The 65,168-nt window shown below is 44.6% G+C and overlaps 1 protein-coding gene across 4 annotated transcripts; it reads left to right on the top strand.

Annotated features, from left to right (window-relative positions):
- The first annotated feature begins 6,569 nt into the window (after positions 1-6,569).
- On the top strand, positions 6,570-45,875 carry KCNS3 (potassium voltage-gated channel modifier subfamily S member 3). Of its 4 annotated transcripts, none has more exons than XM_045447659.1 (3): positions 6,570-6,717; positions 31,645-31,836; positions 43,867-45,875. In XM_045447659.1, exon 3 carries the CDS (start codon positions 43,926-43,928, stop codon positions 45,399-45,401), a length of 1,476 nt encoding a protein of 491 aa, XP_045303615.1. In that variant the 5' UTR covers positions 6,570-6,717; positions 31,645-31,836; positions 43,867-43,925; the 3' UTR covers positions 45,402-45,875. The 4 variants fall into 4 exon arrangements, with proteins under 4 accessions (XP_045303615.1, XP_045303614.1, XP_045303613.1 ...); XM_045447658.1 differs by having other exon boundaries at positions 6,570-6,721; XM_045447657.1 differs by lacking the exon at positions 6,570-6,717 and adding an exon at positions 7,307-7,485.
- The last annotated feature ends 19,293 nt before the right edge of the window (positions 45,876-65,168 follow it).

The following is a 65,168-nucleotide window of genomic DNA, read 5'->3' as shown; positions in this document are numbered from 1 at the left end:
TCTTGACTAAGCCTTGGGGGCCCTGTGACACTCAAAGATGTCAAGGCAGCACATGGAATCTCATAATAATTGGGGGACACAATACAGTATAATTATCCCCATTTTCTACGGGAGAAAGAGAGACACGGGGAGGGCCAAGGTGACACGGCTAATTTTACTCTGAGTTGGATACCAAGAGGCTTTTTTTTTTCTTTCCTCTATATTGCTCTATATCATATCATTGTCTTATTTGAACTCTACTCCCACCCTGTCAGGGAGCATATAGACAATGAGGAGACTGAAGGTCAGAGAGAGAGGTGAGATACTCCAGGTCACACAGCAAGAGAGGAACAGAGCTAGGGTCAGACTCAGGGTGTGGAGTGAAGGGTGCTTCACTTGCTGGCACGCTGCCTCAGGGGTTGGCCCTGATAGCGGGAGAGTGGTCTCAGCCTGCTGGCTCCCACATTTCTGCACAGGATTGGGAAGGATACAAGCCTGGTAATCCAGATAGAAACATCAGCAGGATTTCTGCAGCTCTGAGAATTCCTTAAAGATAGGACAAGAGACTGGACTGAACCCTCGGGTTTCTTTTTGTTGTTCATTCCTTATGAAGAAATAAGGAATGGAATGGGGCGCTTGGGTGGCTCAGTCAGTTAAGTGTCTGACTTCAGCTCAGGTCGTAACCTCACGGTTTGAGAGTTCGAGTCCCACATTGGGCTCTGTACTAATAGCTTGGAGGCTGCTTCAGATTCTGTGTCTCCCTTTCTCTTTACCCCTCCCCTGCTCACGCTCTATCTATCTCTCTCAAAAATAAATAAACATTAAAAAAAAGAAATAAGGAATGGGACCATTGAATCAAGTATGTGCACATTCAGGGGCAAGAGTCAAAATATTTAACAACTGCTAGAAAGACTGTCAGTTCTGGCTGGGCCAGGCATTGACCCTTTAGTTGTAGGATGGTGGGAAGTTCTGGGGATCCTGGAGAAGGAGCTGAGACAACAGGAAGGATACTGAGGGAGCTTCAGGGCATGACTGTTTACCAACTAGTACATAAATATTTCAATATTTCTATCAACCCTGTCCATACCCTATGACCAGCAATCCTGCTGTTGGGGATGTATACACCTCTCCCATTCTTCCCAGGTCCAGAAGGGGGCGCCTGTGAGGTTGTCCAGTCCAGTGCTGTGGTGGTGGTGGAGAATGTGGCGCATTCTGGGCACCTGTCATTGGGGAGGGGACCATGTGCACAGTGGAAAAGAGGAGCAGACCAGAGGCACACAGAGCAATAAGGATGGAGGTCAAAACCACCACAGTGTGGAGTGAAACACTCGAGAAGATTAAGATAAAGGACAAATTCCATTTGCATAAATTAAAAATGCATGCATTCAAAGCAACCTTGTACAAGGACACATGGAAACAGAAGGTTATCAATAAGCACATTAGAATGGCTGCCTGTGGAGAGTAGGCTGGCAATGCATGTGTGGAATGGGGAATAAAGGAATAAATAAATAATAAAAACAGGAGGGAGGCTTTGTGTGTGCTGCCGCTGACAATACGCCATATTTGAGGACGGTGAGGGATTTAATCCTCTGTGACCAAGAGAAAAAAAAGGAAAAGGCAAGAAACATGAAGTCATTGCAGCTGCCCAACATCCATGGGTAGTTGCAGCTGCAATTAAAGAGGAAGAGGAGGATGCATTTGAGAGAGTGCTCTCCCAGCAGACAGCAGGGCACTGATTTTCCACCTTGCTCCTCCAGAAAGATCTTTTGGTTCCTTCTTGTCACCCTACCATTGCAGTAAAAAGTTGTGATATTTTTTCAAAAGAAATTTTAATCCAAAATTCCTTCCATCCCAGAGACTGAATAGACCATTTCCACCACCACCCCCTTGGAAAGAACTCAGTCATGTGCTCTCCCCTAGTGGCAAGTTCTCCCCCACAGGTTTGGACATGTAGACTTTATCCTGGGCATCCATCAAATGGGATGACCAGACCCTGGTTTGTCTGGATGAGTTAGGTTCCTGAAACCCTGGATTTTAAGGTTTTTAAAAGTGGGACAATCCTAGGGAAACCAGGAAGAGTTCGTCACCTTATGATCCAGGTGACCACTGGGGATATTATTACTGAAGAAACAGAAAAGATCACGGGGTTGTGCCTAGCAGTCTCTACCATGCAGCAACTGTTCACTTTTCTAGTTGGAAATAAAGGCTAGACCCTAAGTTCCATTGCAGGAATGAAGGATTATTAAAATAGGTGTATAACACCCCAAAAGAAGGAAAAACCATGAGGTTGACTCTTTTGGTCTTTGGTACCTCTGGGTTTGCTTTCTTGTACTCTCCTTGAGGTCTGGAGGCCTTAGTTCATCCATCTATCCATCCACCTATCCACCTATCTATCCATCATCCATCCATCCATCCATCCATCCATCCACCATTCATCCACCTTTTTATTCTTTTTTAAATTAAAAAATATTAAGTTTATTTATTTTGAGAGAGAGACAGTGTGAGTGGGGGAGGGGCAGAGAGAGAGGAAGAGAGAGAATCCCAAGCAGCTTCCATGTTGCCAGTGCAGAGCTTGACACGGGACTGGAACCCATGAAACTGTGAGATCATGACCTGAGCTGAAACCAAGAGTTGGATGCTTGACTGAGCCACCCAGGCACCCCTACCTTTTCATTCTTAAAGTAGGCACTGAGCATCTGTAATGCACCCAGCTCTCAAGATACTGAGATAAATAATACCACATAGTGCCTGCCCTCAAGGAGCCCACAGTTTAATTGAGAAGACTCAATCTAAAAAGGTGACAATATTATAAGAATATGACTGTAACTAGAGGTTTGTACAAAGTATAATGGGACCCAGTAGAAGGAACAACTAAATATGATTTGTGGGTCAACGAAAGCTTCAAAGAACTAGTGATAATGATACTGCAGGTTAAGTTGGCATTTGCCGGGCAGAGGAGGGGGCATTATAGAAATAGGATTCAGGCAGGAACAAGGCTCAGAGAGCACACAATGAGCACAGTGGAAAGATGGATCTAGTGTGTCAGGATGGAATGTAAGAATGGACCATGCGTGCGTCAGGGCAGGGGAGGATTGTGGGTATGAGTGAGACAGGAAGAAAAGTGTGAAGAGCTTGAAATGTGACTGAAAAGGTAGGTTGCAGCCAGATTATGAGCACATCCCTTGGAGTGTTTTTATAGACAGAGCCTTTACTATGCTAAAGTGTATTATGAATATGGACAAGTGGAGCACAGTAGGTGTTTGCCCAAAGTCTTTTGACCATGACACAGGTGTTCTATGGAACTCATCTTGGGAAATGCTCAAGGGTCCTCAGAGGAAACCTCCAATTCCCTGAGAAGAGGATTCCTTTGCGCCTGAAGACTTAAGCCATATTCTGTTACAGAGATTTTTTTCTTTAATAATTTATAAATTTTGTCCTTTTATCTATAGAATTGCAAGGCTTTTAGAACTGGCAAACACCTTGGGGGTCATCTTGTTCAAACCCAAACAGAGAACCTGAGAGGAGATATCGCTGAGCTGATCAGAGGCAGAGAAAGATTAGAATTCAAGCTTTGGTCTTGAACACCACAAATATTTAAGGTACTTTCAATCTAAAAATAATATAGCAGGACATTTAAAGTAAGCTTACAAATAATTTGTGAAAGAAGAGAAATCATTGTAGCAATTATCTGAAATAAAAGCATTCTAGCTAATTAACTAGATTCAGTCTTTTTTTTTTTCTTATCTTTTTTAAGTTTATTTATTTTGAGAGAGACAGAGACAGTGCAAGTGGGGGGTGGGCACAGAGAGGGACAGAAGAATCTCAAGCAGGCTCTGCACTGCCAGCACAGAGCCCGATGCAGGGCTCCAACTCACAAAACCATGATCATGACTTGAGCCAAAACCAAGAGTTGGATGATCAACCGACTGAGCCACCCAGGTGCCCCAACTGCATTTAGTCTTGACCTGCCTGGCATCCAAGCAGAGATTGATGTGATGGTTTATATGTTTTCTCTTTACCTGATGGAAGAAATAAAGTATATCACTTCCCATCAGAAGCACATGGAGCCGAGCAGTCCTATGACGGAGCCTTCAGTGATTCACTGCACAAATATGCAGACCCTATGAAAGGTCCTAGAAATTCAGCCTTCAAGGAGCTCATTGCCTGGTTGAAGATAAACAATGAAAATTCAATATGGTGGGTGCTACCTAAGCAAGAAGCTAAAGGCATTGAGGGAGCATGGAGAGGAGGTACACAACCCAGGGTAGGTGGGGGTGGGGGGAGGTGGGTGCTTTCCAGAGGGTAGTGATTAGAAACTGAATGGTCTCCTAAGAGAAAGTGAGTTGCTTGAGCAAAGAAGGCTGCAGGTTGGGAAGGATATTCCAAGCAGAGGGAGACCACTGTGAGTGCAGGGCGATGTGAAAAACACTGGCGCTTTGGGGGAATTGTGTTTCACATCCTGAGATGGGCTGGAGTGACACTCAGGCTGCTGTCTAAAGGGAAGCCAATAAGCGGAACCAATGGAATCAATGTTAGCCACTATTACCAATGCTTCCTCACTCACCATCTTCTTGCCAGAGGTGAGAACACCTTCATTTTCACACGTAGACCTTTTTCCATTTAAAAAGCAAATCAGTACTTCCCTGACTTCCAGCGGTGACATTCAGCTGGGTTTCTGTCATTTGGATTTTAGAGACAACGAAGGGTCAAGAAAAGGTTTGGGAGGGAAGAGGAGAGGGAGAACATGGACAGTGGGTAAGTGGATAAGAGAGAAAGACCTTAAAGAGAGTGTCCAGAGCAGGAAAGAATATGGAAGCCTAGAAGACAAACTGCATTGGGCCCACATTTGCTTGAGATGTCTTCACTGACTCTGGGAGTCTCTTTGGAAACTATGGAGGAGTGAGTACTATTGTCAGCTGATGATGAACCCCTTATAGGTTAATGCATGGCTTGCCCAGATGCTTTTCTATGTCCATGGCTAATGAAAAGGGGATGGGGTCATATCATGTGGCATAAAGACATTTAGACGGTGTAGGAAGGAGATGGGTGTGTGGGAAGAAAGAGGCAGTCAAGTGGATCAGAGCAGGCACTTGTGGCAACAGAGACTGAGGTCAGAGGAAGAAGCCCTAGTAGGAGGGGGCGGTGATGGAGAGCATGGTTTTCTGTGTGTGTGTGTGTGTGTGTGTGTGTGTGTGTGTGTGTGTGTATGAACGCATTTGCCACTTTGCCTGGCCCAACCTTGGTAAACTGTCAGGGGTGAACTTTGGGGGAATAGACATGTAATTTATGGTCCATACAATGCTTTCCTCTTCATTATTCTATATGCTTCACATGATCATCTGTAAGGGAGGAAGTTTTCTTATAAAAGAAGAAACACCATGTTCACTAAGTGACTTGCTTATGGGGCTCCCCCTAGGGTACTGCATGATGAGAACCCCAGTCTGTCTCTTAAATCTGTGCCCCTTCTACACCCCACCCCCATATGGCCATAGTGGAGGCCTGTCCTTTCTGTCTCCAGATTTCACAGATGCCATGTGGGGGTGCTTTCTGACCTCCACCATGGGTGCCTTCCCTCCAGTTCACAGGTGCCATCCAGACCCATGAGAAAGACCTTGCTCCCTGACTCTTCTGCACTGCAGATGCCTTCTGCAGTGCTTGGAAGATTCTGAACATATTTCATTCTCAAGTAAACAATGTTGGACTTTTTGGATAACTTAGTGATTTAAAATGATTAAATAGCTAACTGCTGGGAGAGATTTGGAAGCATTCTTCTTAGGTGCTGATAAAATATAAATGTATTTTTAGAATAATCTTAGATCTTACCCTAAACATCATGATTGCATATGCAAATTACCTTCTTCAGAGGCTTGCAAACAGCAGTGTAGACAAATGCTTTGGATCCTCTTCCACAACAGGGGACAGGCTTGGGGGAGCCAAAGAACAATGGGATTAGGGACAGAGGGCCCCCAATACCTGTTCTCCAGTCACTTGCGTCCCCACCTTGCCTTCCATGAGCCAAATGAAAATGCTGGTGTCTGAGGAAAGACTGTGTTGTGCTTTCTCTTCTCCTCTGCCATTCCTGCTTGCTACTATCCTTATCCCTGTAAGGAGCAGATTTCACCCCCTTTTAGCCTACCAGATACTGGAAACATTGCTCCTTTTGATTCCTATTGTGGGTTTTGATCAAACAAAAACAATGTGAAAATCCAAAGACATCAGCCGGTACTTGGACGAGGTCAAAGAAGGTGTCTTTCACCTTTTCCGTACATCCCTCTGCCCCTGTCCTCTCCCATGTGCCTGGTTCAGGGCCTGGAACTTCACTCTGTGTGGTCTTGCTAGGTGCTAGTCAGAGGCCAGTGGTCAGCAGGTGCTGGCTTGGGGGCGGCTGCTCCACTGCGTGATGTGGGGCGGGAACCCAGGAACACTGGGAGCCTACAGCTTGGAGCAGCTGGCTCTGAGGAATTATTGCAAGTCTGCACAACTTAAAAATCTGCAGTTTGGGGGCGGGCGGGGGAGCGCGGGGGTGGGTCCCCGAGCGTCCCATTTCTCCTCCGGGCGGTTCACTGAGTTCTTGCTCACTGCAGAGGGGCCCGCGACGCCTTCTGGACCGCACGCCGCCCTCGCTGAGGCCCGGGTTTGTTCCTCAACCTCGGCCGAAGGCATCTCCCTCTGACCTCTCTTCCATCCTTCGGGAAGGAGACTCGACTCGTCCCCCTTTCGCTCAGTGCATGTGACTTGGTAGGTAAGTCGAGGAACCGAGCGTGTGAAACAGTCTTGTTCTGCACCGTGCACGAGTCTTCGGGCAGCGGGGCGGCTGGTAAACAGGCAGGACCGGGGCCGTTTTTTTCCTTCGCACTTTGTTTTAAAACAAGTTGGGGCCTCGGCACTTCCTAAGAGAATCCCGGCCAATGTACAGAGTGTCGCTTGGGTCGCGACTTCTGGAGAGGCAGTTGCCGGAGGCGCCGGGGCCGCGGAATGAGGTGGTCGGTCTCCCTCTGGGTCGCGGCTCCAGTCCGGAGGGCGCGCAGGTAGGAGGCACTGGGCGCGCTCCTGCTCCCACCCGGACAGGGCACGCGGCTCCGGGGGTGACTCTGCACTCGGGCCTGGGCGGGGGCGCGCGCTCCGCAAGGCCGCCTGTCTTTCCGTGCATCCGCGGGTCGCACGGCCTGAGTCCCGCAACCTGCAATAGCCGGCGTCTGAGCGCCGGGCCCTCCGCCTGGGGAGCGCGGGCGGAGGGCCCGAAGCCAGGCGGCTGCCGAAGCCCGACCAATGGGGCGGCGGCCGAGCGGCCGGCCCCTCCCCGTCCCGCCCCGCCCCGCCCTATTCGCGGCTCCCGGGCGCCTAGCTCCCGCCGGGCGGGACGGACCGACGGACTCAGGCGGGCCACCCCGCTCTCCTCGCCGCCGCCGCGGCGGGCGCGGGGCCGCGCGGCGAGGCCTGATTCCTGCAGCGCGGGCAGGCGGCGTCGCAAAGCGGAGCGAGCTCGAGGCGCCGGGACTCCCGCAGGTACCTGCTCCTGCCCCCTCCTCCGCGCGCACTCCGGCGACTTCCCCGTGCGACCCCGCAACTTTCCCCACCTTTTGCTGCCCCAGCAGCCCCGCGGGCCAGGCCACGGGGGCAAGACTGCGCAGGTCTAGGCCCGCAGGGACTTTGCATTCTGCTGGGCGCCTGTCTCGCGGCGCCCCTCATCCTCCGGTCCTCGGAGCCCGCCGTCGCTGGTAGTCCTAAAGATCCGCCTGTTGCTCGAGCTGCGGGTGGCGAAACTGGCTGGGCCCCTCTGAAGGCCTCGGGAGGGTATCTAGGATCCTCTTTGGGACGTGGGGTGGGTAGCTGCGGGGTAGAGGACGGACCGGAGGCGGGAGAGTCGGGGAGCGGAGGGGGGGCGGGGGGGAAGGCGGCACTTTGCGTAGGGCATCCCTGGGGCGTTTCCTTAGCCTGGAAGCCTTTCCTTCTCTTCCTCGAGAGGAGGCGCTTTCCTGGCGAATGTAAGTGCTTCCCCGGCCGCCTGCTCCGCCTTCTTTCCTGGCAGTCCTCCCCTCCCCTTTGCCCTACAGCGGTGCAAGGCGCCCCGCGACAGTTGCAGGGAAGAGCGCACCCAGGGCCCTTGTCCTGGTGCGGCGCTGCGCCCACGGACTGCCGGGGCGCTCGGGGTGGGAGATGCTTGGGGCTTGCAGGGCCCATGTAGACTCGCCCGCCGACTCCTCGGTTTTGCAACGGTGGTGGGGGGTCGGGAACTTCCCTTTCCCGCGCTCCTCGGGGTAGCTGCCGGACCTGTACATGTGAATGGGCTGGTGAGCAAGCCAGACCTTCCGGCAGGAGCCGCGGCAAGCCGGGCTGGGAGCCTTTCGCATTGCAGGGCTCGGTCTCCCCGCCCGTCCCCCCCTCCCCCTGCCTTCCCCGCTCTGTCTCTCCCCATGTCTTTTGGGAAAGGAGCACCTTTTGCGTCCTTGCTGTCCCACACATTTCCACAAGGGAGACCGAGCCGGTAGTCTAACTCCGGCAGCCCGTGGCAGGGGTGGAGGACAGCGAAGAACCGCCTCCACCCCCCTGAATAACCCGGGGGCTCTGGTTTGAGGCCAGAGCGTGAGCGGGTGGAGCGGGGTTGTGCCTGGTCTTCATAGAGAGCGGACTTGAAGTTCGTCCCGCTCCTGGATTTTGTATTTCATCTTACCCTTTGAAGAGTGGGGCAGGTGAGGAAAACCAGATCGGAAACCTTCCCCTCCCTTTTTCGTGTATTTGCTTAAGTGATTTGCATAACTATTTGCATAGAACCGTGTGTGTTTCCCCCCTTTTTAGACTACTTGCAAATACCTTGCCCAGGTAAACAGGAAGCAAGCATTTTCCTGAGCACCTGCCCCTTTGCTAAAGGGAGATGCCCTGGTGCTTCTCTTCCCCACATAGTTCAGGCTGAAAGAGGGCGGAGTTGATTTTGTGGTTGAATTTGGTGTAATATGTCGGTTTCCCTCCTTCCCTGGGTGGTAAATTCCGCGGGGACATGGATTCATCACTTTGCCTTTACAACCAGCTCCCCCTGGGCTAGGCCCTGGGCTCTGCTCTGGGGGATGCGCAGCACGACATGAATCTCTGCTCTCAGTCTAGTTCTGTTCTTCCTTTTCTTTTTTCCACCAGATTCCTTCCTTCTCTTGATCTGATACTAAATTTGTGTTTTTCACAACTAGGGATTGTCAATATTGGGGTAGGGAGGAGAAGGTGGTCCTGAAGTGCTTAAGAACTCTGAATCCAAAGCAGGTGGTGAATATTCTAAGGAGATTTGTGGGATCTGTTTTAATTCTGGCTTGTGTCTGAGCCATTTTTACCTGGAAAACCAGCCTGAATAAGCCCATTCATCAGTGTGGCAAAGCCAAGCTTTTGCTGGTCAAGTGTATAAAAATAATTAGGGTAGGGGGTGGAGGCAGTCTTCGCTCTGTTTAGAAATATTAAAATATTAAAAATCCAATACTCTGAAGCTTGGGTTTGCCAGCAAAGCACCAGCTAAGTATTTTTCCTTCTTCCTTATTGTTTTTTTTTTAAAGAAAGATGGAGAATGGGGACTCCAGACACCTCCTCTATCTTAAGTGAATTTTGCCCTTTGCTGTAATTCTTCCAGGACTCTGCGTCCCTCTCTTCTACCCGAGATCTCAATCTGCCCTGTGTCTGGCATTTGGGGTTGGAATGTGTGCAGCTTTGAGAGAGCAGGCACCACAGGGTTTCCTCCTCCTTTTTTTTTTTTTTTTTTTTTTTTTTTTTTTTTAATAGAGAACATTTATTGACTGCATACCATATGCCAGCTACTCTTCTCGGCACTTTTCCAGGCATTATCTCATTTAATCTTCAGAACAACCCCATTAGGGAGTGAGGCTTTCCTTCTTCATCACAGTTTTTCTGGGGAGCCAGCCCTAGGTGGGAGCCCTCTAGGTATATTCTGAGTCCCATGGAAGATCAAAAGAGGAGGCTGGGCTTGGGGGTCCCACTAGCAGGCAGGGGCAGCTATCCAGGGTAGTTCCAGGCAGAGGGGAAGGTGGGTGTCTTTACTGCCCTTGCTTCTCAGGTTTCTGGAAGGTGGATTCTCCAGAGTGCCACTTGGGTGAAATACCCACAAGGATGTGCGGTCCAGCCCTGGTTTCAATCTCTTTATGGCTCCTGGACTTAAGTCACTTTTCATCTCTTGACCCTCAGTCTTTTTAGCTACAAGGATCTAGATGTCTAATATTTGTTATTACCCTCTACTAGGCACTGTGCTAAAAGCTCTCGATGTATTGACTCATTTCATCCAGATGGCAACCTTTGGAGGTGGGGGTCTATTGTTACCTATTTTAGTTTTTAAATATTTATTTATTTTTATTGCAGTATAGTTGATATACAATATTATATTAATTTCAGATATACAACATAGTGATTTCACAATGCCATACATCACAGTGCTCACCACGATAAGTGTAGCAATTATTACCCCATTTTAGATGAGAAAAAAAAAGAGAGAAATGAAATGACTTGTGCAAAATCACACAAGTAGGACTATGTGAAGCCGAGATTCTATCCCTGGCAGTCTGGGTGCAGAGCGACTGTGAAATTCTGCATTCCTCGTTCATCCCTGCAGCCCCAACACTGTGCCCTACGCCAACCAGATGTGACTTGCTGTTACCGAGTGACTTTTTGGCCTCTGTCTCATCCTTAGAAGGAAGCTTGAAAACTGCATTAGAGAAATGTTCTTTTGGCTTTTGCCAAAAAAGTCTTCTTTCCAATGTAATTGGGAAAAAGGAAGACAGATCATAAAGATCATGGGTTAGGTAAACATTATGGCTATTTCCAGAAAGAAGTGCTTCTTATCCATGAAAAATCCAGAAAAATCGTAGAACACTTTGTCCTCTGAGTCAAATCCGTCAAGAAAGCCAACAAGTAACCAACCTACGAGAATCTATTGTGTGGGTGCCGTGTGCCCAGTACTGCAGATACCAAGGGCAGGCAGAATAAAAGATGTGTGTTCTCTGAGCCTGAACACACAGTGGACCTGGAGACTCAAGATTAACAAGCACGAGACAGGTCAATACAAGATGCTAAATATTTGCCTGATAAAAGTCACAAACTGTCACATTTGTATAGCCTAGTATAGTTTGCAGAAACTTTCGCAGGGTATCTCATTTAAGTTCTAAGAACAGAGTGTGATAAGCAATGGACAGGTGGTGGTTTGGAAGCCCAAGTTGCAGATGAAGAAAACAAGGCAAAGTGAGCCACTTGGAATTGGTCATAGCAAGGGGTCTTCTGACTCCAAAGACATCATCCGTCTGCCTCTCCAGTAAGGCAGTGGATGTGGAGGGTCCTTGGAGGTGACTGATTGTGACTTTCATCCTGAAACTGGCTTTTGGGCACTGCTCTTGGCAGTCAGGAGGCACAGGGAAGGAGGAGAAAATATATATTGCTGTTGTTTTATTTTTGCATTCAGGAGCCTGGTATGGGAAACGTGGAGAGAAATCCCAATTACGAATTCAATAACAATGTTGAGAATGTGCAATCAAATGTAGAATCTGACTTAGAAGAATTTCCGTCCCTGCCTTCCTTTATCATTTTTCTTTCTCTTATCATTTCTTTGTGGGCAAGGGGGTCTTGCTCTCCTTGGAATCCTGCAGAGCCTTGCACCATGGTTTGCTTGGAGTAGGTACCCTTTAAAATTATCTTTAATTGCACACATGTTGAATGATGAGGTGCTAACATCTGCTTTTAGCTAATAATGTTACAGATTAGCAGTTAATGTTGATAGCAGCTGGCTTCAGTGTGCTTGAGGAGGTCCCTGGTGAATGAAAGCCTCTTGCTCATCATCCTGAGCAGATCATCTGGGCTCAGCTGACCTTCTAGCAGATGCTTATCAATGTTGACTTAACAATGAACTTATGTAATCATATGTATCCTCTTTACATATAAAAATATATATAAGCATTCATTCCACAAGGATTGGAGTACTTACCCAGCGTTAGGCACTGTTAGGTGCTAGTATGCCGTGGTAAAAAAAAACAGACATGTAGGGGTGGGAGGTGGATGGGGAGACAGATATTAAACAAAGAAATACAAACATTTAGGGGCGCCTAGGTGGCTCAGTTGGTTAAGCGTCCGGCTTCAGCTCAGGTCATGATCTCGCGGTCTGTGGGTTCGAGCCCCGTGTCGGGCTCTGTGCAGACAGCTCAGAGCCTGGAGCCTGCTTCGGATTCTGTGTCTCCCTCTCTCTATGCCTCTTCTGCTCATGCTCTCACTCTCTTTCTCTCTCAAAAAAAAATAAGATGAAAACACTTTAAAAAAGGAAACAAACATTTAAGGATTGGCAGGTGCTCTAAACAACTTCCTAGGAGAGAGGAATAAGGATGGGGAAGGCACTAGTTAAGATGTGGGAGCTGGGAAGACCTTTCTGAGGAAGAGACTTTTCATTCGGAGGGATGGACAGGGGTTGATCAAATGAGAAGTTTATCAAATGAGAATTCCAGGCTGCGGAGGGATGTGAAGCTTTGAAGGCAAGGATGCACACTGAGCCTTGGAGGAACTTCTGGAGAGCTGGGTTGGGTGGCTGGGTTGAGGCTGGAGAGGAGGACAAGGGCAGATCATGCCGCACCCTTTATGCCAGATTGGGGACCTTAGAGTTTATCCAGGGGTCTGTGGGAAGGAGCTCACGGATTTGTAGGAGGAGAGTATCAGGAGCCAATTCATATTTCTGCAAGATCACCTGTGAAGAACAGATCAGAGAGGCTCAGGCGTGGCAGTTGGGAGCCTCCTTGACTGGAGTGTCAGAGAGTTAGGACCTAAAGCCAGCTCAGACCGAGTGAAAAAGAGTGTGAGGGGAGGAAGTGGAGGCCGCATCCGTGCAGGTTGGTTCTGAAAGGGACTGGAGAGACTGAGCAGGTGCCGGATGAGGTGTGAGGCTATGCCCGTCTGTGTGGAAGCCACCCTGGCCGAGGTTAGGGAACTGCACCCACGTCCTCAGTGAACCAACACGTCCACGTCTCTGTGCTTGGAGTTATATGGCACTTGCACTTGTAGAAGATTAGAAATGTGAATCCTGTTCTGGTTTTGTCACTAACTGCTGGGGAAATTTGAGCTTGTCTCTTGTCCTTCTCTGTGTGTTTTTGTTCTTGTTTTCCTCACAGCCTGGTGATTTTATGATTTAAAAAAAAAAATAGGTGATCTGTCTATGGATACTTTTCTTCAGTCGTATCATTCGGATGTGTTAATTTGGATTGTTTTCATAAATTGAATTAGGAGAACTATGAGTGGGTATGTGGAACATTTGTGGTGAGATTCGAAGCATTTGCTCTTTGATGACTACCAACTGCCTTAAATGGAGAGACACCAGTGATAGGCCTGGTGGTGTGGAGATGCCGAGCCCCACCGAGATAAGTGGGAGTGAGGCCTGGTGGAGAGCCCCGGGTATGGCTAAGCCAACTTTCTGTGTCTCGGTGGAATCCCTCACCACCTGCTCTTCATCACGTGAGACTCTTCCCCCTTACCCGTGGGTATCTTATGAAAAGATTCAGGAGAGATACCTGGGGACCCAGGTTTAGCAGAATATGCTGGACTACAGATCAAGAATGAACATCACAGGTAGCCTGATGGGGCCTTGAAAAAGTGATCAATGGGGCGCCTGGGTGGCGCAGTCGGTTAAGCGTCCGACTTCAGCCAGGTCACGATCTCGCGGTCCGGGAGTTCGAGGCCCGCGTCGGGCTCTGGGCTGATGGCTCAGAGCCTGGAGCCTGTTTCCGATTCTGTGTCTCCCTCTCTCTCTGCCCCTCCCCCGTTCATGCTCTGTCTCTCTCTGTCCCAAAAATAAATAAACGTTGAAAAAAAAAAAAGAAAAAAAAAAAAAAAGAAAAAGTGATCAATTTGTAGCTGTGTGGAATGAGAATATAGATAGGACCATAGAACTGAAAGATACCCCCAGATCAGTTAAGCCATTTGCTGCTTCCTGATGACTTCTTTCAGGAATGCTGACTTCTCTCCTGGGAAATAATTATTGTGGTGAGATAAAAGAATGCCAGCAGACTAAAATTTGGGGTTTGAACATACCCTGTTTTTTGTTTATTTTGTTTTGTTTTTTGGTTTTTTTAAGAGAGAGAACATGAGCGGGGGAGGGGCAGGGAGAGAGGGGGGCAGAGGATCCCAAGAGGGCTCTGTGCAGACAGGTCGACAGCAGCAAGCCCATCTCGGGGCTTGAACTCACTGACCATGAGATCACGACCTGAGCTGAAGTCACATGCTCAACCGATTGACACCCAGGCGCCCCAAACATGCCCACATTGTGTAACTTTCATTCTGCTGTGGACTGGTCTGGCTTTCTTAAGCCCTGACTGACTGCCAAGGTGACCCTAAAAGCATTTCCTGGGATTTACTTAAGGTAAACAATTTAATTGGTCAGAGGGATGGGAGAACTTGGTACTGTGGTTGGTAGGTCTGGACTGAGAGGAGGTGCCTGGGTTCTGGCAAAAGGTTATATCAGTATGCTTGTCTTTGAGGTCAATAAATACACCTTCTGTGCCGTGTTTTTCTTGTGGGTTTTTAAAATTCCCAGTATTCTAAGTGTGGTACCCTCATGAGGCTGCTGACTTCAAACCTCTTCCTACCCTCCTCCTCTTGGTGATTAGACATGCCTGGTCATGATTTAGCCCTGGGGCTATTTCAGGGTTGACTCTTCTCCTCCTCCAGGCTAAATGTGTAAATGCAAAGTATCTTTGTGTGGCAGTGTCCTATCTACCTAATCTTTATCTATCTATCTATCTATCTATCTATCTATCTAATCTATCGATCATCTATCAATCATCTCTGTCAAAGAGTGAAAGGGTCTCCATATGCCCATCTTTTCTCACCATCTCCTTAGATCACAAATCTACAGGATAGGCTCTCTGGATATGCAAAAATAGGAAGTTCATATGATGCCTGAGAACTTCACCTTTTATGCAGTTTCCCCAGACTTCTTGATCTGATTAAAAAGCACATGTCAGTGTCGTGCATCTTTGTGGTGAGGGGCACTGAGTTTTCTTCTCCTGGTGCCCCCCAGACTTAAAATATGGACGCTCTAGTGCATCTTGCCTTCTCGCCCAGTGTCCTTTATGTGGGGCTTAGAAGCCGAGGGTACAGGATGAAGTTGTGCCATGTGGTCCTAAACGAATGGGTTTGCTTTTAGCTGCTTTTGGCCAGTCGCTGCTGTCAGCCAGACACATCATTTAAAATCGCACAAGCCAGCCCTGTTTTACAGCCCTTCCCTCATACGGTAGGGTTCGCCACTCAGAGATAAATCCTACGTAAGCATTTATTAGACACCGGGGTTAGGTTTCAGAATGCCCACAGATGCAGAGGCAAGTTGTAAAGGGTGGGAAGCTAGAAGGTTCGTACTGGAACTCCAGGATTGGGAGGTGTAGAAGAGAGGTGGCTGTTCTCTCCCCTGGCAGCAGGGTCCTGCTCCACACACCGTGCACTCAGACATGTGCCCCACAGGTTTGCTCACTGGTGTGAGCAGCTCAGCTGATGGCACAGAAGTAGACAAACCACAGACAAGTAGTAACTGGGTATAGAGTTTCAGTTTGACAAGATGCAAAGAGTTCGGGAGATAGAAGGTACTGATGGTTGTATGTTAGGAATCTAAAAAAAATTTTTTTTTTTTTAATGTTTATTTATTTTTGAGAAGGAGAGAGAGACAGAGCATGAGGAGGGGAGGGGCAGAGAGAGAGGGAGACCCAGGATCCGAAGCAGGTTCCAGGCTCTGAGCTATCAGCACAGAGCCCGACGCGGGGCTCGAACTCACAAACCACGAGATCATGACCTGAGCCGAAGTCGGATGCTTAAACGACTAAGCCACCCAGGCGCTCCAGGAATACTTTTAATACCACTGAACTGTACCCTTAAAAATGGTTACTATGGTAAATTATATGTGCTGTGTATTTTTTCACAATAAAAACAATTTGATGAAAAAAAAAGAAATTGAGATTCTAATCCTATGAAAAATAGCATTCTCAGATGTTTTGGTCTCAGATTCTTTACATGCTTAAAAATTATTGAACCCCACCCCCCCCCCCACCCACACACACAAAGCTCCTGTTAGTGTGAATTATAACTATCAGTATTTTTTGGATACCATTAGTTTATTATAAAAGAGAGACATAGAAATTATACTACATGATGAAAGATTTCACAACTTCAGTTATGAATGGGCAGCTTTACATGTACCATTTTTTTTTAAGTTAATTTATTTGGAGAGAGACAGAGAGAGACAGAGAGAGAGCACAAGTGGGGAGAGGGGCAGAAAGAGACAGAGAGAGAGAGAATCCCAAGCCAGGCTTTGTACCGTCAGTGCAGAGCCCGATGCGGGGCTCCAACTCATGAACTGTGAGCTCATGACCTAAGCTGAAGTCAGATGTTTAACCGAATGAGCCACCCAGGTGCTCCGATACCATTTCAATAATGTGTTGTAGTTTACATACTTTCCAAGAATGTCACCATCTCTAAATAAAAAGTCCTTGTCTTCTAGAACTAGTTTGGTGCCTCCATTTTCTGGGATGAGACCTTGACGTCCAACTTCCATACTAACTGGGTGAATCTCTCCACACTTTCCTTTAGAGCCCCATCCAACGGCTTCTGCTGTTGCTTGCAATATTTTTTCCTTGAGATTTTTCTGGAAGCATCATGCCTCCTTTGGTTACAGTTTCGTACACACTCCTTTCAACTAAAATTTGGTCAAAGAAGTAAAGAAACTTTCTAAGTGCCTGCCCTGCCATCACTCTGGCTGCTGCAGTGCGTACTCTCATTTATCAATATATATGTTAGAAATTAAAATAGTTATATTTTAGGAGCACCTGGCTGGCTCGGTTGGTGGAGCATGTGACCCTTAATCTCAAGGTTTTGAGCTCGAACCCCCTGTTGGGTGTAGAGATTACTTAAAAAATAAAATCTTGGCTGGGGCACCTGGGTGGCTCAGTCGGCTGAGCATCTGACTTAGGCTCAGGTCATGATCTCACAGCTTGTGAGTTCGAGCCCCGCGTCGGGCTCTGTGGTGGCAGTTCAGAGCCTGGAGCCTGCTTCAGATTCTGTGTCTCCCTCTCTCTCTGCTCCTAACCCACTCGCATTCTGTCTCTGTCTCTCTCAAAAATAAATAGACATTAAAAAAACTTAAAAAACAAAAATCTTGGGGCGCCTGGGTGGCTCAGTCGGCTGAACGTCCAACTTCGGCTCAGGTCGTGATCTCACAGCTCGTGGGTTTGAGCCCCGTGTGGGGCTCTGTGCTGACAGTTCAGAGCCTGGAGCCTGCTTTGGATTCTGTGTCTCCCTCTCTATCTGCCCCTCCCCTGCTTGTGCTCTCTCTCTCTGTTTCACAAAAAATAAAATAAAAATTTAAAATAAAATAAAATCTTAAAGAGGTTAAAATTTAAAGTATTAATTATTAATTCATTTAAAATAATAATAGTAATCTCATTACATGTTAATATAAATGACATATCTTTATGAAAAATTGTTTTTTTTTTTCAAAACAAAAACAATACAAGAATAGCATTATTTTATATTTTTACAAATGTATTTATTGTCTGGTTTAATGGAAGGCAGGGGGATTCTTAGCCTTGCTTCTCTGTGTAGTCTGTGATCTCACACGTCATATACTCCCTGGAAAACTCCTGGGCCACTTATGAGAGAATGAGAGTAAACAGGAAAATAACATCTTCGTTTATTATGAAAATGAGTTTTTTATCTCATGGACCCTTTAAAGGGTCTTAGGAACCCCAGGGGTCCCCTGACCACACTTTGAGAACTACTGCTATAGAATAAATCTGCAGCCAAGTTAATTTTTTGTTATGTTCTTTGTTTTAGCCTCTTTTCATCAAATGTTATAGGAACTTGAACTTTAGCAATTCAATGTGTTGCTTATCTGTGATTTCAAATAAAAGAACTAGGTGGCTCCTTGGGGGGTGGGGGGAGGGAGGGAGGGACACATGATTTTTGTCTTGTTTATGTAACAAACAAGCAACAAAAAAACCCTGTTTGCACCATTCTATTGTTAACTTTTTCAGAAGCTACAAAATTGATCTAGCATGTACCTGTTTGGAATTCCCCTTGCTAAACTAACTTGAGTTAGGAAACTCAAGACATGGAAATTTTTGAGCGTGAAAACAATCCAATGTTTCCTTCAGGGTATACAAAGTTTGCTTTTTTTCAAGTGTTCGTTCCTATTTTCTGTGGAGTGAAGACATTCTTTCAGCTTCTCTGGGGAAAGTCTGCACCTGTCCCGGGGTGGTGCCCAGAGCTCTCTCCTGGGGCATGGTCCTGAGCTGTGCTGTCTCATGGATACTGTGCTCTTCAGAGAATCTCCTTTTCCTCCCTCCAGCTCTGCCCCACCTCCTTCTTCCTTGTCTTGAGAACTTGGAAACTCAAGGAGGAGATTGCGTTTAGGAAACAAACTGGAAAAAAGAGAGGTGTGAGATCTAATTTTAACAAGTCCAACTGAAAGCTTTTTGGCTTGCATTGTCTGGGGAATCTCATTATTTCTATTTTTTTTTTTCATGTTGATGAAGTATGGAATTAGTCACAGCAGATAGTCCTGGGGAAAGCTTTAAAAAAATCCTCCCAGGATAGCTTCTAGGAGCTGGATGTGGATGTTTGTGAAGAAGAACATTTCCTTCTACCTTCCAGATAATGGATTGGATGCTAAAGGAACTATCGTATTTATTTGACGGTATCTTTTAAAACGTTACATGCAACTTTTGTTTTTTCACCCCATGAAATAGCCACTGTGGCAGCTTACTACAGCAACAGACACTTGGCTCTCTGGGTTTGTTGTGAATGTGCTGAGGAGTTATGATTTGCCAAAAGCAGTCTGTTACTTCCAGCAGCAATAAATAAGCGCTTTTCTACAATCCTTTGGAAAAGCCCTAATGTGTCTGGCGCTCCCGGTTGGAAGAGGCCGCTGGATGTGTCCTTTCTGGAGTGGCTCCCCGACCAGACCTTTCCTTTAGGAGTAGTTTCTGCTTGCAGACCTTCAGAAGGTCCCCAGTTCCTGCTTGTTTCCAGGTGTGCTTTTTTTCAGACTTCTCTTTGACCCTGAGAGCCACAGATTGCCTTGGGACAAAAATCCTGTCTGTTTAGTGAGCCAACACCAGTATCTCCTGCTGGTATCCCAAGAACCCTCATAGATGTGGGAACTATCCAAAGGCCTTATTTCACACCGGCGTGTAAAGACTAAGCTTGTAGCCTTTTCTGCTGCTTTTGAGAGGGGAGTGGGGGGTGAACTCAAGGATGGTGCTTGCTGAAATGGAGCCAGGGATGTACTGAGAGGGGCACAGGAGACCAAGGCCCTGCGGACGGCCCTGCCAGCCTCCCTGTGTTGCAGGTGGTTCCGCTGAGGTGTGTGCCCCTGGCGGAGTGAAAAGAGCATCAAACGGATAGGAGAATTTCTGTGTAGAATTCCAGCTCTTACTCACATGATAATGATAATGATAATGAACACTGTGTAGCACTTGCATTGTGTGCTGGGCACTGTTCTGAATGTGGTATACATATCAACTCGCTTCATTCTCATAGCAATTTAAGGTAGTCATTATCATTTTATCTTAAGTGAAATTATATTTCTTATTCTATCTATACCATCTCTATCTATCTATCTATCTATCTATCTATCATCTATTTATCTATCTATCATGTACTTATCTATCGATCAACAGACAAGGAAACATCTAAGAGATTTTAATAATTTACCCAAGTATACAACTAGAACTTGGCACGACTGAGGTTCAAATCCTGGCAGGCCAGGTACAGCCTCTGCTCTTGTCTACAAATTTGAGTCTCAGCTCTGCCCCTTCCGGTGCGAAAGTTATTTAACCTCTCTGGCCTCAGTTGCTCATCTGCCGAGTGGGGATAATAATAGCATCTACCTTAAGGTAGATAAAATATTTAAGGCAGCGCCTGGTACAACGTAAGCGCCATATAAGGGCTTACTAGAGATTATTTTTGTAATGGAGACTGTAAAGAAGACTGAGTGTACATACTTCATAGAGGTAAGCACAGGAAAAAATTTGACTCTTTACTGATTGCGTGTATCTACAACGACTTTGTAGATATTTTGAAGCTCTTGGTGGAAAGAGCATGAGTCGATGAAAACTCGTATTTGTCATCCCACACTTATTTAGGGGGGTAAGACAGAAGTACAGTTAGTTTTAAGGACATGAGCCTCGTGTGTAAAGACAGCCTGCAGAGCACCGCCAAGAGGAGCAAAGTGTGAGCAGCTTCCCCAACACGGGCCTCCCCAGGAAAGCTGGGCTCGGGCACTGGGCTCGCTGTCTCTCCTGTGTGCTTAACACTTCTGAACCTCATCCAGAATGGCGGATCATAATAATGCCAGCCTTTCTGGGTTGGTTTGGGGATTAAAGAAGTTCGTTCACTCATTCATTGTTTCTTGCTAGGCATTAAGGATGCAAAGGTTAAGAAAAAATAGGCCCTGCCTTTGTGGGGCTCCCAGTGCTGTGGTGGAGGCTTCTGGGAAATTGTTCTACTCCAGGTTAGCAAGTTAAATACTCAATGGAGGCAGGCAATGGCGGAGGGGGCCAGTGGCTGGTTTTAGGGTAGAGAGAGATCTGGGGTCAGGGCTCGGTTCTGGAGAATATGATAGAGAATATGAGTCTTGAGGGGCATTCTGAGCAGATAGATAAGTGAGAAGTCAGGGGTACTTTTGGAGAATTTCAGGTAATTCTTTATAGTCCTAGAGTTGAGTTGGGTTGTAGAATGTGAGGATAATGGATGAGGAAACATAATGACAGCTAACATTTGATTGAGCATTTACTATGTACTAAGCACAGACAGCTTTATTTTTATTATCTCATTTTTAAAGATTTTCTTTCTTTTTTAAATGTTTATTTTTGAGAGAGAGAGAGAGAGAAAGAGAGAGCATGTACACATGCATGAGCAGGGAAGGGGGAGAGAGAGAGGGAGACAGAGAATCCAAAGCAGGCTCCATGCTGTCAGCACAAAGCCCGATGTGGGGCTCGAGCCCATGAACTGTGAGATCATGACCTGAGCTGAAGTCGGATCCTCAACCAGCTGAGCAACCAGGTGCCCTTATTCTCATTTTAAAACTTCATGATGGCTCTATGTGGTGTGTGATACTTAGTATCCATGTTTTACAAATGAAAAAACAGAGGCTCAGAGAACTTCAGTGATTTGCTCTAGGTTGCACAGCTAGTGCTGTTGAAGCTGGGATTCAGACTCAAGCAATCTGGATCCAGAGTTTATTCTGAAGGGCAAGGGAGCTATCAGAGGACTTTAAGCCTGCACATTTTAGAAGGTAGTGTGAACTTGAGATGGACAAAAAGGTAGGGGATGGGGGGAGGTCTCAGGCAGGGAAGATACTTAGAAGTGTATTGTAATAAACCATGGAAAAATACTGAGTGTCTGAATTAAAGCAGAGGCGGGAGGGACAAGGAAAGGAAAGGAATTTGAGAAATGTTGGGGAATAGAGGATGAAGGGAAGTGTGGACATGTTTATTTTAAGGTCCCAATGGGACATTCAAATGGACACGTCCAGTAGGGAGTTACAAGAGTTTGAAATGTAGTGGGGAGATCCGGGTTGGAGATAATGAAATTCCCAGGGAGAGGAGTAGAGGGATACGAGGAGCCCCTGGGGCTGCAGTGACCCAGATCTGAGGCCTGCAGATTGTATCCGGCTACAGATTTGTTTGATTTGGCTCACAGCAGTAAAACATTAAAACCAATAGTTGCCAACATTTAGAAAATTGGGAAAGTTCACATAAAAACAAGATTTGTGGGTGTTCTTGGCAAACCGGGCAATCCGACCACCTGATGTGCACAAACAAGGGACAGCAGTCCCCTTTCAGCAGGGTCGGTGCTCTGCAGGCTTGTCACCGTGGCCGGATGTCCTCTTTTTTTTCATTTCAGGCACCTGGCCCCTGCAGGTATTTTATTTTGTGACCCCAGATTTAAGGTTTGGGAAGGTGAAGCCAAGAATGAGTAGTCAGACAAGTGGCACCAGTGAACTGGGAGGGGCCGGGAGGTGCCTGGGAGGTGGGAAGTGGACAGTGACACATGCCTTGGACATGTAGGTCTGGTGCAGAAGTCATCCTGAGGTGCCCTCAGCAAAAACACTTCGTGGAGTGTCAGGGCAAGAATTGCACAAGAGGAAGGAAGGGTGAGTGTAAACGATGATTTTAAGCTGTGTTGTGAAGGGCAGTTGGGGTTGGGAGAGTTTTATTTTTCAGTATGTGAGTGAGTTGAGCATATAAGGATGTATGTGATATAAAATAGTACTTTCTCTGTCCTCGACTCACATTTTGGAACTACAAGGAATCCAGGCTTTGCTTTGGTTGTTCTTACTGAAACAGAGTGCTCCAGGGTGTGGAATGGAATGAGGTGCTTTGCATGTCTGTGAAGGCTGCCCTGCCAGCCGCAGATCCTCCCAGGCTACCTGCATTTTTGCTAGTCTGAGTAACAGTGCCTCAAAAGGGGCCCCTGTGCGTTTCAGCAGAGCTGGCTAAGTTGAGCAGTGTCCATGTGGTGACTTGCTACCTGCATTTACTCATGTGTTTGTATGCTGTCCATTTCCTCCTGCCGTTTGCCAGGTGGAATCTGTGTGATGGTCTTATCAACTAGCATCACTTCTATGGCAGCTTGGGTTCACGGGCCTTTTATTGGTTGTATGCCATGTGCCAATTTTCCCATTTACTTTTTTGTATTTGTTTTATGATATAACTTGATCTGATAACCTATTGTGTGTGTGTGTGTGTGTGTGTGTGTGAACTTGTCTATCTCGCCTTTGATGAAAACCCTTTTTATTAAGGAAGAAAATGCATCTCCTTCTGCAGTGGCTGATAAATCAGCTGCCTTTCTTCTGTGGTGACCACAACTTCAGAAACACATTTGCTGTGATTTTTCTTTTCTCCCAATAGCACAGTAGACAGACAGACTTTAAAATTCGACATAGGATAGAAGCAGCCAGTAGCCAAGCTATGTGACAAATGCTAACTAATGAATTCAACAAATCATTTTTAAGAACCTACTGTGTGTCAGACGAGGTTATAGGCACTTGGGCTATGGTGGTATTTAAGACATAAAAAGTCCTGCTTGCACTGAGCTCATATCTGAGTGGGGGAATAAATAATAAATATGATAAAAAAAAAACAGAGTATATGTCTTTAAGTCTATTTTAGGGAGTGATAAATGCTAAGGAGAAAAAATATAACAAGGAGTGGGGGGATAGGAGTTTCGTTGGGGGGTATTTTAGGTAGGGTAACTGAGGAAGGGCTCATTTGGAAGGTATTTGAGTCCAGGCCTGAAGAGAGTGGGGAAGCCATACAATCCCCTGTGGATAGAGCATTCCAGGGACAGAGATCAACCAGTGCAAAGGCCCTGAGGCAGGAATGATTAAAGAATAGCATGGACACCAGTACGCCAAGGGGAATGAAAGAGAGAAAGGAGAAGGAGGTGAAATCAGATAAATAAAATGGAGGAAGGGAGCTTTTGCTCTGAGCAAGATGGAAGTCACTGAAGAGTTGAACACAGGAGTACATGGTGTGATGTACATTTTAACAGGATCTCTAGCTAATGGAGTCTTAATCCTTTTTGTGCCAGGGACCCCTTTGGCAGTCTGGGAGCCTAGGGACCACTTTTCAGAACAGTGCTTTCAGATACAAAAAATAAGAGCCACAGACTATAAAGGAACCCAACTGTATGGAAATGCATAGTTACCAAAACAGTTAAACCACCTTATGATTTAGTGATATGTGTGCTTCTTCATCAGCTCCTTAAGGATGACCTAGCAGTTGGTCTGTTACTACTGTGATTTCAAAGAAACAATGAACTTATGTGATTATTTTCTGAGGCCTGCAACAATTCTGCTATGATACAGGATTATCTGGAATTTCTAGTGGGGTGAAGTCACTGGTACTGCTCTTATTGCCCTGGGCCACTGCCTGCATTTTTAAGGGGGGGATTCCTAACTTCAGTGAAAAATCAAGACTTTTTGCCACCCCCTGTCTAAATCTAAGGACCTCTTGAATTCTCCCTACCGACCCCTGCTTTCCTGCTCTGTTAAATGGAGGTACAAAAGAGAAGTGGGTGAATTCATGGAATGTTGCCCACGTTTCTGGCCTGATCAGTCTGTGCTTCCATAGATACTACTGGGGTTCACTCTTTGCCACCTTTGATCGCTGCAGTTCCCGGGGGATTGCTGTACCCAACACCAGCCTCTAATTTTTGAGATGTTCTGGGAATAACGATAACTCCAAGAGGTTTTTTTGTTTTTGTTTTTGTTTTTATTTTGTTTTTTTTATGTCTCCCTGACTGGTTCCTTGTGGCTAAATAGTTCAGGAGACCTGAGTTATGGTCCCTGTTTCAGCAGATTGTCTGTATGGCCACCTGTAATCCTTTCTCCTTTCCTAAAGGATATCACTCACCTTGGTGATTCCTGGCTCACAAAGGTGTGGGTAATGCAGGTAGAGTTCTTTATATTCTATATGAATAGCTCTAGGTCATAGGGCTCCATTAGCCAGACTCGACTATTTTCTGCTCTCTGTACGTAACACAAGCTTTCCAGTCCCGCGGCTTTGCGTATGTTCCTTCCTCTCCTTGGAGAACAGCCTTTTTACACTTACTTGTCTCCTTTACTTGTTTATGTCTGACCTCACTCTCAAGGCTCAGCTCAAATGCCACCCATTCCTGTCATTCTCCCTACTTCCCGATCCCAGAGGGACCCATTACCTTCTCTGAATTTCCATGGAACCTTCTTGGTACCTCTCTTCAGGGTACCTGACATCTCCCGCCTGTACTACACTTATTTATTTACCTACGTACCCTCCTATAACCGCTTCTAAGCAACTCTAAGCTCTGAGGGCCAGAGTCATGTTGTCCTTTGATTTCTGTAGTCCCTGGGACAGTGCCGGCCACAAAGCAGACGTGGATCTACGGCAGAAGCTTATGACTCTCACAAGGAGTCCATTGGCCGAGGGTCCCACCTCCGCCAAGTCTGTACGTTCACTTGATGTCCACCCCCCTTCCTTTCCCCAAGTCCTGCCTAAGCCTACTTTCAATTGTTTATTTTTCCAAATAGGAATGACTGTTTACACAAGTGTTTCTTAATGCTTGCAAAGAAAGTCACACAATGTTGAGAGGTACGGAGTAGAAAGCAAAAATCACCCTGAATTCTATCACCCAGAGACAATGTATTTAACATTTTAGTGTATATTCTTATAGATTATTTTTTTTCACTTTGTAAAGTTAGACATATTTTATAAGGATCAGATCATGCCATATATTGTATTAATTATTTTTCTCTTTTTTACTTAGCATATTTTGATGGTTTTCTCATGAGTCTAGAGGTAGTAGAGCATTGATTGCAGTTAACAGGATGGCTTTAGAGTGTTATTGCTCAGATTCAAACCATGAGGCTATCACTTAGCTGTTGACCCTGGAGAGTCAGCTAATTTCTCTATCTACCAGTTTCTCCATCTGTAAAATGAATCCAATAAAAATACTACCTGTTCAAGTGTCATGAGGATTAAATGGGTTCAGACGTGCAAACACTCAGAGGTATTGAGACACCTGATTCAGTGTACGGGACCTCCTTCCATTATTATGATTTTGGTGTTTTTAATGGCCACAGACTATTGCATTACATGGCTACCTCCTAATCTGACTATTTCCCTGTTGATGGACGTTTAGCTTGCCTTCGAATTTTTACGCTTATGAGTAACCACTGATGCAGTGAACATCCTTGGATACCCATCCTTGCACACTTGTCTAATTCATTCCCTCAGGATACATTCTCAGAGGTGGAACCACAGCTTTGTAATACACATTGCTACAGTGTCCTCCAGAAGGTTTCCGTTTACCTGTTCCCAATCACAATTATCCTGGCATGCTATGTTTCTCCCTCTCTATGCTACAGAACTGCTTGCTTTGAGTTGCTCTTTTTGTCACCGTGTTAGTGCAGACACTTGATGCATCAGCCATTGAAAACATGGGGATGAATGAGACAGAGCACAGGGCCTAAAGCCCCTGGGTGGGCTGATTTGCCTGCCTGTTACCTGGCTGGGCCTGAGCCCCAGATTTCAGCCAGTCATGCTTTAGGGGGTATCTGCAAGTGGGGGTGTCCGGTGGAATAGTGGCAGCCATATGGGCCACTCAGGGTGGTCCCAGAGCCCTGTTAACACATGGGGATGACCTTGCTGCGATCAGTGACCATGAGATTTCTCTCCCTCTTTTGAAGTGCACACCCTTCCACAGGGCTTTTCCTTACTCTCCGTTCTGAAGATTGCCTTTGGAGGTGACTCAGTGACTCAGCAGCAGCCTGCCGTCTCCCTCTGTTCCCCAGGGAGGGTTGTCTAGGAACATAAAACCCGAGAAGAGGAAAGTGGTATTTAGTTACCCGTGGTTCAAGCCTTAGGGATTTCTGGAGATGGTATTGCATTTGCTCATTCTGGATGGCCAAGAAAATATCATTTATATTAACTTTTCAAGTACAATTTAGAGCCTTTGCTTTGGAAGGCACTTACTGGTTTCCTCCCTGAAGACTAGAACTTGTATAATTTTATTTTCATTATTATTTTCTATAAATTTATTTTTAATCCCTGAATGTATTAGACCCTGAGAAGTTTTCACTTGCTTCTTGGGACACAGCAAATTTTTTAAACAGTGTTCGTTAATTCAAGGATTTCTCATATTAATGTATATCTTGAAATTTGATAATTTGGAAAAACTAAGTAAGTCAGGGATATTCTTAGTAATCTGCTGTCTGAGTCAACTGGAAAGTGTTGTATTATTCTGACTTCTTTGGATTTATAGGATTTAAATATAACTACAATTTTTCTGGGACACTAAATCTGATTTCAGACTGATTGTGATATCTTAATTTTATTTAAGCAAAACCCCAGACCACAACTCTCATTAGCTAATCAAGATAGGAGTAGCATTGAATTTCACCTTTTGTTATTATTCCTATTATTTCATTACTCTTAGATTTTATTGAAAATTAGTCTGTGATTGATAAATAGTGGTGAGACTATAAAACCAACATGTATTTGCACTTTTCCTGGGACATTGATGAGTTTCCAAGATTGGAGCTTTGGTCAGGAGTGGGTTTGGTCAGGGGCACCTGGGTGGTTCCATTGGTTCAGCTTCTGACTTTGGCTCAGGTCATGATCTCACTGTTGGTGAGTTTGCGCCCTGCGTTGGGCTCTCTGTTGTCAGCATAGAGCCTGCTTTGAACTGCCTGCACCCTCTGTCTCTGCCTCTCCTGTGCTTGATCTCCGTCTTTCTTTCTCTCTCAAAAATAAATAAACATTTAAAAAAACAAAGGAGTGGGTCTGGTCAGCGGGAGGACACGAACCTGCGAAGAGCTGTAGTAAGCCATCTTTCCAACTATATTAATGCATTGTGCTGTGTGTCAGTTCTGCCCCCCAAAATGTTAGCAAATATCATATAGATTCTCAGAGAAAATCACTAACCTTTACTCCAGACTCCAATTGCCCGAAGCACGCTTCGAGTTTCAACAAAAGGTTAACCCTCCTTTTATCTTTGCTCACTTGCAAAGTTTCGCTTGTCTGACACCAGAAATGCCATGACTGAATTCTAAAAGAACAAGTGTCTGGGGAAATATCCCTGGCCCCTGTCAGCAAAGTATTAGTACCATCTGCCATCCTGAGCTTTCTGAACTCCCAGCTTCCAGACAGGTGTCTGAGGTCTCCTTAGAGCAGGGGTTCACAAGTGGGGATGGTTTTGCTCTCTGGGGGACATTTGACAATTTTGGTTGTCACGACCGTAGGGGAAAGTGAGATGTGTTTCTGGTGTCTAGTGGGTAGAGGCCAAGGATTCTGCTAAATATCATAAAGTACATGACACAGCCCCCCACAGGAGGGTTACCTGGCCTCAAAATGTCAGTAGTGTTGAGGGTGAATAAACTCTGTAGAAGTTTGCAAGGTCAGGATGTCTCCAGGGAAGCTGGCTGGCTGTCAGGATGGTGCTTGATGGTGCTCTTTACCTGGTGACCTTATCACAGGTCAAGGTCAAGCTCTCTCTCAGCCCGGCAACTTCAGAAACTCACTTTCAGAGTACCAGACGCTAGCAGATTGACTCTCATAGGAACTCACAGAAAACTGAGTGAGTAAACCTCTTCCCACCTTATTACGTTTCACTAATAAATAAAACCAGCGGATAGAGTGGACACGGTTGTTGGCAGCATAGCTCATATGCTCTCCGTTGGCAAGGTGCCTGGGAACTGAAATTGCCAGGAGGTGCCTCAGGGAGCCTAGAATCTGAAAAGGCGAGGGTTTGGGGTATCTAATGATAGCTGAAACTCTAGGTCTAGACACTTAAAAATCCATGCGAGATGTGCCCATCGGGGCTGGAATGTGCAACATCTTCAGGATTACACCTCTAGAAAGTGCTGGGATGGCTCTCGGCAACCAACTTTGATCTCTCACACTTTCCTCCTCTGCTTCCCTTGCTGACCAACTGCCTTTCCTTATCCATATTGATTCTTTTAATTAATTTACTCTTTAGTCTCATTGCCGTGGGGGAGAGGAATTGGCTCAATAAAAATGTGTCAACCACCGTTGTGTAACAGGGATAATTAATACGAAGACTGATATTTTAACACTGTCCTTAACTGGAGGCTTCTCAGCTAGTGGGTAGCACGGAGGTGACAATATTTCAGAAGAACGTGAGCGGGGCAGTAACAGGTACACTCAGGATTCTGTGCAAGTCCGTAAGACACAGACCTATGCAGCAGTGACACTTGGAATGTCTGCTTTTATCTCTCAGGCACTGATTTTATAGTTTAATTTGAGTCTTAAGAGAAGGGCATAGGGAGCTATTATTACCCCTGTGCACTGTCTGCTTGTCCATGTGATTTTCCTTCTTTTGTTCCAAGACTGGATGTCAGCTCTCTGGATGATGGAAGAGTTGATCTTCACTTTTTCCCTGTACATAATGGAGAAAGTCATTTTGTATATTTCTGAGTGCTGTGGTCAACCCACTAGGAGATCTAGGTGAGCTGGAGGGTCTGTCCACAAGGATGCTGGAGAGGATCTCCCTTTTTACTGCGAAGAGAGTTCTACAGAGGCGAGCAATGCCTGAGCGAGCTTGATGTGTTTTGCCCCAATCCTGCTGAATCACTCAGCAAAGTCAGAAATCTGCTTCAGTGCTAAGTCACAAACAATACTCTCTTCTTTTGAACCGTTAGGCTCTGACAGAGGTGGTAGGAATATGGAGGATAGAACCATTTGGTGGGGCTGTTAAGCAGGAAGGGGAGAATGTGTTGGGCGCACACATTTTTCTTTCCCAAATTCTGCTGGTTTGGGCCATGTTTTACCCACTTCTCCCAGTCCTTCACTTTCCCTGACCATTGGATGTGGATCTCAATTTCCTATGCTGATTGACATCAGGCAGACTTACCTGAGTTTGAATCCTGGCTCTGGCATTTGGACAAATAGCTTCCCTGAGCCTCGATGTCCTACCTATAAAAGGGGAGTCACAACAATTAACACTTACGGTGGTTAAGGTGATACGTGTGTGAAACTCCTGGGAGGTTCCTGGCATGTTGTACTGGACTCAGAAAGTGCTGGTTATCATTTTACAAGGGAAAGGTCACCCTTAGAATGTGAATGCCCTAGGAGGAGAGTGAATTGGCATAAATTCACACTGAGAGGTATTGACTGGTATATCTTTTCCAAAAATCCAGTTTTGTTTTTTGTTTTTGTTTTCGTTTTTTTGACAGGAGTCATAGTGATGGGAAATGAAGCAGAACACTAGAATTCTGAGTTTGGGTAGGGAAAGAGAAAAGGCAGCCCGGGACGTTAGTAGTTTATCAGACATTGATGGAGGGCCCCACTAGGTACCAGTTTCTGTAAAAAAGATACACTTGGCTCACCTCACAGTCTGTCCCTGGGCCAGCCCTTCTGTGATGAGCCAATGCTCAGCAATGCTTGGGGTTTCTTAGAAGTGCTGTTAATTTTTTCTCTTCAGTAATTAATATAGTCACATCAAAGCGGCTTGCAGTTAATTAATTATCTCCCAGCCAGATTAATCTTACCTTCCCTTAAAATGTGCTACATTTGGAAAGGCATCTGGTAGGCAAAGGAAAGACTGTATGTGTGTGCTGTACCCTTAAAAAAAGGGAGAGTAGCATTTCTGCGTTTTAGTGGAACACAAATATCTGAGGTTGACCCGATGATGTGTTGCTGGGGGGCCATGGAAGAAGAGGAGGAGGAGGAGGAAAAGGAGGAGGAGGAGGAGGAGGAGGCGGAGGAGAAGGAGGAGAAGGACAGATTTTTAGCTCCTGAATTGATATTATTTATCCCTGTTTAGATTTCTCTACCTCTTCGCTAAGAGTCCCATCTCAGAAATTACCTTTGGGTAGAGCTGCATTTTTTTTTTTTTCTGGGTCTTTCCTTGTTATCTTTATTAGAGGTGAAAACACACCGAAGTGTTGCTCTGGCCATTGTTGGAACCGGTGTGTTCCTGCGTTGCTCCCTCACCATTGCCCCCTTGATGTTGGTGGGACGCCATTACTTGTTTATTACATTTGGTTCTGGGCCTGGGAGCTCCTGGGGGGTGGGGAGGAGGGGCAACCACTGCATCTTGTTTGTAATCCCAATGCCTAGGATAATTCCAGGCCGATCTTAAACTATAATGAATGCTTGTTTGATGACTGACGTAGCTAGAGGCACTTCGTTCATTTTCTTTCTGAAGCTGGGAATCAATCTTTTCTTCTTCCTCCCCACCTTGCCTCTGCCCCCCCCCCCCCCCCCGGCCCCCCGCCCCCCCCCCCCTGCGTAGCACATATCATTGATCTGAAAACATGAAAATCAATGGATGGATGCTTAGATCCTAGTATAAATCTATGGGAATGTATCAACATGAGGCACAGCTTACCTTGTTGGGAACTGGACATTTTTGTGGTTTCTTTAATTTATTCAGAGAGAGAAATGTAAATTTGTCCTTTTGTTTTGATACAAATTTACCCGCCCCCCCCACGCACATGCACACACATACACACGCACATGCACACACACACACACATGCACACACACGTTTTAACTGGAGGACTCTGATCTAGCTTGTGTAGTCCTTTCTGATCTGTGAAATACAACAATGGACAAATAAAGCAAAATCGAATTTGGCCAGTCTTTGAAATTGATTTCAAATTAGAGCAGCACTGTTAATTCTATTAGGGCAGTCACACTCAGAACTGGGTCTCTGAAATGGGTTAAAATGTATTCATTTAGAGGCTTATAAGTATATCCTTGATGAATTAGCTAGGGAAATAATGCTCCCAGAAGAAATTATGTGTGGGAGGTGAATGACCGCAGCCCTGTCTCTAGTGCCTCTTGTTATCTTTGGAGGTTTTATTGGCTTTGGGGTCTGTGGAGAGTCCCAAGTGTCCACTACAGTCAAGATCTGAGAGTCTGTGAGCCTGAGAGCAATTGTGAGTCTGGTCCTGGGACTATGATGCCTCTCTATCCGTGTGTGCAGTGGGAGTGATGATGGTTCCGTGGTGGGGAGAAGACCACCCACTTCCTAAGATGAGATGGGCCTCTAAGATATAGGTCTAATCAGTAAAACGCCCAGATTGCTGAGTTTGAGATAGAACATGTTGGGTGTGTTTCTTCCTTGGAGCCAAAACTTGACCTATGGTTTCTTCGGCAGGTGAGAGTGATTTCCCAGTGATTGCTTTGGCCCTTACAACCAGAGAACAGGATTCTTCCCTCCTTTTTGGCCACTAAATGCCTGCGCACACCACCCATTCCTGCGAGGGAAGAAGGGCGGAGCTTCTTGGATGATGATGGACATTCCACTGGACAGGATGAGGGCAGAGAGTGTGACATCAACACCACAAAGGTAAGAGCTTCCACTCATCTTCTTCTCTGGCCCCCTTACTTATCAAAGGGAGGGCAGAATGAGCCTTACAATGTAGTGACAGAAATGAAGGTCTGACTCAAATTCACCGGCAGTTGGGGCACGTGACCGAAGGAGGAAAGGAGAGAGCCAGCCTGGGAGGAAATAGGTTGGATTCTTTTGGGGGATGCACGAAGGCAGCTCTGGAAGAATCCGTAGCCCACATTGCCCATCTCCCCTTTTGACATTGATAGTTCAGACATGAGGAAGTAGCACTAGTATTATTGAGATAAAATTCCATTTGTGTCCATTTAAGTCAGTCTGGCTTAAAATGGACTGTGGAGTTGGGTTGGTAAGTCTGGGTCAGGCTGCAGATTGGGGGCTTATCGGAAGTAGCTGGCATGGAGACACATTTTGTGTGAGCCGCATAACGTTGGGAACGTGTTGGATCAGGTCTAATAAAACTTGAGCTATCCCTCATAAAAATCAGGATTTCTGGGTTCTCCTGGAGCACCAGCCCTCTGCTTCCACAAAGGACAATGGACAACAATGTCCTGGAGAGTTCACCACAGTCCCAACCAGCCCACTTTATTTGTTGAACTTACTTGTTTGGCCGCTGGAAGCATTTCATTTCACCTTGTCTGGTCTAGATCATTCTGCTAGCTCTTGGATGAAAACAGTGATAGCCTTTTAATTCTTCCAGATAAAAGAGTATCTTTCACTAGACCATGGGCAGAAATTAGCGTAAACGGCTGAGACTGTAGAGGTGGCAATACATGATTCCTTCCATGGAAGAGCTTAGAGTCTAGTGACAGCCATGGTCAGGTCTGTGGTGGTGAGGAGAGCTGTGAAAACATTATACTGTCTTGTGGTGGATGCTAAAATAATAGTGCCCTGCGGGCTGTTGTAAGGTGAGGGGATGAGGAAGTGGGTGGAGGGGACCTATTAATTTGGCTCAGGTGTGTTCAGATTCTCCAGAACTCTTTCCCCTGGACTCCAGAACTTCACCAGTACAACCACTAGTGTGTGGGTTCCTCCACATAATGTGACTGTTGATAGGCTCCTGTCTTGTTGTCCGTCCACATTTTTCCTAGTCCACGTTGAAAATCTTTCATCTGTGATTCTTTGCTTTTTACAAATAGGACAGATTTCTGGCCACTTGTCTCACTAAATCACTCAGTCTTCTGAGCAGCCTCTGCTTGGAGATGAGTGTATGAGTTACAGGATCCCTGGAGAGGAGCAGCCACACTAACTAGAGGTCCAGATGGAATGAATACAGTTCTAAGAGGACTGTTCCAGGTGGAGAGAGCTGCCTCGCTTCCAGAAAGCTCTTTGAAATTTCATGTATTCTATACACTGGCTCTGGGCATGACCTTCTAGATGTCCCAGAAGTAGCTATTTGTTTTTCAGAATGGCACTATTTTACTGGTTCTAACAACACTGAGTCACGAGGGCCTAAAGCAAGGAACCCTAGCATTTCCATTCCCAAATCCACATAGGGTGGGCTATGCAATGCCACTGACATTTGACCATGCCCTCTTATCTTCTCTGGCCCATTATCTATTACCGATGTTCTTTTCCTTACATGTTACCCACACCAGTACACAGGGAGCTTGCTGGAAGAGAAGATCAGCGAAGGTCAGCGAAGGTGCCTGGGGAGAATACCTCCATTCATGGGTGTGGATTGACTTTAGATTTCTAATTCTGTTTACATCTGCTTGGTTTTATTTGGAATATTCTCACATGCCATGGGCAGAAATATGAGTTAGCAGGACCTAACCTTTTAAAAAACATTAGTGATTTTTAGGGCTTCTGGGTGGCTCAGTCTTTCAAGCATCCGACTCTTGATTTTGGCTCAGGTCATGATCTCATGGTATGTGAGTTCAAGCCCCACATTGGGCTCTGCACTGAAAGTTCGGAGCCTGCTTGGGATTCTGTCTTTTCCTCGCTCTCTGCCCCTCCCCTGCTCTCTCTCTCTCTCAAAATAAAAAAAAAAATTTTTTTTAAATTAGTGATTTTTCTTTTATATTTAATGGGATAAAATGCAGCTCTTAAAAGAATGTTCCAAAAAGATGGCAGTATTAATTCTGAAAAATGCCCTATTTGCTTTAATTTGATAGGAGGACTTAACATAGATTTTGGACAAGTGGGAGGGCAGAAGGAATCTAGGTTTTTCTTTACATTTGTGGGATTGATTGAAAAAAGTGGTTCTGCCCCATAAAAATACCGACTTATGTTTGTTATGCTTTTGTTATTTTTCCGAGCAAAGCAAGAGCATTATCAAAGCCACTCATGCACTTGTGTGCATGTGTATTTGTCAGCCTTGAAAAGACTCTGTTCCGAGAGTATTTTTTAAGTGAGTTTGAGAGCATAAAGCAAAAAGAGAGGGAAGTGGACTAAGAAGAGGTGAGTAAGAGGTTAATGGCTTTGAAAAGCCTTTTACAGGGTGCCACTTGGAGAGAAGATCAATGCAGGTTTTCTTTTAAGCTTCAGTGGATATCTTGGATTTTTGACATCTTTTTCTTTCTTTTCAATCCTGTAAACACCGAGAGGCACAAGGTAGCCAAATACAGTAGATAGTGTTCTCACCATGAGTAATTTGGGTTAGTAGTAGGCAGGGGGAGCGATACAGAAGCCAATGATCTTCTTGAGAAAGAGGACAAAAATAGCAGTTGATTTTTCAGCTTTGCAGCCAAATGCCTTTTGTGCTCCCAGATGTGCCTGATTGGAGTCTCCATGTGTCCTCGGTATGCTTATACCCAATCCCCCAGTAAGGAGTATAGCATTCTTTAATGAGGATGATAAAAAACTGTGAATTTAAAAGTCAGCCAGTCCCTCCTGCCTCCCACTTAAGTTTAAATACTCATGTTTGAGGCATAGTGGAAAGAGTCTGCCACACAAAAGCTTTGACCAAACTCTGCATCTCAGGTGTCCCTATTTGCAATGTGGGATAGAAGATCTACCACTAAGGACTGTTAGAGAATTCAAGGAGGTTCTTTATTCATTCCATGACGCTTCCTCATTCCCTCCTAGTGCCCGGGTACTGCATGAGTTGCTGGGAATTCAAGGGTAACAATAGTGTGTGTGAAAGCACTTACTACACAGTACATGGCCCAAAAAGGTGGGCGGTAAATTTTTCTTGAAACATTTTTGATGGAGAATTTTAACATGTATCAAAATAGGGAGAATACTACATTGAACTCCTGTACCCATCACACAACTGCAACAGTGATCAATCCATGGCCATATCTTGTATGAGTAAGATACACCTCCCCCACCCCCCACCCCCCACCCCTCCCGACTCTGTCACTCCCCATGGATTATTTTGGAATGAATCTCAAATGTATAATTTTATCCATAAAATTTTAATATATACTTTCAAAAGATAAGGGTTCTTTTAAAAAGCATACTTACAATACCATCAGCACATTGAGAAATTAACAATCATTCTTTTATATGATCACGTATCTAGCTGGTACTCCAACGTCCCTGTTTTTCATATTTTTTTAAGCATTTGGCCTGTTAAAATCGGGAGTCATACAAAGCCCACACATTGGATCTGTTTGATATGTCGCTTATCTGGTCTGTGCCGTTTGTCTGTACAGTTTCCCACAGTCTGGATTTCGCTGTGTCACTCACTGCACATGTTCCCCTGAAATCTCCATGTGATTTCAAGTGGCAGATCTAGACTCTCAATAAAATTCAGGCCTGATTTGTTGTTGTTGCTGTTGTTGAAATACTGCAGAATTGTGTATCATGAGGCACATATGTATCATGAGGCACATTGTGTCTTGTTTCTTTCTGTTACTTCGGGCTTGATCAGTGAGCTCAGGTATTGCCATTCTGATGTAGCTGTGGTAAAGTTCCCCACCAGCTTTTTATCTGGGTGTTAGCAACCCAGATCTGTCATTTCATGATGACCTTGTGAAATAGGGAGATTTTAATTCTATCACTCCTTCTCCATTAGATGGAACCCTATTTTAAAGAATAGTTTTATTGAGATATACTTCATTTACGATACAACTTACCTTTTTAAAATACATAATTGGGGTGTTCTTAGTATATTCATAAGGTTATACAGTCATCTAATTCCAGAACATTTTTATCACCCCCAAAAGAAACACATACCTATTAGTAGTCACACCCTATCTCTCTTCCTCCTAGCCCCTGGCAACCACTAATTTGCTTTCTGTCTCTATGGGTTTGCTTACTCTGGATATTTCATATAAATGGAATCGTACAATATGTGGCCTGTTTTGGTCTGGCTTCTTTCATTAGAATAATGTTTTCAAAACATTATTATCTACAGCAAAATATGTTGTAGTATCAGTAATTCATTCCTTTTTATGACCAAATAATATTCCATTGAATGGATAGACCATTTTGTTTATCCATTCATCAGTTAATGGATATGGACTTTTGGGTAGTTTTCCCTCTTTGGCTATTATCAATAATGCTGCTATGGGCATTAGTGTGTATGTTTTGTTTGTACATATGTTTTCAGTTCCTTTATAAATATACTTAGGAGTGGAATTGTTGGATCATAGGGTAATTCTATGTTTAACTTTTTCAGAAATGGGCTAAACTCTTTTCCAAAATGGCTGCACCATTTTACATTACGCTTTGTAATGCATGAGGGTTCCAGTTTCTCCACATCCTCACTAACACTTGCATTATGCTAAAATGCTTATATTATTATTACTTTTTGATTTTAGCCATCCTAGTAGTGTCAAGTGTTATCTCGTGTTTTTAATTGGCATTTCACTAATGAAGAATGATTTTCTGTCTTTTCACGGACATTTTGGCCATTTGTATATCTTCAGAGAAATGTCTATTGAAGAAATCCTTTGCCCATTTGAAAGTAAGTTATATGGCTTTTTATTATTGAGTTGTAAGAGCTCTTTATTCTGGATACTAGATCGTTATCGATACTTTATTTGCGAATATTTTTTCACATCATGTGGGTTGTCTTTTCATTTTCTTGATTCTTGTCCTTTGACTTGATAGTGTCCTTTGAAACACAAAATTTTTACTTTTGAAGTCACTTTATCTATTTTTCCTCTTATTTTATTACGCTTTTGGTGTCATAGCTAAGAAGTCACTTTAATCCAAGCTCACAAAGATTTATGCTTGTATTTTCTTATGAACGTTTTATAGTTTTGGCACCTATATTTAGGTTTCTGATCCACTGATTCATTAACTTTTGTATATGGTGTGAGGTAGGCATCCAATTTTATTCTTTTGCATGTGGCTGTCCAATTGTCCCAGTGCCACTTATTGAAAAGTCTGTTCTTTCCCCATTGAATTCTCTTGACATCCTTGTTGAAAATCAGTTGACAGTAGATATGGACGTATTTCTGGATTCTTAATTCTGCTCTGTTGATCTCCCTCTCTATCCTATGCCAATTCTACCCTGTCTTGATTACTGTAGCTTTGTAGCAATTTTTGAAATCATGAAGTATGAGTTTCCTGACTTTGTTCTTCTTTTTCAAGATTGTTTGACTATTCTGGGTTTCTTGCACTTCCATATGAATTTTAGAATCAGCTTGTCTGTCAATTTCTGAAAAGAAAAGGCAGCTAATATTTTGATGGCAATTGTGTTCAATCTATAGATTAATTTGGGGAGTACTGCTATATGGGGATGTCTGTGCATTTATTTTTGTTTAATTTATTCCAACTATATTTTGTAGTTTGGGCACAAATTTGTACCACTTTTGTTAAATTCATTGCTAAATAATAACTTTGTGATGCTACTATGAATGGAACTGTTTTTTAAATTTCATATTTCTGTTTACTCGTTGCTAGTGTACAGAAATACAATGGATTTTTGTATATTGACTTCATATTCTGCAACATTGATGAATTTATTTATTAGTTCTAAAACATTTTTTGTGTGTATTCTGTAAGATTTTCTATATACATAATCATGTCATCTACAAATAGAGATAGTATTTTTTGGGCTCTATTGCCGGGTACATCTATATTTGTCATTTTTATGTTCTTGATCAATTGACTGTTTTATTTTTATATAATGCTCTTTGTCTTTGGTAACAATTTTTGTCTTAAGTTTTATTTTGTGTGGTTATCAGTATAGCCACTCCTGCTTTCTTTTGGTTACTGTTTTCATGCTTTTACTTTCAAACTGTGTTTTTCAATCTAAATAAATATTTTCTAGTGTACTATTTTAATTGTTTCTGTTACAATTGTTTTTGAGTTGTTGGAATATTTTTATAAGGAAAAATTTTCCTCTTTAACTACTATATGGTTCTCCTAAGGTATAATTCATGCAGGAAAACAAGATAAATGTTTGATTTTCTTTTTTGTCTCACATTCCAGAGTAACGAGTTGGTACTTTAGTACCCTTCAAAGGTGACCAATGTATTCTTTCTTTCTTTCTTTCTTAAAAAATATTATTATGAACTCGGGGATTTTAACATACTTGATGTGTTTCAGTCTATTGGAGATTTTTTCTTTTTGATGCACAAATCTTTGGCCAGTGTGAGTCTCCAGTTGGTCCTGAGTCCCTTTGAATATTCCCTTGTCCTTCCCTTCCCTTGTCCTTCTGTTCCTCGCTTTCTCATGTAACAAGATAGTCCAGGCTTATTTTGTGTATTTCTTACCCCAGACCTGGGATTGGCTATTTCTCCAAGAAGCCCTTGTTATTTTAGTGAGAAATTGTATTTTGATGCCTCAATCTGCACAAACTCGAGATGTTCATTGCTCTTGACTTGGTGTCTTCAGTTGGGTTCCCAGGGAAATAGACTAAGACAGAAATTTATGTGCAGAAAGTTTGTTGGGAGGTTCCCTTGGGACAAATACTAGTGGGAATTGAAGGAAGTAGGGTTGGGTAAGGAGAGGCGTTGAACTGGGATGAAGTTGTGACAGAAATCTTAGCTGATCCTATGGGAACTCTGGAACTCGGGTGCCCACCTTGAGAAAAAGGTGCTGGGTCGTTGTAGCTTCCCCATACATAAGCCACTGGATGTGAACTTGCCTGGGGAAAGAGTGTGACCTTGGGCAAGGCAGCTCTCTTTGGCTGAGGGTGATTCCCAAAGAGGGACTTAACTGAGAACGCTTTAGCTATTAACACTTCCAGCAAGTGTGAGAATGAGTGTTTCAATTCTAAAGGGGAAATATAAGTGATGCTTCAGAGCATCCACTGGAGATAGTCATTCTGTTGTAGGTTTTTTCAGTGGAAATAAGATTTTCTTTTAAGAAAAATTAAATTATCAGTCCATAATGATATGTCTAGTTCAGATTTAGGATCATTGGGTTTTTATTTCATTTATTTGATTTTATATTTATATTTCTTTTATTTTGCCCTCAAAATCTTGGGGGATAATGATATTAACATAATCATTTACTTGCTTTAACCTATGTGTATGCATAAAAGTTTCAGAATAATTCTACCAACATGAATACTAAAAATATTTTAAGATTTCTATACTATATTTGTCCTATGGTGTATACCACTATGGATGTACAGTCAGATTATTGAAATTAAATTAAATTTAGAAAACCTTGAGGGGCACCTGGGTGGCTCAGTTGGTTGAAGGTCTGACCTGGCTCAGGTCGTGATCTCGCAGTTCATGATTTTGAGCCCCACATTAGGCTCTCTGCTGTCCGCCTCTCAGCGCAGAGCCTGCTTTGGATCCTCTGCCCCCCTCTTTCTGCCTCTCCCCTGCTTGCACTCTCTCGAAAGTAAATAAACAAATGAAAAAAAACTTTGGAATAATTTATCTCTCTGAAGTTACTGACCAACTTGATATACAGCAAGGTTACATTTTTAAGGATTGTCTTTTTTAAATTTAATTTTGTTTCATAATTATGTAAAATATTTACACAGTTCCAAGTCCAGGTTCCAACACTGTGCCCTATATCCTGTTCCCTCTCTCCCCATATAGGGAGGCACTTTTTTCATTTTTGGTTTATTCTTTTGCCATTTCTTTTTCTTTACATAAGCATGTGTGTACATGCGTGTGTGTGTGTTCGTATGTATGTGTATATGCATGTATATGTACGTACACACACATATTTTCCCTTTACTTAAATAATATAGCCTAGAAATCACTCCATTGCATATATATATATATATATATATATATATATAGAGAGAGAGAGAGAGAGAGAGAGAGAGAGAGGGAGAGACAGACAGAGGGAGACAGAGAGAGAGACAGACAGAGAGACAGAGAGAGAGAGGAGAGGGAGAGAGACCGTAGTTTATTTGGCCAGTCTTCTATTGATGGCTGTTTGGATTGTTTCCAGTTATGCAAGTGTTTTTAATTTTTGTCTGTTTCTCTTTGGGAGAGATTTCTAGAAGAGAGATTGCTGGGGCAAAGGGTAAATGCCTGTACAGTTTTGCTACATCTTGTCAAATTCTCCTCCAAAAGGGTTCCCCTTCATTTTGCATCGCCCACCTCTCCTCACCCACTTCCTCACAGACTCATTAATAGAGCATGCAGGCCAATTTTTGGATTATAGATCACATGAACATGCATAAATACAATGCTTTAATGTATTTTAAGTTTATGTATTTATAAATACACATAAATGTGTATATGTTTACATCTATAAATAAATGTATACATTTACATATATAAATAAATTATAAATGTATAATTTATATTAATCATAAATGTACATAGATATGTGTAAATATACCTTTGATCTGGTGAATGTGTTCTGGGTAGGAGTAAATGAATGGCTGTTAAATAGATGCTGGTCTGAAATAGGAAACTTGGAAATAATGATGTTCAGTATCTGCCTTTCTTTATGTTGCTTTAGATGTGTGAGGCAGAGTGCTGTAGAAAGCCCTGGAATTGGTGTAAGGAACCCCAGCTTGCGCCTCTGTTCTAACCCTTAATAGCTGCATTATGCCCACTTATCTCTTCTGATCCTGCCTCCTCATTGGCAAAATCCCAGAGTAGTAGTGAGGGACACATGACAGAAGGGATGTTTGTGATTGGCAAGGGACTGTCTGCATGCCGGGGAGCCTAGCTACAGAAGATAAGGTGAGAACTTTTTCTTCCCTGCCCCCTGCTGGCTGCTGTGGGATGGACACAGCCAAGGAAAACAACCCCGTCCTCTGGCCTCTGTGTCCTGGGACATCTTGGCTTGCCCTCTGAGCTCAAGCATTGGACCTGATCCGGAGATGCTTCCCTTTTCCTCTCTCCCGAAAGCCCCCAACAGGAGCCCCTTCTTTTACGATGTGTGTTGGTTTAATGATCAGACTTTGAGGCATGAGTGGGCCTCACGAAGGGCTCTCTTTCACCAGCACAGAGCGAATGCAAAGCGAGGAGGACAGAATGGGAAGACTGGCATCAAGGGTGATAACAGGGTTCTGTAGAAAAGTGCCCGTGGAATGATCGGGAAGTGGATGACACACCCCCTGAGACCGGCTTATGCACGTGTGTCATGAAGGCAGACCTTGGCATTCTATTGCTGGGGCTTTCCAGAATAGCCAAAGAGATGAAAAATAAGCCACCCGAAGAAAATGTCCATTAAAGTCTTAGTGCCAGCTTAGCTAAAACTAGGTCCTTGGAACATTTTACTACTATACTTGCCATGAGCACAAGCCTGCTGTTAGAGATCTGAAGTTCCATAAATATTTGGACCAAGCCAGGAGCTCTGATTTAGGCCCTTCAAAGAAGATATCTAACTAAAAATAGAAAGCAGAGGCAGAAAAAAACCCAAGTATTTTGAAGAGGTCAGCAAATCTATTAAATGGCATGTCAAGCTATGCTGTGGTCTCTGGTTTCATGGGAACACACTCATGGGAGCACATTCGGTTAGTGTCTCGAGAGCGAATGCCCATGCATACTTTATGACTGTAGGCTTCCTCCTGGGCTGGATGGCAGAAGGCTGGACTTTAAGGCTGTGTTCTCTGGTGCATCCTTTTCAAAGGAGGAGTCTCTTGTCTCACCCACAGCCTTGGCTTTTCGTAAACACAAGGGGCAAGAAATCCCTTTCCTGATCTTTTTGCCTCCTCTAGTAGTGTCCCCGTATCATCCACTTACTGCAGAGTAGAAAACACATTCTTGTTTTGCTTTTCTACTTTCCTGTCCTTTTTTTTTTTTTCTTTCAAATTAATCACCAAGTACTGCTGATTTGACATTATAAACTTTCCTTGATTTTTGTCACTTCCTCTTTACACACACCACCACTATGTGAGTTGGGGTCTTCTCCCTTCCTCTCACCTGTTCTGTTGTAGCCCTGTCTCTTTGGCCCTGAACTTTCACCCCAAGCAGACCCCTGCTCCACTGTCAGTGGGGTCTTTCTAAGTCACCGTTGGCAAAGACAGCTGTGTCCAGTCATTGATTAAGATTGTTTAGGGGCACCTGGATGGCTCAGTCGGTTAAGTGTCTGACTCTTGATTTCAGCTCAGGTCATGAAATCATGGTTTGTGGGTTCGAGCCCTGCACTGGGCTCTGTGCTGACAGTGCAGAGCCTGCTTGGGATATTCTCTGTCTTTCTCTGTCTCTCTCTGTCTTTCTCTGCCTCAAAATAGATAAACATTAAAAAAATAAAAAATAAATAATAAAAAAAGATTGTTTAGTGGTCTTGCTTACAGCTAAAGTCCAGACTCTGTAGACTGATACAAGATTCTTCCCAATCTTGCTTATGCCCAACCCTTGGTGCCCACTGTTGGGAATGCCCATTCCCCTTGTTTGGTTAACTCTGCTTGAACTGTTAATGTTTGAGCCAAATGTAACCAATGACAAGGGTCTTTGCTCTTTTCTCAATAAGCCCAAAGATGCTTGACTCATTTCTGTTATAGCATTTCCCACATTGCATTATTGGATTATAATAAGGAAGAAAGTGGATGGAGGAGAGGGTGTATATAGTGGGAGTAGCATGGATTTGCATTAATCCAACCTGGGTTTAAATTCTGGCTCTACCATTTACCTATACTGTGATCTTTGACTCAACCTCTCTGAGCATCCATTTTTCTGTACACATTCTGTAAAGTGTTGGCAGCATTAAATGGCATCGTGTCTATCGAAGCATCTAATAGTACCCTGTAGGAATTTAGTATATGATAGTCTCCTACCTTTCTTTTTTCTGCACCATTTGCTCTGAGGAAGTATCATTGTACTGGGTGATAGTCAAAGCTATTACTTTCTCCCTGAGAAATGGATCTGGTACATCCTAATTAGTGTCAGAACTAGAAACAGGCAGTGTGTGCTGGGCCAGTATAGACTGGGTATCTATGGGGCAATTGGGAGTGTGTGGGGAACTGTCTGTGAGGGGAGGGAGCAGGAGAGAGAGGAGAGTGTCTGTATGAGGAAACTGATAGTGCAATTAACTTATAGAGGTTTCCCCAAGTCACTGTCTTCTCTGTGGATGTACCTGAAACATTATCCCATGAAGTGTAACTATATCTTTAAGATGTAGGGTACTTAAGGACAGGGAGATAATTATATGCTCTTGATTGTCCACATCCAAACGTAGGAATGGGGCTTTCTCTTAAAGGAGTGAAACATGGGAGCAGAAGGGGAAAGTTACATCTTTTATAAGAGCTGAGCTGAGCCCCCAGTCACGTGTGGGTTGGGGGCGAGGGTCAGAGCAGAGAAGAGAACTGTTTGTGAGGGTGCATGACTGAGACCTGGGCACAGGGAGAGGTGAGTTACAAGTCAGGCAGCAACCAGCCTGTCACGTTTGAACTGAGCATTGCCAAATGCGGGAGCCTCGTGGTTGAGACTGGGGATGCTTGTATTGTGTAAGTGATCCACAAGGCGTTGCTTTTTGGGGGCCTTGAGGTAAATTTTGTATGCTTAAAAAAAATAAAGAACTAGGAACGAAGGTTCATCAAACTTAGATGGCAGTCTTCTTTTTCCTAAAAAATGGATCCATCAACCCAACCATCTGTTTTGTGTTCATTTTCTTCCAGTTAAAATGCGTAATGCTTTTTCCTTCTTATTTCATTTCCTGCTTTGCTCTTCACGTAGCCCATCATCCTGGAAAGGGCAGATTAAAAATAAGCTTGGCAAGGCACAATGGGGCAGCGCTAATGCCGTCTTGTGCTCCTTCCAGGTGCAGCGTGAACTTCCTCATCTCCCTTCCCATCCAGCTCCCTGCCTCCTGTATCCACCATGGTGTTTGGTGAGTTTTTCCATCGCCCTGGACAAGACGAGGAACTTGTCAACTTGAACGTGGGGGGCTTTAAGCAGTCCGTCGACCAAAGCACCCTCCTGCGGTTTCCTCATACCAGACTCGGAAAACTGCTCACCTGCCACTCGGAAGAGGCCATTCTGGAGCTGTGCGATGACTACAGTGTGGCCGATAAGGAGTACTACTTTGATCGGAACCCCTCCTTGTTCAGATACGTTTTGAATTTTTATTACACGGGGAAGCTGCATGTCATGGAGGAGCTGTGCGTATTCTCGTTCTGCCAGGAGATCGAGTACTGGGGCATCAACGAGCTTTTCATCGATTCCTGCTGCAGTAATCGCTACCAGGAACGCAAGGAGGATAACCACGAGAAGGACTGGGACCAGAAGAGCAATGACGTGAGTACCGACACCTCCTTTGAAGAGTCGTCCCTGTTTGAGAAGGAGCTGGAGAAGTTTGACAAGCTGCGATTTGGTCAGCTCCGGAAGAAGATCTGGATTCGAATGGAAAACCCAGCCTACTGCCTGTCTGCCAAGCTCATTGCCATCTCGTCCTTGAGCGTGGTGCTGGCCTCCATTGTGGCCATGTGTGTGCACAGCATGTCAGAGTTCCAGAACGAGGACGGAGAGGTGGATGACCCCGTGCTGGAAGGTGTGGAGATCGCGTGCATTGCTTGGTTCACTGGCGAGCTTGCCATCCGGCTGGTCGCTGCTCCCTGTCAAAAGAAATTCTGGAAAAACCCTCTGAACATAATTGACTTCGTCTCCATTATCCCCTTCTATGCCACCTTGGCTGTAGACACCAAGGAGGAAGAGAGTGAGGACATTGAAAACATGGGCAAGGTGGTCCAGATCCTCAGGCTTATGAGGATTTTCCGAATCCTCAAGCTTGCCCGGCACTCAGTGGGACTTCGGTCTCTAGGTGCCACCCTGAGACACAGCTATCATGAAGTTGGGCTCCTGCTTCTCTTTCTCTCTGTGGGCATTTCCATCTTTTCTGTGCTTATCTACTCTGTGGAGAAAGACGAGCAGACATCCAGCCTCACCAGCATCCCCATCTGCTGGTGGTGGGCCACCATCAGCATGACCACTGTGGGCTATGGAGACACGCACCCAGTCACCTTGGCCGGGAAGCTTATCGCCAGCACGTGCATCATCTGTGGCATCTTGGTGGTGGCCCTCCCTATCACCATTATCTTCAACAAGTTTTCCAAGTACTACCAGAAGCAGAAGGACATTGATGTGGACCAGTGCAGTGAGGACCCACCAGAGAAGTGTCACGAGCTACCTTACTTTAACATTAGGGACATTTATGCCCAGCGGATGCACGCCTTCATTACCAGTCTGTCTTCTGTGGGAATTGTGGTGAGCGATCCCGATTCTACGGATGCTTCAAGCATTGAAGACAATGAGGATGTTTATAACACAGCGTCCTTGGAAAATTGCACAGCAAAATGAGCAGGGACATTTGTGCCTGTATCTTGTGTCCCTTCCTGACGTTAGGTTAACACAGCTTTATAAACCTCAATGGGTTCGTTAAAATAATTTAATTCTCAGGGTGTACCTTTCAGCCATAGTTGGACATTCATTGCTCCAAAATGATAGAATCTTCTTTATTTTTCTCAGTAAAGTGAATTAAATGCCTTGTTCTGAAATTTATTTTTTACAAGAGAGAGTTGTGATATGATTTTGGAAAAAAAAAGGTAAATGGGACTGGGTGGGATTTATTGCTACGGCTTATGTATCATTCTGTGTCTGTCATCTACTCACATTGAGCTAACTGTAAATTACTGACAAGTAGAATCAGAGGCCCGGCTGACTGAAGACTCCATGCTTGTAAGATCCACAAAATGAGACAATGCATGTAAGTCCATGTTCACGTTCTAGACATGGAAATTAGGAGCCTAATAAACTTGCCTAATTCAGTGTGGAGAATGTCTTGGTTGTACGTTTTTACGTCAAGTAAGTATATTTCAGGATGTTCAAACTTGGTTTGGAAGGGAACTGCTCTTTTTGGAGCATCAAGAGTCCTTTCTGTTAGTTTCTGAATTTTGGATACACATCTACCATGGGCTAGTTCTTCTGTTCAGTAGACTGGTGGTGGTGGGCGGCAGGCAGAGAGATCATGTCCGTGATGAAACCATGCCGTCCAGGGTATATTGATCACACGTGTACAGGTTTGGGACATACTCAAGTTGCCATATGTGAATGAAGCATGTGCCCTTACAGATATGTTTCTAGTGTGTATTTTGTGTTTTATAATTTCTCCTGTTCAGATAAAACCTCATCACCTGAAAAGTATGCAGAGCAGAGTAAATCTCCACATTCACAGGCAGAGATAGACTCCATGAGTGGAAGGAAGGAGAAATGGTGTCCAAACACACAGATATGATTCACTATGGCCAGAGGAGTAAAACTGTAATCACTGGGAAAAGCTACGCCAGGAGCTATAAAATAAGCCACCACTTAAAAATAGCCTTCGAGACAGTAATGTCTGCATTTTATGTAAAAGCCCCTCATGATGAAAGAAGACATACATACTCATTTCCAGAACAATTCCATCCCATGTGGAGAGAATGTAGTGAAAAATCTTAATTTTGGAGATGTATGTGACTCTAACTCATGCTGTCAGACCGAGTCCTTTCCCCGAGATCTTTTTGGATGGAAAAGCCGCCTGGATTTATTACCCTACTTCCTATGTCTGTAGACGCATTTCATTGAAAGAAGGACATTGCCTGTGGGTTATCTGATGAAGATAACTCTGACTCATCTCTCCTCTTAACGTTTCCGTAACTTCTGAGACGGATATAACTGAACAGAGTTTACAGTCACTTTTAAATCTGGAGGTTTATTCATTCATGTGTGTCATCCCCTGCCCATTTGAAAAATCTTTCTTTTCCCCCAAACGCCTTTTTGATGTTGGCGTAAATATAGTTTTGAAGCATAGCAATAGAATTTGGGATCCAGTTTTATTAAAGATTTCCCAATTAGTAGTGAAGTAGCTGAAGACTGCTTGTATAGTAATAGTAATAGTAATAGTAATAGTAATAGTAATAGTAACAACAATAGTACTAGTAATCATAGTACTAGTAATAATAGTAATACGAGCAACAATAGTAATAGTAATAATAGTAACAGCAATGGCATTGGTAATGGTAATGGTAATAATAGCAACAGCAATAATGATAATTGGCTGCTATGTAAGTGCCCTGCCTGTATCATCTCACCGATTGCTTACAACATCACTATCGGCAAGGGTTTGTTCCTCTCTGCATTCTAAGACGAGGAAACTGAGGCTTGCAAGAAAAGTGCCAGTGCACACAGTGAATGGTGGAGTCGTGCCGAGGACCCCAGGATCCAGATTCCAGAGGCTGTGCTTTGAACGCTACATCACACTGCCTCCGGCTCCACTGTGCTGGGGAGTAGATTTAAGGACACATCAGGGCAGAGTTCATCTGAACAGACAAAGAGCAACCAACTGTCGGACTCTGATCTTTCCAGGATGTGAGTCGAAAGGGGAAAATGCTGGCTATGTACCTGTCCTCTCCTGACCCACAAAGCAGGCACATTTGTTTACAGAGAAGAGTTTTCTAGAATTCCCTTGAAGCAGAGGCAGACTGTGAGGGTGCTTCCTGGGCACGAGTGGCAGGCGCAAGAGTTCAGGAATGTCTCTCGGCGGGTGGGTACTGAAGGAGAGCTAGAATCCTGTACCTTCTACCTGAGCTTCTCTGGTTGGAGCAGAACAGGAGTTGTTTCTGCCTATTACTCGAATTAATTCCCTGATGGTGGCTTGCCAGGGCACTCAGCAGCGTGTGCCTGCGAGTGGTGGTAGCAGGCCTCCCTCTGGGCTCACTGGCTGGAAGCCTCTGCCCCGGAACCTTCTCACCTCAGTCCCCGCCATGCTCTTCAGTCAAAATCCCTGCCGGGTCACTGGGCCTCTAGTGACACAAAGCTGCAGTGCCTTTTTGGGTGTATGCCTCTCTTAGCTTTCCCACAGTCCGTGCAGGTCACCTGTTGTTCATCCCACGTGGTGAGATGGCGGGTTCCTTCTTGCCTAAGTGTTGATCCAGCCGCTAAACGCCCACTGCACAGGTTTGCTGGCCTGTGAGTGGGGACTGAGGGGCGGAGGAGGAAGCCAGTCAACCCGATCGACCTACCTCTGGCACTGCCTGTTGTGGTGTGATCAGTTCTGGGCATCGGGGTCCCTTTGATTGGGACCAGGCCACTTTGAGAGAGTTTGGTCTTTTAGTTCTTTCAAAATCCTTGTCCCTACCCTGTGACCTCTTCTTCCCTGTCCTCAGATTTGTTTTACTGTCTCAGCTTGCCCAGGCTAACACTTGGCATTCCCTGAGTGCTTCCTGGGACAGGTGCTCAGGGCGGGCACTGGGAATAAAAGACAGAGATCTGGTCCTTGCCCTCAGGGAGACTTTGGGCTACAGCTGACATTTATGTGTATGTGTGTGTATGTGTGTGAGAGAGAGAGGGCTTCCTGGGGAGGTCATACCTGAGCTGTTTGGGAACTGTAGTCTGAGATCCTGGTGAGTTTGGTTCAGTTTTAAAGATAGAACCTTCACTGCACCCAGCTGCAGACGGTGCTAATCTCTGCCTTTGGGGCCTCTCTTTCCCCGCTCTGGCAACCACCACTCTTCTTTAGTTAAAGGATCTTCCCCCTTTAGATGTGATGGTCTCCCCACCCCTTTTTTTCCTGTGGAAGTTTAACCATGCCTATGTTAGTCACAGTTGCTTTTGTATATGCCTGAGCTCATCCCCTTGTGTTGGTTTTATATTTAACTTAGAATTTGGGGGGCAATTGGTATTATCCCCATCTAGAGCAGGGCACAATGCTGTGCATTGTCTTGGGGTTTATGTGCCCTGGTTAATATTGGAAAAACATTTTCTAGCATTCAGAAAAGGATGATTTGCACCGTATGACATTGTCATTATTCTATCAGTTTTTAAAAGTCTAGAATAACAGCAGCTTCCATATGATTCAACGCGATATTGGGGGTTTGCCTTATGTCAGCAAAAAGGTATTTCTCATGTTCTTAGGGAAATTTGTGACTGGTTGTCTCTGCATGTCTGCTTTAAGGAAGAAGTGGGCATCAGGAAGCTTTGGGATTGGGTATCAGCACCAGGGCTAACGAGCTGTGTGATCAGGAGGCCCAGCAGCCAGCCCTTCTCTGAGCTTCTTTTCTTTGGTTGGATTTAAGTGTAATAATCACCAGAATCCTTTCTGTCGCTGACATTTATGTAATCTACTTTGTTTCTGCAAACTGGCTAGTTCCCCTCTAACTTTGTTTACATTAGAAATTTACATAGCAAAATCAGATTTTAACCTGCCAATGAATTGGTCTTATTCTCTGTCAGTGGAGTCCTAACCAATGAGATCTTCTTGTTGAGGACACAGGGAATTGGCTTGCTCTAAAATTTAGGTTACAGGGGCACCTGAGTGGCTCAGTCGGTTGAGCGACTGACTTCAGCTCAGGTCGTGATCTCATGGTTTGTGAGTTCGAGCCCTGCGTCGGGCTCTGTGCTGACAGCTTGGAGCCTGGAGCTTGCTTCTGATTCTGTGTCTCCCTCTCTCTCTGCCCCTCCTCCATTCATGCTCTGTCTCTCTCTGACTCAGAAATAAATAAACAAATTTTTTTGTAATTTAGGTTATTAAAGACATTTGCAGAGCCATTTCTTTCACTTTATCTGGTGACGAGGAGTAAAGGCCCCTGAAATTGCTGGAGGGTGATGTGAGTAAAAGTTCTCTTGAACATCAGTAGATCCATGAATTTGATTTGCTTGAAAATCACCCAGTGGCTTAACCTTTGGTTGTTTTGGCATCTGACAGTTTGCCCTTCTCGGGAAGAATGCCAAAGCATTTAGGAACACAGGGGAATGGAGGGGTGAGCTGAGAAAGAAGGCACACAGGAGGGCTAAGCCCTGCTTAAAGCCAGGAGTGTGACAGCTCAGAGGCACCTGGGAGGTCATCTGGCCCCCCTCCCCACTTAACAGATGAGAAAGAGGAGTGACTCACTGGAGGCTGTGCAGTTCGAGGCATAGAGAGAGACTAGATCCAGACAGGACCACAACCACAATGCATTGTTCCCTCCCTGCCTCCTTCCCTACCTACATTTTATTAGAAAAATTTCAAACATGTACAAAAGTTACGAGCATAGCATCATGGAACTACATGTGCCTACCATATGTGAACATTATCATCTCATTAGACGCTCATTTCCTCTCTTGCTCAACTCATTTCCTCTCCAGTGTATTTTGCAAGCAAATGTCAGGCATATCATTTAATCTAGAAGTATTCCAGTAAGTATCTTTAAAAAAAAATACTCCTTCTAAACACAAATGCAATGCCATTAATTAAACTAAAGATTAACAATTTCTTTTTCTTAAGTTTTTTTTTTAATGTTTATTTATTTTTGAGAGAGACAGAGCATGAGTGGGGAAGGGGCAGAGAGCAAGGGAGACACAGAATCTGAAGCAGGCTCCAGGCTCTGAGCTGTCAGCACAGCTGACATGATCTGTGAGATCATGAACCTGAGCCAAAGTGGGAAACTTAAACGACTGAGCCCCAAGTTTTTTTTTTTTTACAGTAAACTCTATGCCCAACATGGGCTTTGAAATTACAACCCTGAGATCAAGAGTCACATGCTCTACCAACAGTCAGCCATATGGCCCCAAATTAACAATTTCTTCTATAATATTTTTTTCTAATGTTTATTTTTGAGAGAGAGAGAGACAGAGTGTGAATGGGGGAGGGACAGAGAAAGCAGGAGACACAGAACCCGAAGCAGGCTCCAGGCTCTGAGCTGTCAGCACAGAACCCGATGTGGGGCTTGAGAACCCACGAGATCATGACCTGAGCTGAAGTCAGACGCTTAACTGACTGAGCCACCCAGACGCCCCAACAATTTCTTAATAGTATCTAATATCTGGTATCAGAAGGAGTTGCATAATTGCTAGGCTCCAGTTACTTGGCATTTCTGAACACCTGGTTCAGGTAAAAGAATTCCACAAATTATGTGTTAAAGCATCACAGGGAAGCAGGGAGCCTCAAGGAGTAATGGACATGATTTCTGCTGAGACCCTCAAATTAGTGCGACAGATTACTGTTTCCTCAGTTTTTAAAGATCTCTGGAGGCTGAGAGAACATACCTTACAGTTTACATTTAAGCGAACAGTTACCAAAAGTGCTTAAAAATTCATTTGTCTTTGCTTCACACTCGCTGAAGGTAGAAGTGGTTGCTAACTGCCCCGGAACAAGGAATGTCTGTGTTCCTCAAACCTATCAATTTCCATTCTGTACTCTCTTCTCCTGCTGTAAAGAATCCCAATTTTGAGAAATGTATTTGCTTTTTGTTTTCCCCAGAAAAACAAGGAAGATATTTATTAGGTGTTACCCAATTTGACCAACATCCAAGTGAGGGTGGTGTTTTAGTAGAGGGTTTAAATGATGTTCTTGAGTATTAGTTTCCTATGGCTACTGAGATAGTATCACAAACTCCTAGTGGCTTAGAACAACAGAGATTTATTGCCTCGTAGTTCTGGAGGCCAGGAGATTGAACTGAGTTTCAGGGGCTGAAATAAGGTGCTGTGAGGGCTCTGCACTTCTGGAGGCTCCGGGGGGTAGAGTACGTGCCATGCTTCGTCCAGCCTCTGCCTACATTTCTTGGCTTGTAGACACATCATTCCTGTCCCTGCACCCATGGTCACATTGCCTCCTTCTCTTCTGTGTCACACTTCTCTCTGCCTCCCTCTAAAGACACTTGTGATTACATTTAAGATCCAGGGTAATGTCCCCAGGTCAAGATCCCCAATTTTATCAAATCTACAAAGTTCCTTTTGCCATATAAGGTGACATTCACAGGTTCCAGGGTTTAGGACCTGAATATCTGCAGGGGTCAATATTCATCTTTCTTCACCAAGGTCACACAGCTACTAAGAAGCCTTGATTTTAATGGCGTGCTAATACAAATGCATCACGTTGGTTGGGAAAAAGGAAGAGTGCCTAAGAACATGGGTTTTGGCATCAAACAAACTTGAGTTCTAATCCTAGCTTTGTCTGTGATCATAGACAAGCTCTTTATTCTCTCTGACCCTCAGTTTTCTCATCTGTATTTGGGGTTGATACTGACCTTCTTACACAGATAGTGTAAGGATTAAATTGGCTGTCTCTCTATAAAGTGTCTGGTGCAGTGCCTGGCATACAGCACGCACCCCACAAATGGTCTTCCGTATGTAATCGTGATGCAAGACTCCTTTAGGCTTATCTCAGGGGGCACTCGTGTAGGAGCAAGTATGTTTCCGTCTGATTGCAGTACACTAATGAGATTAGATAGAATTTGATGTGAAGACATTTACGGGTGTCAGGAGAAAGGTAATTTATGAAGTATTATTGTGTGAAAAGACATGAAGCTAATTTGAAGGTAAGAAATATACATCTAAAATAGAAGAATCACACTTCATGTTGGAGCAACTTTTAAGTGGATTGTAAACGTTTCCTGAAAACAGAAAACATCACTGAGATGCAATAGGTTTGAGGATAGGAAACAGCACTGGTCCCGGAGTCTGAATACCTTTGTTTGCATTCCAGATCTGTTGATGGGCTTGGGGAAGCCACCTGACTTTTCTAAGCCTTGGGGTCTCAATGGGTGAAAAGAGAACAGCAAGATCATGGCTATGAGGATGTAAAAATGCTTCACACATGTTCTAGTAACACTTCATAGGAAGAAGCTATCGTGAGGCCCTCTTTCCCTGATAGGAAAGACAAAGAGCAGAAGCAACCACTCTTGTGTCTATGATGAGTTTTACTGCATCATTAAAAGAAAATCAATGAACAGAACATTTGGTTCCTGAAGCGCTGTGTAGCTTTATTTGAACACAGCTTTCTTCCTAAATGAATCCTGCCAAGTACCAACGTGAATATACATTTTATGGAAAAGCTCCATGGTGCTGTAAGGCCAGATGTATGAAGCACACACAGGGCCCCTTTTCCAGTAGCAATTACCCGATGAAATTGTGCCTTGTCTGCAGCAGGCAAACCGGATCTGTTCCCATTGGAGTAGGGAGCACGTGCTATGGTATTTATAAACTGTAAACGATGTTTGTCAGTATGCACAGCACATGCATTCATTCCTGACTGCTGGCAAGAAATAACCGCATCGGTTCTGAACAGCTAATGATGGATTCATAAATTCTGTCAGCAAATCTGTTGCCGCGAGGGATTCTCTCCATAAATGGTGAAGACTCTAGCACGTGCACTTCTAATCCTGCACTGAACAGAGTGTAAGGCTCTGGGTCAGACACTTGGCTCATTCATCCCTGGGCCAACCCTAGCAGATTCCAGAAGCCAAGGAAGAGTCATGGTATCCGGTGCATCGTGTCACATGGAAGGTGAGCTGTAGGAGGTTAGCACTGTCAGGTCTCGCTTTGATCTCTCCTGCTGCCTAGCCATAGAGAGTGTTCAGAGCCATCTCAGACAAGTCTTGCCCCAGCTGCTGGCGGGTCTGTAGAGGTCAGCACTTTTGAATCCTTTCTAGGCTCTCAAGGGGATAGGTTGGCTTTGTTGGAGATGGAGGCAAGAAAGGTTCATGTTTGCTATATCCTTTACCTCTGGGTGAGACCGACCGCCTCGCCAGGCCACGGAAGTGAGTGGCCAGCCCTCCATGGTGCTGGAAGCCAGGGACCCAGGCCATCTTCCCTGCTCCCTCCAACTTCCAGTTGATCTGGGTATGATCTGGCTCCCGATTCTCAGCTTTCACTTTTGTTCACCATCTGCCCTTGGGACTCGGCAAACGATTTCTCTGTTGTTTTCTCCAGTTTGCCCTCATACCCTCAGTTGATGTGTCTCCTCATTTCAGACCATGTTTAATGTCTATCCCAGCCAGCCTCTCAGGGCAACCCCAAACACCAGCCAGCTGGTTCAGCCCCACCTGCTCCAAGCCCTGCAGGGAGACACCTGGACATTTCAGGCTGTTGAAGTCCATGAGCTCAGGTGATCAATGTAGGCCTGATCAGGCTTCATTCCAGGCTTCATAGCAAGAGTTATCAACTAGCACTGGGAGTCCATGTCAAACCTAAGGTATTGCATGGTGTATACATAATGGGACTTCAAATAGAACCTTCTTTTGTGTATTTTTGGTTCCTCCAGTATGATTGCCCTCCCTCCTTATCAGAAGGCCCTATGGCTCTTGATGCTTGTCTATAAGGGACTTCGTGGACTCTACACAAGTCCATGAAGCCCCTTATATTTATGGCAGCTTCTCAGCATGATAGAAAAGGATCCCTGAGCACTTATCCTTGGTAATTTCCCTCTAGAACCCAAATTATTTATTATGATTTTGCTGGATGTCCAATTTCATTTGTTCAACAAAAAAATTATTAAAGATTTCACTTTGAGATATATATATGTGGGTGATAAGGACACAAGTCTCTTGCTCACAAGAAACTCATGGTGTGGTAGAATGGGCATCTGGGGCTATGGTGCCCAAGACAGGGCAGGAAAAGAGCATAGGTCTTGGGGTATAGAGCTTGGTTCAGGGGCTGTCTTCACCATCTACTTCTCTTTGATCATGGTCAGGTTACTTAACCTCTCTGAAACCCCTATTTTCTCAACTATTCAAAGGGGGCTATTACAGCCCAAAAGAGTTGAGATAATGCAGATTAAGGACACATAGTAGGTGCTCAATAAACATTAGTTTCTTCCTCTTTCTGTTCCCTAATATGGCACTCTTGGCCAACGTTTCATTATATAAGATGAACTAAAGCCTTGGTATTTATTTAGTGAATCTGAATAGTGTGAACAGTAAACCAGATGATTCAGAGGTACAATTTCCTTGCTCTCCACCTCATGCTTTGCCTGAGTAAACTCATAGTGGTTCATCAGTGTGGTATTAAATGCCAGTGCTGCTCTGAGGTCAAGAGCAGCCTCTTCCATCCCTCACTGATTGCTGGTACAGACCTTTTCATCTTTCTCTGATGATCATGTGCATCATGAGGCAGGAGACACCTGAGCCTTGGGAGTGTCTTTAGGCAGCTACAGACTTGACATTCGTGATCCAATATTGCCTTCAAACAATGGGGGATTCTAAAAACAACATGGACCCAAAATAACTTTCATGAATGCGGTATTTGAGTGCTGACAGTCATCACCATGGTCGATAAAAGGTTTGGCAAAGGTTTCTATCCCTCACTGAGCATCCGACTTCTACAATAGAGCTGTACCAGTGTGTCCTTCATTTCTGATGGTTAAATGTTTCAGCCTATCTCAGGAAACTGTGTGCAATCAGCGGGTCTAATAAAGCTGGAGTTTTAAAAGTAATTTAGATGCCATTGAAATATGCTGCTGTATTTGGAATGGCAGCTGTACAATAATAATATTACACATGTGCTTGGCATTGATGCTTTATATGAATTCACCCACTTAATCTTTACAACAACCCCATGAGGTAGGGTGCTGCTCTCATCCTCACTTTACCATTGAGAATAGTAAAAAACAGAGGGGTTATTTCTTGTCCAAAGTCACACAGCTAGTAATTAGGGAGCTAGGATTTGAATCCAGGCACCTGGTTTGACCTCAGAATTCATGCTGTCAATGACTATAATACACTGACTCAATACTAATTTAAGTCCCATGACTAATGGTTATTTAGAAATTTAATTGACAAGATTTTGACAATCTCAAGTGGCTGGGTTTAAACACATACAATAGTATGACTTCCAGATTTGAGCACTGAGAATTGTTTGCTTCTGATTTCTTGGTGTTGCTGTTATTGTTGAGGCCCTGCTCTGTGATGAAGATTCTCTTGGGTATCCAGGAGAAGACTGGAGAATTGTTCCACATGATCAGTTGAGAACTGCGAAGGGTCTGAAATTTACCCTGCTTGCATAGTAACAAGTTAGTCTGCCATAGATTCATGGATGTTGGCAGAGGACACATGATTCCTGGGCCAGAGACAAAGGGCAGTTCATCAGTCACAGCAATGGAAATAACTAGCATATCAGCATCTATATCTGCTCCCTGAGCCTGTCTCCATAGGGTGATGCAAAGTGAGCCTGAAGTGGACACCTGAGCTGAGGGAACATGAATCTTTCATAACGGGAAGCAAGCATGTCTGTCCTTCACTCTGGAGGCTGATTTTTACCTTTATTATACTGAACAGTAAACCATCTGCCCTTTTGTTATGGACAGCAATATCTGGAAACACTCTATCTTTCAAGGCTGTTTGCTCTACAAATATCCTTGAAAAAGTAGACCAGAATGAAGGCGTTTCATGGGTCTCTTGTGTTTCTTCTCATCTTGTGAACATGAATTGTCTCCCAATAGGTCTCTGTACTTCCAAGAATCTAGAATTCAATGTGTGGTTATGAATAACAGTCATAAAATAATATCAGACTAATATACAGGTATCACATAGTCTGGACGGCAAATATAAAGGGCCTCTTGGGAGGAAAAGTCATGGGGAGCTAGGGTGGGTGGGTGTAGAAGTCTTTTTGGATCAGGAGAGATTTCTGTAAGTCAGAATACGTTGGAGAGTGAAATAAAGGAGAACATTTTATGCTGTGTCACAGCTGAGGCTAGGTGCTCCACCATACAGGACACTGGACTTGCTAGAAGATTTGGGTTCTAGTCATGACTCAGTTGTTTATTAGTCATGTGCCGCAGGCAATCCCTCTGAACCATCTGGCTATTGTTTATTGACTTTTACTTTCCTTTTCTATAGGGTATGAATACTTATTACCTGCAGATATAGGGATCAGAATTTCGGTCAATATCGTAGTAAAAAATGGAGAGACTTTTGCTTACCTACACATTTAATGGGGAGTTGAGAAAATGAGTTGGATTTTCTTTATATTGAAGAAAGTTTGTGGTCTGGCCACAATTTATCCAGATTCTTTGAGTAATTGTTGACATCTCCTATCTTTACCACCAAGACACAGGCATCTCATCTCCCTTCTCATAGCCCACATTGACTTTCCTCTCTTTGTTAGTGTCGCTATCGCTATCAATCCATCACTTGTACCCATTGTCCAAGGATGAAGTTCTGACTCCATAACTCTACTCACATGACCTCTGAGAGCTGGCTCAGGTCTGCCACTTCTGCTTCACCTTCCTACTAAAAGTGATGTTTACACACACACACACACACACACACACACACACACACACACAGAGTACTGATTTTCCATGTCTTTGCTTACACTTCTCTCTCTCTCTCTCTCTCTCTCTCTCTCTCTGGAAAGCTTTCTCTCTCATCATCTTACTAGTTCACTCCTGTTTATCCTTTATGAATCAGCTCAAGAATTACCTCCTCCTTAAAAATAAGACAACTAAACTTAATGGTCCTAAATAGATTTCTTCCTCCCTCCCATCCACCATCTATCATTTATCTATATCTTACTGTATTAACTTCCATCGTATTATAAAGTGTGTATGTAAGTGTCTCTTTCTCCATTAGACTGTAGGTTTTTAAAGAGTGGGTAATAGGTCCTCAGTGATATTTGTCCAATGAGTGGAGGAAAACAGTTGATTCTATGAACAAAGGAATCTTTGGATCTCTAAGTCAAGACCCTCATGGTGGATGCTCAGCAGATCATGGCCTCGTTGTCACTACCACATGTGGGCTTGAAGAGGAAGGCAGTAGGCAGGGCTGGCTCTGGGTACAGACTGTCTTCTCCAGCTCCTCCTTACCTTATCACCTGGCACATTTCCCAACCCTCTGATTTACCCCTTTCTCATAGGGGATTAGTCAAAGGTAAAAATCAGGATTAGAAAGAATTGGCGGGGGGGGGGGGGGGACGAATCCCATTTAGCCTAACCTTCTGTCCTTCCAAGGGCATCTTGATTTTCAGAGAGGCCTCATAAAGATCCCAAAGGCTGAGACCTCCTTCCCTGAAGGAATCATGGGTGGTGGGATTCAAAGCAGTAGGCCAGAGAAGAACATAGTATCTTCACAACAGAGCTCCATCCCTCTGTTCTGTCCATAGGAATGAAAGTAGGTTCTGCTCGCTGATAGTTTCAGCCAGCTTTCAAGGTCACGATGAAGGAAAATGATCCATATATGCAAACCTAGAGCCAGTTTTGAGAAAAACAGGCATTACCAGGAAAGGCTATAAACAAGTTTATTTTCCCAGGGTAGCTTAGTTTTCATGAGTCTGAAACCTCAAAGGACTGAGGTGTGTGCCACCCCTTTCTGAGGCACGCAGCGTGTTTGAGGACTCTGTGGGCATTCATCGTTTCCATCCGTGAATTCTCAAGAGATGTGCAATTCAGTGAATTGGTAGTTCTTAGCTGGGAAATGGCCTTGATATGGACCACGGAGCAGCAGAAAGCCATTTTCCCCATGCCTGAGTTCCAGGAGGGAGACTTTGAACATGGGGACTTCCCTGGAGACGTCAGAGCAACCGGTTACAATTGCTGTCACATTCCGGTGCTTTCTACGATTTGGTATTCTATAGGGTGTCTGTGTGCACACAGGTACGCATTTTGCATGTTAGAGGAAAAAGCCAAAACTTGGTGCGGATTACTCTGGTAATCCTGGATTCCGATCACTTACTAGCTGAGGGACCCGTGTAACTACTTCCACCTTCAGTTTCCCTATCAGTCACGTGGGGATGATGAAGTCCACCCAATTTAGTCATCAGGAGGGTTACGTGAAATGACAAGTACTCGGCGAGGTACCTAGTGAACAGCAGGTGCTCTGTAAATGGTACCTATTGTTAGTATAGAAACAGGCCACATTCATTTATTTGTTTGTTTCCTTATTTAATAACACCCCACGTCAATCCCCCCACCGAAATACTGGGGAAGCGTACAGAGAACACGCTCTGACCCCAGCTACCGACTTTGATCAGAACAGATCGAAAGAGAGATGCGAGACACGAGAAGATAAGAATGAATTAGATGAAGAAAAGGTGGCAAGTGTAAAATAAATGGAAAACCCTGCATAGTTACAAACTTAAAAAAAATATGGTACTTAATTATGTGTGCTCCCACTTGTTAGCGGAGGGTTTTAAAGTAGTTTACAAAGATACGTCACAACAGAATTAGAATGACTGCAGTATATGCATTCATGCCCTGACTGCTTCCCCAGGGGACTTCAACTTATAAACTTAAACAAATATCAGGAAGTTACTAATAATGAGAAAGGACAAAAATGAGTTAGCAGAAGAAAATTGAGTAGAGTAGAGATGCTAAGTGTGGGGTTTCTGTGTGCAGCGAGTGGCCCCTGGAATCTGTCCTGACCTTTATCTCACATGCATGAACACCTGCAGGGGCAAGCTGAAGACCTTGAACATGGCTTTCTGTAGTCATCTGGCTTCCCCTGCTTTGCTTGCAATCAGTTCCCCTTCAGCTTCCGCCCTGACTCTCGACTCAGATTCCCCTGCAGTCCTGCTCCTGCCGTCTGGCTTGTGCACCAAACCCTGTTCTCCCCTACTCTCCCAGGACTCTGGCTCAGGACCCCTCCAGCACTCTGTTCCTGGCTGCTCCATCTCAGTCCCTCGTACGGGCAGGTGCTGTCTGGGAGAATGGGATATCCTGCACCGTCTGTTGCCCCACACCCACACTGATTGATGACCTGGTCTGGTTTTGTCATTTGCATATGTGTCTGGCTCACCAGATCAGCTGCCATGGGTGTGGAGCCCGGCTTTGGGGCCTTTTGCCTCTTCTTACTGTGGATCAAGTCTTGGACTACTTTATGTGTAGTTAGTGGTTTCCAGAAGTCACTGGCTGGCTTGGCAATTTGCTGATGGGACACTGTGCATGCATACTCAGGGCAATCATTTTACAAAGGATTCTCAGGTTTCTGCTAAATGAAATATTTAGACACAGAGGGCTTGCTTCTTTGCTGCAAAACAGCATCATCAACAACACAAGCGATGATAACGACAATACCTTCAAATTTTGAGCATTTCTGTGACAGGAATTGTGCTAAACACGTTATACTCATTCTTACAAAATCTCATGAGAAAGGGATAACTGTTGGCACCATTCCCCAAAGAACAAACTCAGGTACAGAGAGGTTAGTTGATTTCCCCAAATCAATAAGTATTAAGTTTAAACAGGATTAAAAACTGTCTTCCTGACTCAAAGGCCAGGTTGCCCACACCACTACACCTTCTGTTTACTCAGTGGCATCCATGACAGCTAAGGGACGGCCGCCTGGAAAACCTGGGGAGTCTCATTTTGGGGTCCTTCTGTAACAAGTGCCTCAATCTCTCCACACTCTTCATCTCCAAGTAGCTTCTTTTTTTAATGTTTATTTATTTATTTTGAGAGAGAGAGAGAGGTGGGGGACGAGCAGAGAGAGAGAGAGAGAGAAAGAGAGAGAGAGAGAGAGACAGATAATTCCAAGCAGGCTGTGCATTGTCAGTGCAGAGCCTAACACGGGGCTCGAACCCACAAACCATGAGATCATGACCTGAGCCGAAATCAAGAGTCGGTCGCTTAACTGACTGAGCCACCGAGGTGCCCCCAAATAGCTTCTGAGGTAAGTGTTCATTCAAAATGAAAGCATTTGCTGTAATACTAGTCACAATCTGTAGCGATTTATTTATATCTGCACTCATTCTGCTTTCTTTCCAGCTAGGAAAGTCAGCCGTTCTCTTTTTTTTTTCTTTTTAAAATATAATTTATTGTCAAATTGGCCAACATACAGTGTGTAAAGTGTGCTCTTGGTTTTTGGGATAGATTCCCGTGGTTCATTGCTTACATACAACACCCAGTGCTCATCCCAACAAGTGCCCTTCTCAATGCCCATCACCCACTTTCCCCTCTCCCCCATCCCCCACCAACCCTCAGTTTGTTCTCTGTATTTAAGAGTCTCTTATGGTTTGCCTCCTTCCCTCTCTGTTTGTAACTATTTTTTTCCCCTTTTCCTTCCCCCATGGTCTTCTGCTAAGTTTCTCAAGATCCACATAGGAGTGAAAACATATGATATCTGTCCTTCTCTGACTGACTAGGAAAGTCAGCCTTTCTCAAAGCCAGCCTCTTCACCTTTCTGTCCATTTGTTCGTTTGTTCATTGTTCATTCATTCTATTTATCGATCATCCCTGCACCATGTGCTGGGGAATAGCCGTTTGGCGGCCTTTGGTGTTAGTCCTTCCTCCTTCCTTCAGGACTTCCATCCATCTGTCACCCCCTTGCCTGTAACTAATGCCCCCTCTTTTTCTCACTGTTCATTCTATAGAAGTGTCCAAATGGTTTCCATCCTTTTCCATCCCCTTCTTTTTATCACCTTACTCTCGGCTTCTGAGCCAAGCTTCTAAAGAATTGCTAGGGCTCCAGCCTTCCCTCTCCTCCTGTACCTTTACTTCCAGTTCCTGTGGCCTGGAGCCCCTCGCACCCCACACTGGCCTCCTGGAACTGCCCTCACCAAAGTCGCTCTATTGCACACTCAAGTCCACACCACACTGATCTATCTGGGCAGCTTTGGTCCTTCCCTTGTTCTGGAACTATCCTTGCTGTCTTTGACCCGACTGTCTGGATTTTGGTAGTCTTCTGAATGTTCTTTCTCTGTCTTCTTTAGGGGTTGTTCACTCTCTGCCTAGTACTAAAGGTGGCTTCTGTGCAAGCTTACCTTTGACCCACAACCTCCCTTCCCTCCATGTTCTTCCTGTGCAATCCCATTGACCCCAGAGGTTGAGGCAGACATTTCTATTTCTGTACTCATTCCCCTGGACTTCAGATGGACAAAGAACTCTCCCATGGAGCATCCCCACTGAGATATCCCAGGTCAAGTCCCAAACTGAGCTCATCATCTCCCCAAGGCGATGATCCTTCTGTCCCGTTGGCTTCTGAGAATGGCAACACTGTCCACCGAGTCACTCCAGCCAGAGGGCTGGATGTCATGGCCCAGAGCTGCCCAAGTCAGGTCCTCCTTCCCTCTCTTTCTTCCTGCCTTCCAAATTTCCATATTTCCCATGTCTTGTGCTACTTAGTGAGAAAATAAAATAAAGCAAAACAAAAAACAAAAAAAGAACTCTAAAAAACAAACAAACCCAAAGTCTCAGCCTCTGGTCTCATGAACTTATACTCTAGGGGGAAAGGCTGACTTTGATCAAAGTACTGTAAAAAGAAGTGTAACCTGCATTTGTGATAAATGTTGGTATGAGAATGTAAAATGAGAATCTTTCCCATGGAAAGTGAGGTTTAATTTGACACTGAAGGAAAAATATATGACAACTAGCTAAAGGGCAGAGGACAGGTGCAGAGAGAACAGCACATGCAAAGGCCCTGGTGAGAGGCAGCCAGTGCACTGAAGGAATCTTTACAGGTCTGGGGTGGCAGCTACAGAGAAGAGGGGGGCATAAGAGAGGCTGGGTGGGGGCGGGGCAGAACATGCAGGGCCTAGCAGGTCGGCCCAGGGGCTCTGGTCTTGACCCCACAAGTACATGGGAATTGTTTAAGGGTTTTATTTTATTTGTTTTCATATTTATTTTTGAAAGTGAGAGAGAGAGCATGCGAGCGTGTGCAGGGGAGGGGCAGAGAAAGAGGGAGGCACAGAACCTGAGCCATCAGCACAGAGCCCAACACGGGGCTCAAACTCAGGAACTGCATAATCATGACCTGAGCTGAAGTGAGACACTTAACCAACTGAGCCACCCAGACACCCCTGTTTAAGGGTTTTAAACAGAGGAGTGACATGATCCTGTTTTCATTCTGTCTTATGGCATGGAGAGTGAGAAGGGAGGAGAAAGTGAGGGTGTGGGGGTGCTAGTTAAGAGCTGGAGACCATGGCAGCTTGTTAGTATGCCCGATAACCACTAAGAAGAGAGGGCTATGGGTCACTTTACAAAAAGTCAATCAATTTGTGTTGAAATAATTAAATTCACCTCTCCGAGGGGAGTCACCTGACTGTTCAATTATGTGAGCCCCATTTCTTGCTCAGGAAATTTATGAAATGAATTAACTTGAATCTTCCTGAGGAAGCTGTTTTGCTGCTACATAAGGCTGTTTCCCGCGACTCCTCCATGGGCACTGCCACCCCCAGTCTCCCCCCATTCCCTTGACACCCCCCTCCCATGCCATCAGATGCCAGGAGCCAGGAAGTTGCTCTGTCAGCAGTGCCCTCAGAACTTTATCCAGGGGTATCAGTAGTGACCCCCAGTGGCCAAGGAAGGCCCCCCTCCAGATAGCCATAGTGTCTCCGGGACAGCTTCCTCTGTCCTTGGCTTTGGGGACCTCTGCCTGAGGCAGCTTCCTGTTAGCGCTGAGGCTCTGATACCAGTGGCCCAGCAGGGGGTCACATGCAGGCTGGGTTAAATGAGACCACTTTTAACTGCCAAAGGGACTAGGGTTTTAAAATTAATTAATTTTTTCTTATCATTAAACTTTAGAACTGAAATGTGGAATGCGGCTGGAATCTGAGTGTGAAATGCATCTTGCATTTTCCCTGTGGCATTCCTTCCTCCTCTGAGTTATGTGGACATGGGAGTGGAGGAAAGCCCAGTAAATATTTGTTGAATGAAGCTGCAACCTATTCGTCAAGATTCTAGGAAGCTTCATCTTGCAAGAATGTCAGAGCAAGAAGCAGATAGCAAAGGACGTTAGGGCATCTTGGGGGAAATCCTAATCCTATAGAAGGATTTGGTGGGACCAGTAGAGTGCATGGCTGAGGATGGGGGTGTCACGCAGAAGGGCAGACACTGAGGGGCATTTGGTGGTGAGGGCTCCACATGGAGAGTGAAAGATGGAATAGCAGTCCTGGATTATCAAATTTGGGGGGAGGAGACATAGTGATGTGTGTTTATATTGGAGTAATTCCTCCGAGTTCTTCAAAAGCCTTCACCAAAGTTCAGTATTACCCTTCAAAGTCTCTGCAGTTAGATTGGTGTCTTATTAGATGGGTCAAGAGGCAGAGGCATGTCTCAAGGAAACAGACATTTTGGTTTTGCACATAAATGAAAGTGTCTAGACTGCTTCCCTGTGCTGTGTTTCTGGAGAAATCTTGGGTTTGGCCCTGAGCCTTGCCAATATTGCAGGCTATTGGGGGACCAATCAGTACAGGGGCTTGAAACAGAAATGTACATTGGCTCATTCTGGGCTCTCAAAAACTCAGAGGCTGTCAGAGTTGGAAGTCATTCCAGAGAGTATTTAGCATTTTAAGATGGGAAATCGAGGCTCACAAAGGAATATCACATATTAACACATAACTTGTCAAGGAAAAGCAAGAACTCGAACTTGACATTCTTGGGACAAGAGCTCTTTTCTGTTTCACTTCATTTTCCCGGTTCTTCGGGGTTCCATCCTTAGGTTCAGTAGCCTTGGTAGACATGAATTAGAAACTCCCTGTGTCTATTAAGATTCTTTGCAAACAACAGAAACAATTTCTAGCTAACTTAAGCAAAAGGCGGGAGTTCATTAGAAAACGCTAGGGAGACTCACAGATCCAAAGGAAGAGCAGAATATCAAGCCCGGAGAGGACAGGATGGGGGCGGTGGCGGTGACCCTGCCTAGGGCCCTCGCTGGCTGACTCCAGCAGCTGCGCTTGTGGACTCAGATTAATCCTGTGTTTCTTAAAAAAAAATTTTTTTCTCCTCTTTTACAATCTGAATGGAAAGCATCATAAAGGACTGAAAATTGCTACAATGATTCTTGTCTGTTCAAAAGGTTCAGAACTTTTTTGATGACAAAGATAATTTTTGCCACATTATGGATTAAACTTATGGAGTACTGTTATGGGCTGAATGTTTGTGTGGCTCCAAAATTGATATGTTGAGACCCTAACCCCTAAGAACATGGTATTATTTGAAGGTGGGGCCTTTGGAAGGTTTAGATGAGGTCATGAGGGTGGGGCCCCCGTGATGAGATTGGTGTCCTTCTAAGAAGATACCAGAGATCTTTCACTCTCTCTGTCATGTGTGGACACAGCAAGAGGGTGGCTCTCCACAGACCAGGAAGAGAATTCTCATCAAGAACGGAATCTGCTAGCACTTTAATCTTGGACTTCCAGCCTCCAGAACTGTGAGAAAAAAATACCTGTTGTCTAAGCCACTCAGTCCATGGTGTTTGTTATAGCAGCCCAAGCTGACCAGTACCCTGACTAGTACCCTCTTGTGTACAAATGACCGCATACCCAGTCATGGCTCATATGAAGGTGCTAGTTTTCTAATGGCTCCACTGGTAAGAAATATCTTCGGGGATTTTTTTTTTTTTTTTTTTTTTTTTTTGTAAATAGAGAATGTGGTTGAAACTACGATTTTGGCATTTTGCTTCTGAA

The sequence above is a fragment of the Leopardus geoffroyi genome, chromosome A3 (assembly GCF_018350155.1).
Source record: "Leopardus geoffroyi isolate Oge1 chromosome A3, O.geoffroyi_Oge1_pat1.0, whole genome shotgun sequence".
Lineage (NCBI taxonomy): Eukaryota > Metazoa > Chordata > Mammalia > Carnivora > Felidae > Leopardus > Leopardus geoffroyi.
Note: the sequence above shows the minus strand (reverse complement) of the source record. Positions and strands in the feature narration are given on the sequence as shown.

Bases quoted from the DNA above. Each gene is read 5' to 3' on its own strand.
- KCNS3 (XM_045447659.1), top strand. From the start codon at position 43,926: ATGGTGTTTGGTGAGTTTTTCCATCGCCCTGGACAAGACGAGGAACTT.